This window comes from Seriola lalandi, unplaced genomic scaffold (genome assembly GCF_002814215.2).
Source record: "Seriola lalandi dorsalis isolate HSWRI2012SDOR001 ecotype SW California unplaced genomic scaffold, Sedor1 jcf7180002054591, whole genome shotgun sequence".
In the NCBI taxonomy this organism is placed as follows: Eukaryota; Metazoa; Chordata; class Actinopteri; order Carangiformes; family Carangidae; genus Seriola; species Seriola lalandi.
Window position 1 is genome coordinate 162,930 of NW_019525144.1, and position 66,810 is coordinate 229,739.

At 40.1% G+C, this 66,810-nt stretch overlaps 5 protein-coding genes and 1 pseudogene across 5 annotated transcripts; 2 read left to right on the plus strand and 4 right to left on the minus strand.

The window, feature by feature from the left end:
- Nucleotides 1-12,359: 12,359 nt before the first annotated feature.
- On the minus strand, nucleotides 12,360-15,909 carry LOC147818390 (uncharacterized; annotated as a pseudogene).
- A 3,395-nt stretch (nucleotides 15,910-19,304) lies between these two features.
- On the plus strand, nucleotides 19,305-20,854 carry LOC111664479 (sialidase-3-like). Its single transcript, XM_023419066.2, has 2 exons — nucleotides 19,305-19,502; nucleotides 19,622-20,854. Exons 1-2 carry the CDS (start codon nucleotides 19,305-19,307, stop codon nucleotides 20,534-20,536), a joined length of 1,113 nt encoding a protein of 370 aa, XP_023274834.1. The 3' UTR covers nucleotides 20,537-20,854.
- Nucleotides 20,855-23,923: 3,069 nt separating this feature from the next.
- On the plus strand, nucleotides 23,924-25,661 carry LOC111664518 (sialidase-3-like). Its single transcript, XM_023419126.2, has 2 exons — nucleotides 23,924-24,239; nucleotides 24,366-25,661. The coding sequence occupies exons 1-2, from the start codon at nucleotides 24,009-24,011 to the stop codon at nucleotides 25,287-25,289; spliced, it is 1,155 nt and encodes a 384-aa protein (XP_023274894.1). The 5' UTR covers nucleotides 23,924-24,008; the 3' UTR covers nucleotides 25,290-25,661.
- Nucleotides 25,662-28,376: 2,715 nt separating this feature from the next.
- Nucleotides 28,377-30,782, minus strand: LOC111664562 (forkhead box protein D1-like). The gene has a single exon (XM_023419218.2). The coding sequence runs from the start codon at nucleotides 30,690-30,692 to the stop codon at nucleotides 29,769-29,771; it is 924 nt and encodes a 307-aa protein (XP_023274986.1). The 5' UTR covers nucleotides 30,693-30,782; the 3' UTR covers nucleotides 28,377-29,768.
- Nucleotides 30,783-32,047: 1,265 nt separating this feature from the next.
- Nucleotides 32,048-36,867, minus strand: zglp1 (zinc finger GATA like protein 1). The gene is made up of 4 exons (XM_023419073.2): nucleotides 35,131-36,867; nucleotides 34,908-35,020; nucleotides 33,791-33,884; nucleotides 32,048-33,206 (listed from the first exon to the last, which is right to left on the minus strand). Exons 1-4 carry the CDS (start codon nucleotides 36,594-36,596, stop codon nucleotides 33,074-33,076), a joined length of 1,806 nt encoding a protein of 601 aa, XP_023274841.2. The 5' UTR covers nucleotides 36,597-36,867; the 3' UTR covers nucleotides 32,048-33,073.
- A 1,633-nt stretch (nucleotides 36,868-38,500) lies between these two features.
- Nucleotides 38,501-42,276, minus strand: fdx2 (ferredoxin 2). The gene is made up of 5 exons (XM_023419076.2): nucleotides 42,080-42,276; nucleotides 41,678-41,729; nucleotides 40,363-40,469; nucleotides 40,169-40,256; nucleotides 38,501-40,053 (listed from the first exon to the last, which is right to left on the minus strand). Exons 1-5 carry the CDS (start codon nucleotides 42,264-42,266, stop codon nucleotides 39,897-39,899), a joined length of 591 nt encoding a protein of 196 aa, XP_023274844.1. The 5' UTR covers nucleotides 42,267-42,276; the 3' UTR covers nucleotides 38,501-39,896.
- Nucleotides 42,277-66,810: the final 24,534 nt, after the last annotated feature.

The window sequence follows — 66,810 nt, forward strand, 5'->3', positions numbered from 1 at the left end:
GGGCTGCGCAATTGGGTGGATTAGGGTGATGGTAAGGCCTTTTCCAAACAGGATATGTCTACCACAGCCACAGGTGTGAGGGTACAGACGCTCTGCAACCTCATATTTATATACATCTCTAAAAACATACCATAATTCAAACAATCAAATAATCACCCGACTGATCATGGAGAGAAGTGGAAGAAAAAGTAGAGAAGGATGAAATAAAAAGTATATGGAGAAAAAAAGAAAGTAAAGTGGAATAGACATGGGGGGGGGGGGGGTCTCCTTTATTGTCTCCTGCCTCAGAATAGACTCACCCAGCTGGGAGGGAGAGCGCGGCCGGTGGGCTAATCAGAGCATAATGGGCTCAATCAATAGTTTCCTTGATTGCACACATACTTCACATTCCACATCAACATTTGAACATGAGCCAGAAAAGCAGCACAGCAGTACAAAATTTACAAAGCTGCAAGGCATTTCTTAAGTACAAAGAGTATGTTACTACGTTTTTTACAGTTCCCAAGATTTTGTATAAATTTTGTTCAGGTAGGCACATGGGATGTGTGCACATGCCGTGTAATGTGTCTGAGGAAAATATTGACTGATAATGAGGATAACTAGGTAAATACTGGCCTCTTTGACCCATGGCTACAGTCATTTAGCTACTGATTATGTGTACAGACTGTCTTCAGAAGACGATGAGACTTTTTATATTTTTGCATAAATAAACCGCTGTGTTAACCTGAATTGTTATTTACATCCAATAAGTTAATACATTTAATCAAAATTTTATTTAGGCTACTCTTTTGTTCTCTATCTTATATTTCATTTCCCACTTATGTTTCTACTTTTTGGTCTTGGTCCAAGTTTAATAACTTCCATCCATTCCCTATTTTTCCCATTGCACGTTAGCTTTTAATAATAATATTACCAGAGAAATCTAACCACCACACAGGAAGGGAGAATTATCATATGGGAAACATATTGTACACACTGTAAAACCAAACCTGGGTGAAAAAAATACAAAACGACCAAGGTGAATGTATCAAAACTAATAATCAAGTGTAGTGTGTGTGGTGTTAGTGCAATGTAACTGTTGAGCACTTTAACTGTAAACTGTGGTTGTCTTGTAGGAATGAGTCCATGTTTTAATAAAATCAGCACCGGGTTGAGGCTTTTCAGGATAATTCTATCCCAAGTTGATTCTTCATTTGAGTTTCATGAGTGTAGAAAGTCAGTGAAGATGAGCAGGAGATGAGATGATACAGTTGAGATCCAGCCCAGTACCTCTCACGGGGAGGACTGGTCTGACTCATCTGACCTCGAGGCCTCAGTCTAACCATTGACTCTGAAGCGCCATCAGCTGTGCGGGATTACGTGCAGAACTTTACGAGTGCGCTGTGGCTTCTCGAACGGCCAACACGCATTCACTTCCACTTTTGGCAACACAACTACAAATATTTCCATATGAGATGTGGACTGACAATAGCCTGTGTGAGTGTCTATGTGTATATGTATGTGTGTGTGCTCAGTTCACTGTGTCAGAGTGCTATAGATGTGTGTTTTAATAGCGGATGGCTGAGTTCATGATTGCCACCAAGCACACCCACATAAACTAAAAAAGTGTGCGTGCGTGTGTGTGTGCGTGTGTGTGTGTGTGTGTGCCCTTAGGTCACGATGACACTGTGTGGAACAACAGTGTATTGTGTCTTCCTCTCTCATATTTCTCATCATCAGCACTGCCGCCATCCAAATTCCACTGGTGTGTTCACAGCGTGGCGGAGGGACTCGGCCCCTGTTGTCAAGCCCCATCCTACAATAATAGGAAACACAGCATTGGTTTTCCACTTTCTCTCTCACTTTTCACTGCTAATTCAAAATATATGAGTTCCTGTTTGGAACTCCCTCGCTCTGGACTTGATTGTTTGTTTTGGATAAAGGCTACATGCAGTTTGCTCTTCTGCTTTTATACATACTGTATATGCCAATGTACACAACTCTCCATGGTCATAAGAAACATACCAGTCAGTCTAATTCAGTCTGAGTGACTAATTCTGAAATACAGGGGCTGCCTCCTGTCCCACTACTCTCCTTCTGAGAGACACCCTATTCACTCACACTCAAACACGTACATTCAGACTCAGAACCCAGCTTTTATGGATAAGAAGTATTTTTTTGTCTGGTTTTGATAAAATAATGACTAACGTTAAAACTTAAAGTTACAATGTTTCATCATCACCATACACAATGTTATGTTTGCACAGGATCTGACCTAAGATGACCTCAGACTACAGGAGTTTGGGGCAAATTTATCCCAGATTTACTCCTCCCGACAGCCAGAAGAGAAATCTGGCCTGGGATCTTGATCGGTACCAATGTTCAGCCCAGATTATCTGGTACTGTCAGGGTTCTTAAACCTCCCTTATTTGAACTGAGTCCAAAATTTCAAGATGTAAATGATAATAAACTTTATTTTTTACTTGATACACCAAGTGATTCAAATTAAAAAAAGACATGCGACGAACATAAAAAACATGTTCAAAAACATTAAAGGAAATGAGACGGAAAATAAAACCCACTTGACCTGATTTTCACCAGAATTTAAAGTTTATCGACATATTCACCAAAATATCACGGCCATGACCTCAGCAGCTGCCCAGTACTACTACATTCCACTCTGTTGGCCTCTGAGCAGCCATTGGAGCAGTTGTGAGTCAAGGTTCATGCTCAAATGCACCTCAGTATTGATAATTAGCCGGTCTACAGTCTCTAGCCATGCACCTGTTCCGCACCGATCTTTTGTCATAATGCTGGATCTCCACGTGTCTTCTCTACAGTTCCTTGTAAGGAAACTGCCCTCCACAGGGTTACACAGCAGAGTCAGTCTTCAAGATTTACAATGATTAATTGTCATTCAATGCAAACTTACAAACTGACCATCTACATATCTTTTTCAAAGTCTTCCAACCGACAAGGCCAACCTCTCATCTGCATACATGCTTGTGAACATCCCTACTGCTGATATATAATAGTTTTCATTATTTTAGTTAGTGAGATGTAAAGATTCAGCTGTTGTCTTTCTTACTGTCTACTGTGCCGTTGTGATTGTTTCAGTGCATTTATCACTTTACCACTAGATGGAGACAAAGGCTAATTATAGAGTTTTTGAAGGGATATTTTTGCATCATTTTCCCTGTCTGTTTGTCATAGAGAATGTTTATAGTCACAGTTACATTTCTTGTTGTGATTAAATGAGTTTAAAAACAGAAAAAGGTCATGTTAAACCATGGATCATGCAATTTTTCTTGCAACTAATTCTTGAACACTCAGGTGTATGATTTGAGCTGGCAATAGCAATAGCCAATAACCATAATATTATAAGACAGTATAAAAATGTTAATCCATGCCATGTATACAAAGAAAATTATGAAAATTTTAGTGCCCCTTTAATTCTTTAATTTAGAAAGTTTAGCATGTAAGTTAAGATCTTAACTGTCAAGTAGAAACTGCTTCAATACTTTTAAATCAACATTTAGAAACTGAATTTTCCCCAGCTTTGTCTCAAATGGAAAAAGCCTCAATTCACGAGCCTGAACAAGTGCTTCCACTCCCTTAATAAAAAAAATAGGACATAGTTATTTTCTATCCATATTTCCACATGAACGTGTGCTGTTAACTGGGGATTGTTGGGTTGAGTGCCATGATATTTGTTACAGTTATAAACAGGCAATTTGATTATCATGTTTATGAGCTGTCAGAAACATATAAACAGAAACAATTCTATCTCGTACACTAAAAATTTACACTTTGCATTGGTTAATTTCCATTCTTCTGCATTTTATTATTGTTTGCGTAAATGCAAGTACAGTTCGTCTTTTGTCTGCATGACATCGTGTAATGCACATACACACACACACACACACACACACACACACACACACACACACACACACACACACACACACACACACAAACACACACACACACGCTCTCTGCTGGTGGGCCACTGCTGCACCGCTCAGTGTGTGGGTGGTCTGGACCAGGTGGAGGAGAGAGGGATTAACACCAGGCCTGCCTAAAGGAAAAAGAACGAGAGAGAGAGATACAGAAAACAAGAGATGGAGGAGAGATAGACATCTGTCTGCCAGATGTTAGGTTTGGTGGTTTATGCAATACAGAGAAGGGAATGAAAAGGTTTTTGGTCATGGGGCTCAGTGACAACTGGACGCATTGTGACTGAAATAACGTTCAACCTTGACTGAAGAAGGAGGAGAGGGAGGGTCTCTCTACTTTGTGTGTGTGTGTGTCTGTTTGCTCTGGTCGTCTGTCATTTGGTTTTATTCATAACACAAACACATCCACACATGCGAACACTTGCTCTCTATCCATCTCTTCTTCCGTTCCCGGAGGAACTTCTGTAGGCGGCTATTATACAGTATAAACCATTGATGACCACCTGTCAAAACATGTCCAGTTACTGTGTGTGTGTGTTTAGGAAGGTGTTGATGGGAGGGAATGAGACAGGTTGAACTTCCAGAGGAACAAAAGACTGATTGTAATCCAGATTTTAACCCTATGTAACATAATTATCATGCTTTTTAGTTTTAAACATGATAAAAAATTAGATAGCCATCTGTCTTCTTTACACTTTCCTGCTTTTAAATACCAAAAACCTGCAGAACACCTCAACAGCATTTTTATACTTACTAGAAAAACACATGTAAAAATATTACATGTATTTATTTATTTTTTATCTTTGAACTATTATCTTCTGTATTTATTTTTCTAATTCCTACTTTTAGTGCTTTAAGTGCTTCCCGAATAAACTCATCTGATGGTTTAGTGTCTTTGTGCAATATTAAAAAACACAAATAACATTACACCATGATATAATTATATGTGCATATATAGTCAAATATACTAAACTTGAATAATAAAAATTATACAAGTAAGAAAACCAATCTTTTCCCAATTCTTTCACTCACAAAATTAAATAAGTCAGTATACATTCATTCTCGTACATTAAAACCATTTTTCTGTTGCCAGCTAAAACACATATTTTCTACCTTCACGTCTGACTATTTGTGGTGTTCAATTTCTGCATTTGGCCAGTACACAATGTATTATAAGACTTATATGCAGTGTCCATCTGAGGTTCAGCTTTGGTTGAGCATCTTTTTTCTTAGTACCTATATATTTCTTTCCTCTGCAGTGTGTGTGTGTGTGTGTGTGTGTGTGTGTGTGTATGTGTGTGTGTGTATGTGCGCCTGTGGTTTACAGCTGTTTACATAGCTAACAGTGGGTGAGCCCTGTTCAACAAACCTTACCTCTGGGATTCAGGCATTCTGGAGGGCTATAAACTCTGGATGAAAGCTGAAGCCAAATTAATAAAGTTTAACAGGATAAAGATGTGGCTTGTTACACAGCACGACATTGAAATGGCCCTCCTAAATGACAGAAAACCATCTGTATTTATGAGTTCCTGGCCATAGAACATCATATAAAGAAGAGTTTGCTTTTATATAGGTCCTATTTGCATTAAAGGTGCTATATGTATGTGTTTTAATTAAAAAAATTCATAAATGTACTCAAATCATCAACAGAATATGAAGAAATAACAGTTTTAATGTTATGTCAAGGATGTCTATTTATTGTTGTGTAGAGATATCTAATTAAGCAGCTAGCACCAGTCCGCCCTGTCGCGTAATACCACTGTGTACCTTAGGAGGTGATGGTGAGTCACTGTAGTGTCAGCAAGAGAGGATGAAGAAGTGCCAAGACTCAGAGGGTGTATTCTTTTGTCTTGTAAACACAACAATAGCTGAACCTCTTGGAAAGCAACCATCACTACCACCCACTCCCAATGAGAAACCTTATTCCGCGTTAAAGAAAAGAAGTGATAGAAATAGAACTAGCAAAACAAGTTAAGATTGGTGTGCTTTCCGACACTGGAGACAGCTATTGGCGAGTAAAGGAACAAAGTTTGATGCTGAGCTCATGATGTTCCTTCTACACTGGTAAGTAAACAGTTGTCAATGCTACGTTGGCTATGTAGCAATAACAAATGCTTAGGTATAACACTTTTAAATTATTTGCCATTTCCCTACAGGGCCTTTACCTTATCCCTCATATTTCTCCCCACTGGCTCAGTTGAACTCATCGATCTCTCTCATAATAATTAATTAAGTTAAACCAGCGAGCATGGAAAAGCAAACACACATGGATAACAGTAACTGAGGCCTCAATCCATGTTCACTCCAACTAAGCTACAATGGCGAGGTGTGTTACCTGGCACTGTTTAAAGTTATTTTCGTTGATTCTCTGGTTATTGGGTGCTATTAGGTTTTATTCCACCTGGCACTGTAATAGTTGTTCTTTCGAAGCTGAGCAGTGAAACTTGCTGCACAAGTTATAGAGCAATAAAGGCTGGGAAATAAAGTGCCTGAATTCCTTTAAAAACTCGGTGTTATCTCATGTAATTACTTGGATTGTGAATATAGAGAAGCTTACCGATATGAGAAGTGTGTGTGGGCCTGTGTGGGTGTTTAGGCGCGTGAGTGCGTGTACAAATCTATGAAAGTGCATGATGTGTTTTAAGCATGTGGGAGGTGAGCACTCAGAGGTGGTGGGAGCCTAAAACCTGGACAAAATGCCTTTTGGCTTTGTGAGTGAAAGATGTAACAAAGAGAAAACTTTTTAGGCAACATCTGACACAAAAGCAGAAATCTGTCCTCTAAATCCATGTTTACATCTCCAGTTTTACAGCTGTTCGGACATTTGTGCTCTTTGACAGCTGTTTTCCCAAGATAATCAGGGTTTTGTGGATTTAAGACTGAAGATGGCATCATTCTGAAAAGAGGCAGAAAAATAGCTGCAAATGTAAATGGCAGTGATGCAGCCACACAGAATTTTAAGTCTTATTGAAATAATATTTTTTAAAGTAAGACATGCTCCACATGACAAACATTAAACATATTTTTTTGGTCTCTCGAGGGCAGAAACAAGTTGTGAACACAGCATTGACATATTATCACCCATTAAGTTGATATGTCAAACATGTTAGCAAAATAAAAATACAACATTTAATGCAATATTACGATAAAAATATCAATTACAGCCGCTATAAGTTAACTGCTCCTAACAACCGCTACTGCAGCTTTCACAATGACTGTCGGATGCATACATCATCTGAAACTGAGGTACGCCAGATAAACAACCCCTCACAAACAGGGTTAGAGAGGGTTAGATTTATAGATAGACCTGTGATTTTGCCTCACTCATTTTTACACGTTTCACCTGTCAAAACAAACACCACAGGTAAAAACCCAGGTGTGAGAGCCCTGCAGTTGTCACAAACTTCTCTGCAATATCTGAATCATTTGTGAACTGCGATGCTTCCACCATTTACAATCTGCCTGTAAGCAGCACTTACACGTAGATCGCAAATCATTTCTGAGAACCGAGTTCCTGACATCTAAAGCAAGGCATGTCTGGTCTTTCCCACACAAGAAAGAACATTACCTGTCACATACTTTCTCCCTGTGTAGACTAACCATCAACTTTGCTTTAAAATAAAGAAAGTCAGATATTTCCATGTAACTACAACTAGAGGGCAACTCTTCTACTCTTATCACCTGTTTGCTTTGTCAGACAAATTAGAATAAAAAGTAGACTCAAGTTTTGACTGAAGCATTGATTGCTTTTTAAAGCCATTTTTGTTTTGTTTTTTTCAGATGTAATTTTCCTTTCATTCCGCCACATGAATCAGGCTAACATGAACAAATACTGAACAGTTCATAGAAACACGTAGCCTGACAGACAGGATCTTTCCTCTCTGCTGCAATAACAGATGAGCATGAGATTCAAAGCATGCTGTGAATGGATTTGTTCATCAGATTTGATGAGTGCACACACACAGACACACACACATATACGGACACACAGAATTGTATGTAGGCTACACGAGTCACATGCCACTAGCAGCCTGAAGTGAAACACAGCCCCTCCAATTCATCCCTCCTCACTCAAAACCCAGGAAAGGTTGTATTTGTGTATTTGTATGGTCCGAAATCTGCTACAAATCTGGCAACCATATGCTGGGAAATATTCAGCTTTCATGTCTTTCAACTTAGCCATTTCTTTTGTTTTAGAAAAGAGTCTGCTTCTCCACACATGTGCATCTCCGTTGCTTCATAATCTTATTGTTTTTGAAGTGAATCCTAGCGTTGTGTGGTTGCTGACAGGGCTCAACTTAGGGAGGCCTTCTGCTGTGTGAGTGAACATTTTGGAGATTATGATGATTCAAAGGGACAACACATTCACTTATGTTTGCAACAAGTTGTCAATAACTGGGGAATGTATCACAGAATGATTCCATATATATATATATATGTACTATAAGGCCAATGTATCTCTGTAAACTGTATATTAGTCAAAACATTTAGAGTATACTGTGGCATCCAATAGATTATCACTGGGTGCTGCCCTGTGGCACCAGATCCCCAGTAGCCCTGAAGGCTCCATGTTAGAGGTGTGACAGTTAATTTCTTTCAATGTATTTAATTACAAATGTATTTGTCAATGAAACAAAAAAAACAAAACACAAAAACAAAATATAAACTAGAATTGGGGGTCTCAAATCCCCTGAAATCACGACTCTTGTATTTTGTTTAGTATTTATTATTTTTACAGTATTTTCTTTTCTATAAATAATATTTATAGAGAAATATTATGACATAAAACATTCATGACTATGATATGCAAAAAACGAAAACAAAACAAAACAAAAAAAAACATTTAACTAGTATAAGTACAAGTATTTGTTAAGAGTTAAAAACTATACACTCTGATAACATGCTCCATAGGACTGTGTGGGTGTGGCTTGATCAAATAACCAAGTAACCAAGAAAACCCACAGACTGTCACCAACTCATTGCAATTCAGCATTGAACTGAGTCATGGGGGTTGACGTCATCACCACTCCCATCCTGCTGTGTTGTACTTGCGGAGATGGCAGATTTATTGTTCTGGTAAAGAGGTAATGAAGATATGATTTGCTGGAACTTCCATAACCATGGATTCAGCATTACCAACTTGCAAAACCAGCGTGATGCATACACACAAGACTGGCAAACAGGACAAGGCAGCCAACTACAAAAAAAAGTTGTAAAGCTCACATATGAGCACAGGAAAGAGCAAGCAAGGTTGAAGGGCTGTATGCTTTTATGAGAGCTCAGAGTCAACCAGGGTGGTCCTTCACTCCATGCTCAGATGGTAGGCCTGTCAACACAACACAACAGCAGAAAAAATAAATCATCACGTTCCTCCGAAGCTCTCCATATTGCCGGAACTCCTTCCTGATCTGACCAGTGCAAGAGGGGGAGGAGGAGGGATGTTTAGGTCTTCTGCTACAACAGCAAAGCTGCTTTTGATTCTGACCGTGCCCCTGCCTCTGTCTTCCCAGCAGGCACCTGACGTCAGAAAGACATTGGACTCTACCAGACATTAAACTTTGGTTTGAAATGAAAATCAGGTTGACGTCAAAACAATTGACATCGTGGCATTTAGCACACGTTGGGTTTTGGTCACCAGTAGAAGGTCAGTATTTTATGTGTCAAGATGGCATTGGCATGAGACACTTGGAAGACATTAGATTTTGGTTCGTTAACAACACAACTTAAGACCGACAATATATCATCAGCTGTCAGTATTGTATGTCCAATTGACATCGGCATTAGATGTTGTCCTGACATTGAATTTTGGTCACCCAACATCACAACCTACATTCACCCAAATATCAACGTCTAACAGCATTGGTGGCCATCTGCGTGCCTGCAGGGTTACTTTTCATTCCCTTGTTATTCCTTTTTACTTCTCCTCCTCACTACCCAGACCTGAGAGCTGTTTATTTTCGCTGATTCTTCCACTTTTATTTGCTAAAAACCAGTTCAAACTAGTCAGTTTGAACCCAATGGCAGCTGCTGTTGTGAATATATTTGGAAAAAGTCTGATCCAAAAATATTCAAGAATTATCAAGCCAGAACTCATTAATGACCCCCCCACCCCCACCCCCGTCTCTGGTACCCCTGGCTTTGGTCTATAGCACCTGTCAGCTCTACTTTTTTATGAGCACTGGAGGCAGGAGTGGATACAGAGCAGCAGGGCAGAGCGGTTTGGAGGGAGGAGAAGTATAGAGAAGTGGGAGGAGGAGAGGAAAGGGGGATATTTGTGATATTTATGGGCTACAGGGTGGTACACAGTGCAGCATACAGCACAGCGTTGTATGGCAGTGCTGAAGCTTTCAGGGACCAGCTCTCTCAACAGATCTTAGTTTCTATTTCATACTGTGCAGAAACGCCACAGCTGCCTTCAAGGATGTTTTTCTCAAGTTATCATCCATCTAAAGTTCAGTTAATGACAATTGATAGACTTTTTTGTCACAGAGACACAATTTTATTACACAGTCCTATTTTAGAACTGATTTGGTCTGAGGAGATTGTAACCCACCTCTGAAAATCTCTTCTCTATTGGGCCATTTCATGCAGCCTTTTAGTTCAATATAAGACAAATGTACATAGGCTAGCATTTGTGTCCAATGGGTCAGAGTATCTAATGCATTTCACTGCTTCAGTGTGCTGGTCTGTTTTTGCTGAGGTGAGTGATGGTGGGTCTGCAACAAGGCATGTCTCTGCTATATCGCAACCACCAATGCTTAACAAAACTGGAGCAAAGAGACATTTGATGTGACAGTCTTCTTTCCAGCTCAAAATGAGGATGCAAATACAAAGAGTGACCAAAGCCAGAATAAAAACAAGTGGCTGCTTTTCTCTCACCCAATCAATAAGTTCAAAAGGATTAACTTAAAAGTGTATCTTAAGAAATAAACCAAATTTTGCCGCTCCATCTTTATATTTCATAAACAACATGAACACTGTGTATCAATATCTCCGTAACACCTTGAGGGAATTTCTCAAAATTGCGCACAAAGGTTCACTGGAACCCAAGCATGAACTGATTAGACTGTGGTGGTCAAAGGTAAAAGGTCAAGCTCACGGTGACCTCAGAAAATACTTTTTAGCCATTACTCAAAACTTCACATAGCAATTGTGACAAAGTTCCACACAAATTGTTAATGTTTCATATGATTCTGGATAAATAGTGATGTAACCTGAAACTAGTCTGATCGGTGAGGACATACAACCGTGAGGCGGTAATTCTAGTTAAATTTGATTCTTAGCATCCTCAACAACAAAAAAAATATATCAATCACATTAGTGCATTCCTATTCCTGTTAACTTTATCACTAATCTAATGTTTCACCACTACTTAAAAGATATTTCATACACTCTGATAGAATGATCCTCCTGTCCTGTAGTAGCCTCTTCTAGGACCGGCACTGGGAGAACTAGTCTCAGAATGGACTCTCAACATCAGATTCAAAGAAACCTGATGAAATGACTTGGTGCAAACAGGCAGTGTTGCCGACTTAGTGCCTTTTACTGACTTTTTAGAGTCCTTTAGGAACTTTCTTTCTTTCAAAAAAGCACCAGCAACAAATCTAGTGACTTACTGAATGAACTTTAGCTACTTTCCGTAGAACAGAGTCAGCAGTATTGCCCTGCGAGCCCTCCGCAGGCACACCGCTGTATGCGTCTCATTCAACTGAGTGTATGGAGGCTGGCATGAATGAGTTTCTAATTGTCTCTCTGAGTGACCATTTTACAAGTAAATACAGCTAAAATCATAGAACAGTCATTGTTTTTAAATTATGTGTTTGGTGATTTTTGTCAGACAATGACAAACATCATTTTTAGATTTTAGCGGTGTGGAGCAATCGTTAGAAATGGTGTTGAAGTTAACATGTAGTCTTAATGGGCCATGTTTCAGTCACTATTTCATTTGACATTTTCTTCAGAAGAAATTGCACAATGACAGTTGGCAAGTTTTCGAAGAACTGTTGAAAAAAAGTTGAAGTTCACAAATTTGCCATATATTATGCGAGAGAATTTTGCAACATATATATAGTGTCAAATCTAATTAGTTGACCTTACTTAAAAAAAGTATGTATAAAAAGTATAGTATACTTTCTTGTACATTCAAGTACAAAACAACAGCTAAACAACAAACTTGTGGTTTGATTTGACTGTAGAACATACCATGGACAAGGCAAAAATAAAACCACATTTTTGTGAGCTAATTCTATGCATGTAACAGTCTCACAATATTAAACAGGTAAACACCTGATAATTACAGGACTTCAGTGCATGCAAAATCATTGCATTTCTGATCAAAACTGAAAGTACAACAAATGCTTTTGTGTCCCAAAGTGAGCATCAGTCCAAGGTTTAAACCAACACAAAAAAAAACCATCACTCCTTGGGTTTTGTATTTGTACTACATTACAACTATTAAAAGTTTTCCCAAAACACAAATGTAAACAGGTCAACCTTGCTAGGTTCCTTTCTGACAACATTATCTAACAACAACTCTTTGCAACACAAGGTGGAGCTATTTCCAGCATTAGTATACCAGCATAACATTGATAGACTTTAATGGAATTTTTTTTTTTTAATTGAGATCATAAACAAGCCAGCTCAGTTGCATGAAAGCATCAAACTTTCTCTGATAACAGGAGAACATTAATGGCTGCATAACTTACAGTTACAGTAAGTGCTATCTGACAGCTGATGGCTCTTTACTGGTCTAACCCAGTAGACTGTTCTTCAGAGAGAACAGTTTTGGTGGGAGGTTTTTCTTTCGCATTCCAATCATCACAGTCTGAATGAAGTTGAGTGTATTTGCCATGCATTTTGGGTAATCCAAATGCAAATCATATGTAAGCCCAAATAACAGACAAACTGCCTGAGGCAAGTTTTTAATTCGATCCATGACAATACCTCCCTCCAGAATGATGGCAGTGGAGATGGGCTGGAGGTCCACTGAACTTGGACCCTCGTGAGGACGATCTTCACTGACAACTGTCAGCACACCAACAGTGATGCATTCTAGGGCCTCGTCTCTCGCTGTATCCTACAAAGACACACACACATTCTTCAGCATGGACACAACACAAATATGTGTTCACACTGGATTGTTGCAATATAGCCAACAAAATAAATTTGGTATGGTTAAACTAAAGCTATGGTCCACAAGGTCCATATATTCTTGAACAGTGACACTGACTTTTCAACCTAGACTCCTGCTCCTTAGATTTAAAATGAATTAATGTGTACAACGTTTATGTGGCAAATTTCATTTTTATTTACTGGCTGTTTAAATACCTCTCAGATTAGCTGCGGAGGAATTGCTATACAAAAGACATCAATCACTGTACAAAATGTATATTGTATATTGTGCAGATAGAATTACATCTTCTATGTCAGCACAGATATAGTTATATTTTAATGCAGACCAAACTTTTTCCTATGTGCAAGTACTTACAGAGCATGTCTTGAAGAACTTGATTGATGAACTATCATACAGATCAAAAGCAAAATTAACCTACTTACCATCCAGCTTATGTGCTGCATAAGCTCACTGAGTTTCTGGCCAACAGTTCCCTTTTTTGTTTTGAAAAGTTCGATGAAACACGGGGCGTACTGGTCCAGAGCCTCAAAGAAGTCTCCCTCAAGATTCTTACTGGCGATTCTATTAAACTCAGCAAACACCTGAAAAAGTAGAAAGAGGGGTGGGTAGGGATGGCGAGATGGCAGAGGTGTTAACATTCCAACAACTGTGTTTGGATTTCTAGGTACACACCTTGAATTTCTTTTTGATTGGCATTATTTTATTGGTTGAGAACAAAAATAGCTTACCTGTCTCTCTGTGAAGAGTGCTGACCATCGTTCAACCATGTTCTGTACAGCAGGCTCCTTTTTTACAATTTCTTGTCCGCGTAGTGGGAATGATTGGTCCATCATTTGTGAGATGAGAGTGCCATTGGGTTGTTTTTTCTTTATTTCTTCCACAAGAACCTTTCTGGCATTTGCAAGGCTTGTTTCATCATGTCCTTCAGGTAAGTTAGGCAGGTAGTTTGCTTCACCTCTTTTTGGCCATTTGATATTCTTGCTTGAGGATTCTCCTTCTGGGTTGCCTTTAAAAAGTCAGCTTCAGTGCCAGGCTCCACAAAGTCACACAGCTGACAATGGAAAGCACTTTCACCCACATTCCCTAGGTCCTTTTGAGTGTGCCATGTTGATAAGTGGACTTTGAGTGCACTGAAAGATTTAAATGTGCACAGGCACTCCTTATGAAGGCATGGTAGTGGTGATATTCGAGTGTGGCACCCATGTTTTAAGCAGTAGTGCTTAAGTAAGTAGCCCCTCTTTTCAGCACAAAATGTGCAGTACTTAAACGTCCACTGTATAGGAAGTTTTTTGTCTTCTTGAAAAATCTGAAAAGAAAGAAAAGATCATTTTAGCATCAAGCCCAGCAAAATAGAAAGAAAAAAACAAAAACACAAATGCAGTATCAGACTTGAAATACCAGAGCTATAGAAAAAAAACTAAATCCATCTAATTATCAAGCTTTTAATCATTGAACTTCTTTAAGACAAGAACAGCTACCAAATGAACACAGCAGTACAAAAGGTAGATGGTAAATGACTCACTTATGTGGCTAGACATCAAGGGAACTGTAGTCCTGGGTATGATGGACTAAAATTGTAACCCACAGTATCTATAGAGACAGAAATACAAATTACATCAAATATTTGAAATTCAAAATAGGGCTGGGACGATTAGTCGACGTAATCAACGTTGTTGATTATAAAAAATATTCGATGTGGAATTTTAGTGTCGACACGTCGTGTAAAACCACACAGGGTAAATGTTCATAGAACAAAACCGGAACTTTCTAATGGGACCGTTTATATCCAGCGTCTTTGGTTTACCCGGATACAAGCGCAGTGCAAGGGCTGGGACAACGCAGTGACGTAGTTGAAGTCATTGACTACGTGAATGATTTGCGTCTGTGTAATCTATTTGAACAACATGGCGGCGTCTAACAGCAGCATGACGGAGCGTGTGGAGCAACACGCGGCAAAAAGGCTCGCACATGGTCTTCCAAAGTTTGGGAATTTTTTAATCTTGACACCAACAGTGCAGTGGTCTGCAGACTCTGCAAAGTGCATCTGGCGTATCATTCGAGCACGACAGTCATGGACGAGCACTTAAAAAGGAAACACCCTGGTGCAGTGAGTCAAGATGGCAGCAAAACTTCGTAAGTTATATTTACTTTCTTTTAAAGAAAATGAAACATTACATGCTATGAACCATAGCCCTGTTTGTAATCAACAATGTTTGCTTTTATACTATAAACTATAACATAAATTCCTTAAGCAACTCACTCATTTATAAACATTTTAACATTATAAACATTTCACTGTATGCACATGTATATGCATTTCTCTTTCTTTTTTTTTTCTACATTTCTTCAATCAGTCCTTTTGGTTTCTCTATCTGCCTCTAAGGGCGTTTTCTCAGAGTTGTATCACTGTTCTTGGTATCTTTCATTCCTGTTTCTTCAGGCAAGATTGTCACATCCAGTTGTTTTGTCACATTTGGTTGTTTTGTCATGTTCGGTTGTTTGCATTGTCCTTGTGCTGCCATATCCTTGGTGTTATTATCTATAATCATAATATTACTCTGTGGCACTTTTAGCAGGTGTCTCCTGTTTTGCCTTAGTCAGTCCATGCTCCGTGATGACCTCGTATGACCTTGGTGTTGTCTCTTGAATCACTTTAGCCAGAGGTCTCCACTGTCTATCACATCTGACCCTGACAATTTCTTCGTGGGCCAGGGGTTTCAGTGGCACTGCTGTTCTGTTGTAAGCGTTGATCTGAATCTCTTTAGGAATATTTGACACACTGTGCTCCATCCTCAGCTTTGCTGCTGGAAGCCTGGTCCTCAGCTTCCTTTTCATGAGCATCTCTGCTGGTGAAAGTCCATTCTCCAGTGGTGAAGATACGGGTCCTCACTCTTTTCCATGGCTTTCTTTAGAAGGCGTTTCACAATTTTACACCTTTCTCCGCCTTCCCATTCGACTGCGGGTAAAGGGGGCTCGAAGTTATGTGTTCAAAACCATAAGTCTCTGCAAACTCCTTGAAACTCTGGCTGCTGAATTGAGGCCCATTGTCACTTATCACCGTGGATGCAATCCCATGTCGTGCGAATATGGCCTTTGTGTGTGCAATTACATGTTCTGCCGTTGTGGCGGACAGCTGACAGAATTCTGGGTAATTGCTGTGGTAATCAATCACCAGCAGGTAATCCTTACCTTTTAGTTGAAATAAGTCCATTCCAACCTTTTCCCATGGCTCTTGTGGTTTATCATGTGGCATCATTGGCTCCTTAGGCTGTTGGTATTGATGTCGCTGGCAGACCTCACAGCGTTGCACCAACGTCTGAATGTCTTTATGCATGTTCGGCCAATACAGAACATCACGTAGACGTCTCTTACACTTTTCAATACCAAACTTCAGCCTTTGTGATCTCATGGAGATGGGAACGACTATCTGTGTGCCCTTTAACAGAACCCCGTCCACCAGAGATAACTCACCCTTAAAATGTTGGTATGGCTTGACTAGCATCACATTGCCAGGTAAGCTTATCTGTTTGACCGCACCTGTAAGTGTTTCATCTTCCTGAGTCTCTTTAGCTATTTCTGCCCATTTTACTTTTGACACTAGCATCTGTGTTCTGACATCATCCTCAGTAGTACTTTTATCATGCTGCAAGCTGGCCCTGCTTAATGTATCTGCTACTATTAAGTGTTTGCCAGGTGTGAACTTGAACTTCAAGTCGTATTTTTGGAGACGCAGCATTAGGCGCTGTATACACGGTGGCAAATCTCCTAATGGTTTCTTAGATATGGCTATTAAAAGTATGTGATCTGTCTCCAAGATAGCTGACCTCCCGTATACATACTCATGAAACTTCTCACAGCTGTACACTGCCCCTAGTGTCTCCTTTTCTATTTGTGCATAATTTCTCTCTGCTGATGTCATAGTGCGGGAAGCATATGCTACTGGTAACCACTCAGAGTCATGTTTTTGGAGTAGCACAGCACCTAGGCCGGCTTTTGAAGCATCTGTGGCTTGTCTTCATCATAGAATCTCAGGACAGTCTCTTTTGTCAGAGTGTCCTTTACCCACTCCCACTCATTCACATGCTCTGCAGTCCACTGCCACACTGTGTCTGCCTCTAGCAGGCTTCTCAATGCCCTCGTGTTAGATGATAGGTTAGGAATAAATTTCCCTAGGTAGTTTACCAAAAAAGTTACGTCACTCACACCAAATTGGCACTTCTTTTAGTTCAGTCTTAAACCTTCTTCTTGTGCTTTGTTGAGCACTCTGCGAAGCCTGTCATCATGTTCCTGTTTAGTGCGATCCCAGATTATCACATCATCAATGAATACACCCACCCCTTCTATTCCATCAAACAGCTGCTGCATAGTTCTGTGGAACACTTCGGGGGCAGAACTTAGACCAAAAGGTAGTCTTAGAAAGCAATGCCTCCCGAATGGTGTATTGAATGTGCATAACTTGGCACTCTCTTCATCTAGCACTATTTGGTAAAAACCAGATGAGGCATCGAGTTTGGAGAAGTAGCGTGCTCCACTCATAGCACTGGTTAACTCTGATTTGGTTGGTAACCTGTAATGTTCACGCTGAATCCCTTTATTTAAATCCTTAGGATCTATGCAAAGTCTCATCTTTTATACTATAAACTATAACATAAATTCCTTAAGCAACTCACTCATTTATAAACATTTTAACAGTATAAACATTTCACTGTATGCACATGTATATGCATTTCTCTTTTTTTCTTTCTTTTTTTTTTTTTACATTTCTTCAATCAGTCCTTTTGGTTTCTCTATCTGCCTCTTAGGGCGTTTTCTCAGAGTTGTATCATTGTTCTTGGTATCTTTCATTCCTGTTTCTTCAGGCAAGATTGTCACATCCAGTTGTTTTGTCACATTTGGTTGCTTTGTCATGTTCGGTTGTTTGCATTGTCCTTGTGCTGCCATGTCCTTGGTGTTATTATCTATAATCATAATATTACTCTGTGGCACTTTTAGCAGGTGTCTCCTGTTTTGCCTTAGTCAGTCCATGCTCCGTGATGACCTCGTATGACCTTGGTGTTGTCTCTTGAATTTCAAATTTAGCTGTCAAATTTAGCCACCTTATGTTAATAATATAGTTCAGCTAGCGTTAGCCGACATTACTACACACATCATTACTAGCAAGCACGAAAAATATAGCGCTTACTTACAGAAACAAAACGGTGTAAACAAGGGTAAAATATTACTCACCAAATGAGTGTGCCAAGCACAAGAATGCTGAAAATAATAATCACGAGTGCCGTTGCAGTAATTAGGTCCAGCTCAATAAGGTCCAGCTCCACTTCGTCCGTTGCGGGCATGCTGTTAACATGTACGGTCAAGCGTAGAGAGGACGGATCTGCGCATGCTCAAAGGTCGAAAAAAAAAGTTTTCAAATCCATAACGAAGCAAAAGTACTAAGACCACTCCGTGAAACTACTCTGTTACAATACAAGTACAGGTCCTGCAGTGAAAATTTCAATTAAGTAAAAACATATAACCACAAAAAGAAATACTTAAAATATTAAAAGTAAAAGTAGCATACTCAATGGAGGAAAATAGCTCTTGTGATTATTATTATATATCACGTATGTATTATTACATATGCAGTGATGTAAAAAGTACAATATTTCCCTCTGAAATCTAATGGAGTAAAAGTAGAAAGTAATATGAAAAGAAAAAAAACTCAAGTAAAGTACTTAAAGTACTTTGTACTTAAGTGCAGTATTGAGTAAATGTACTACTCCAACACAGAAAAAAGCACAATTATCAAAAACGTACTTTTTCTAAATGAATCCAGCTCAAGTAGACTGAGCTGGTGAGATTTTTCAACCACAAATTACAAGTAACTTACTAAAAGCGAGTGTTAGCCTATTAGCAATTTGATAAAAACTGATTTAAGTCAATTTACTATTTTTTAATTAAATACCATGTTTGCATTTACAGTGTAGTTCTTGCTCTCCTCCAGCTCCAGATGGATAATTTTTTCTAATCATTTGTCAGCAACTGAAGAAAACATTCATGTTGAATCATTTCTGAAGAACTGAAGAAGTGATTCATGTTGACTAATTTCTGAAGAACTGAGGAAATGACGATTTACAAACTATAGGATCCAGCCTTATAAAAGCCTCATCAGGCAAACTTTGATTACTGTAGAGACACACACTTCAAGTCTTTCTTTCTGCTCTATTGAGTGATCATTTTAGACACAGAAACCAACCATGGACTTCCAACCACAGAAGCAAACTGTCTTGAAACCTCCTGTGTACAGGATTCCTGCTCTTTTATACGAAAGAGAAAGTGAAACTCTTCTGGCCTTTGCAGAGCAGCGGACGACAAAAAGTGACTCCAATGCAAAGGTGCTGGTCATGAAATCAGGAAAGCTGAAGGAAGAATCCCCTGATGTGAAGACAATTGAGGTAAACAACCCCAGCAAATTTTCATCTCTGAATTACATGGGAATATGTAGTATTAATTTCACCTCCATTAAAACAGCTCTGTTCTGTTAACACAACTCTGAATTATATATATTTTCTAGTGGACAGAGTTCAAACTGGTGGAAGAGGCTCGGATTGATGGACACCGCACGATGAACCCCTGCCCAGTGTACGAAAAGAACAACAAAGTACTCTTCCTGTTTTTCATCTGTGTTGAAGGCAATGTCTCAGAGTTGTGGCAGATAAGAAATAACACAAACAAGGCCCGTCTCTGCTACATCACAAGTGAGGATCTTGGACAAAGTTGGAGCAAGGTAACAGATTTGACAGACACACTGGAAGAAATCAACGACTGGGCCACGCTGGCTGTTGGTCCAGGCCATGGTGTTCAAATGAATGGGGGTAGATTGATTGTTCCTGTTCATGCTTATGTTAAGAACAATGCACAATATGCACTCGCCCTGTATAGTGATGATTGTGGTGACCATTGGCAGTTTGGCAAAATACTTCAAACAAAATCAATTGAATGTGAAATGGCAGAGTTTTTTGATGAAGAAGGCAAAAGCTTCATCTACTGCAATGCCCGTAATGAGGGCGGCAATCGAGTGGAAGCATTCAGTGAAAATAATGGAGATGATTTTGCCAAGCGGATTGGGAAACTCATTGAAACAGGTAGAGGTTGTCAGGGAAGTGTGGTCTCCTTTCCAGCTCAAAGTGAAGATGCAAATGCAGAGGGTGATCAAGACCAGAACCCAAAGTGGCTGCTCTTCACTCACCCAAGTGATCAGTCCAGAAGGATTGATTTAGGAGTGTATCTGAACAAATCCCCACAGGATCCAAATGCATGGAGCAAACCCTGGATCATTAACGGTGGACCCAGTGGTTACTCAGACCTGGCTTACATTGATGATGGTTGGTTTGCATGTCTTGTCGAGTGTGGGAAGAAGACAGAACTTGAGCAGATAGCCTCTGTGGTTTTTAACTACAAGCACATCAAGCAAGGCATTGGAGAGTAACTGACATGATGCCTTTCTCTGTCGTTTTACCATAAATGACATTCAGCTTTCACATATGAGACTTCCTATAACCTGCTGTTCAATAAATGTTATACTAACACATTGAAATCGAAATCACAACTGATGAATACATTAAGTGTTGGATAATGATTTATAATTTCAGCTCTTACAACCATGAAAATTATGTACAATACTGTGATGACATTTTATACTGCACTTCTCAAATGTAATTCATATGATATTGTATTTACACTGATTATGTGTTGCTTATGAAATAAAGAACAAAATACATTTTGACAAATAAATGTAATTATAAGAGCTGTCTTCACCAGTGTTTTGAATAATCAGTTCATGAAAAGTTCTGTCTGGGGAAAAAAAGCAAACAGCAGAAAACTATTTCCTGTTTTCAAAGGAAAAACAACAGTGACTCCTTGAAGCATATGTGGCAGGCAAAATATCATTCATTGATTCATTCATCACTAATTTGTCAAACAAAGTAGTTGTGTTTTGTCTCTAAATCTAATTATAATTGTAGAAAATGGCAGTAATGACCTAAAATTATAATAAAATAAGTCAATAACAGTTTTAAGTGTCATTATAGGAAAATTAGTCCATATTGAAAATGATCCATAATCAATTCTAGATCAAATAAATAATCTGATTTATTTGGCATGACACCATTTCTCAGTGACTAACACAAAGTAGGCTACATCTTCAAAGTAAACTGTGATAGATAGATAGATAGAGAGATAGATAGATAGATAGATAGATAGATAGATAGATAGATAGATAGATAAATAGATAGATAGATCGATAGCAGTGTGAACAAAGGATCTGTTGCTGTTCTGCAGCGAAGTGAGCCACCACTGACTGATAAAACGTACATCATTTCAGTGCAGACGTCAAAGGACCATCAGGTCAAGTTGAACTACTGCTCTGACTTCCTCTTTGAAACTGTTGAGGATATTAACCATGACGATATGTATAGGGAGAAAATATTGTGAAACTCCACGTGTCCCAACTCTCAGCCAAATCCAACAAAACCTCATATGACTAGACCAACAAGTCCTCTACAACAAAACACATTGGTCCATTCCCTATAGAACTACACACAATCATACTGCTGTTTCAAAAATACAACCATTTTCTGAAATGAAAACTCAAATGATTGACTTGGAACACAGATGGGGGTTTCCAAAAATCAAAATCAATTTACTTAGCAAAAGGTCGGTACACGGATGAGCAAAAAACACAAGGCAGACAGGTCCAAAAGGAGAAGGCTGAGGCGAGGTCATAACCGAGCAAAAGCTGTATAAGGCTAAACACTAGGAAATAAGGCTGGAACTCTTATCGCAAAGGAACAAAGACAAACTGGCCAAAGGGGAAGGGAGAGTCCAGATTAAATACACTAGGAGAGGGGAGATATTGAGACAAAAGTACAGCACATTAGGGCAGGGAATACAGCAGCAGGAAACACATGAAGGCAGGAAGTGAAGCTGAAATGAGAGGGAAAGTTAGTGAAGTCAAAATAAAACAGGAAGTGCATAAAAAGACAAGACATGATAAATAAATTTAAAAAAACTGAAAACATGCCCTAAGAAGCAGAGCTAGACCTGACATTAGGCACAAAAACAACTTGGTTATTGTAGTGACTTGGGCTCAACAAAATAAACCTAAGCCACAGTGAGGGGCTGCTACCGGGATGCGTAGTTGACGCGTCGTCATGAGGGGGCTCCATATGATAAATCAAAACATCCGACTTGTGCTTACGATTATGATGTATTTATTTACTGTGTAACAAAACAGCCTTTGATATTCACTCACATATGTTGTACCAATAACTTGCATGAAAATAAACAAAAAGGTGTAAACATTGGGCGACGATTACTATTACTATCGTATTACCATTTCACTGTTATTTTTTGGTTTCCTTTTTCATATGATTCAGTTTGGCTGTGGACATTTGCCCACAGTGATACTGCAGGAGCTGCACCAAGAGGCCGTTAAACAGCAAAAAGAAAACATTTGTTTGCAAAGAATGCCAATATAATGCAGAGCCTACCTATGTTGTTTTTATGATCATATTGTACTGACCCTGTGCTATTAAAATAAATTGTTTTTCACATATGAAAAATATGTCTGTAGGATGCAACACAACAGTGCTTTCAAACATGTACCTGTAGGGTGGTACAGTGCATACGTCTTCTGTGACAAGTAAGAGGACACATAAAGTTTTATTATCTTTATGGTTATGAGGAAAGTAAGTTGGTTTGATGGATGGCTGAAAATATTGATTATTCAATATTCATTGTCTCAGTTTTTATTTTAGCTCAAGTTCTTTTTGAGGCAGAAACAACCTTTCAGTCACAGGGTAGATGCAGTAATCACTTTTTGGCAAATGCAAAACTGTTAAGGGTTGTATTGAACCTTTAAGGGTATTTCAACTGGTAAAGGGCCTGTATAGCTACAGTCTGTCAAATATAACCCTTGTGGGTGAAATCAAGTTGTTCTGAGGCAGAAACATTCTTTCAGTGACAATGCCTGACAATGCAGATACTGCAATAACTTTTTGGCAAGTGAAAAGGGGCAAAAATATTGGATGTAATGGCCCTTTAAAAGGGTATTTCAACAAGTAAAAGGACTGGGTGAGCTATAGTCAAATATAACCACCATGAATGAAGTCATGCTATTTTTTTAGTTAAAAACATCCTTTGTGTCACATAGGAGCTACTATCACTCAGTGGCAAGTGGAAATGCATGTAACTATTGGCCAATGTATTTCAACAGGTAAAAAGGACTGGGTGAGCTATAATCTTTAGAAATGTAAGCCCCATGAATGAAAGCAAAGCATTTTGAGGCATAAACAGTCACAAGATCGGAGTTGCAATCACTTTTTTGAAAATGAATGAATGCCTTTGAAAGGTTGTATTATGCCTTAAGTTTATTTAACTGGTAAAAAGAACTGGATTGATTATGAATATGCTCTGCAGTCATAAGGATACTTATATATATATATATATAAAATGCATATGTCCCATCTTTAAATCATGTTAATTACAGAATAGTTTCCAAATATTTAGAATATTAGACATACTAAACACATAAAAATCGGAAATAATATAGCTTTTGCCTATAACCGAGTATGCCTGATTATAAACTGCAAACACTTCTTTGGCCACAATAGTGATTATTCAGCTAAAGGAAAAGTTAAAGTTTCACTGAGACACACTTTTTCTATTGCCACGGACATATATTTGTGTGTATTGGCAGGTTATGACTGTTTGATCCAGATGAAAGCAGCGGTAGACATGCAGCATTACGGTATATAAACTGGGCGGTACAGCTTTAACTGGCAATGCGCGCTCCCGCGGACGTGAGTCACTATTTCGGAAAACGAGATCGTTTTAAGACAGAACACAGACTCGGAGTCACCTGCTGTCTGGGGAGCGCTCTGTGTACACGGACACCAGCCATGAGCAAAGTCACTCTAACGGACGCCCAACCACTGAAATTACAACAAACTGTCTTTAAATCTTCTCATAAATGCGTGTACAGGATCCCTGCTCTTCTCTATGAAAGAGAAAGTGAAACTCTTCTGGCCTTTGCAGAGCTGCGAAAGGCTGCAGCTGATTCCAGTGCAAAGGCGCTGGTCATGAAAACAGGAAAGCTGAAGGAGGAATCCCCTGATGTGAAGACAATTGAGGTAAACATCCACAGCAAATGTTTCATGGCTGAATTAGGTTACATGTGAATAAATCGTATTACTTTCAACTCTTATCAAAACTGCTCTGTTTTGTTCACACACCTCTCAATAAAACATCTTTCCTAGTGGTCAGAGCTCAAGACAGTGGAAGAGGCACAACGAGATGGACACCGTACTATGAACCCCTGCCCAGTGTATGAGGAGAAGAGCAAAACTATCTTCCTGTTTTTCATCTGCGTTGAAGGCAATGTCGAAGAGTTGTGGCAGATAAGAAATAACACCAACAAGGCTCGTCTGTGTTACATCACAAGCAAGGATCTTGGACAAAGTTGGAGCAAGGCGACAGATTTGACAGACACACTGGACGAAATTAAGAACTGGGCCACGCTGGCTGTTGGTCCAGGCCATGGTCTTCAAATGAAGGGGGGTAGATTGATTGTTCCAGTTTATGGTTATGCTAAGAACGATGCTCCTTATGCACTCGCCCTGTACAGTGATGATTGTGGTAAAAATTGGCAATTTGGCAAAATGCTCCAAACAAAATCAATTGAATGTGGAATGGCAGAGTTTTTTGATGAAGTAGACAAAAGCTTCATCTACTGCAATGCCCGTAGTCATGGAGGTTATCGAGTGGAAGCTGTCAGTGAACTGGATGGGCATGAATTTGCCAAGCTGAGCGGCCCTGCCTCGCTTGTTGAAACAGGTAGAGGCTGTCAGGGAAGTGTGGTCTCCTTTCCAGCTCAAAGTGAAGGTCCAATTACAGAGGGTGACCAAAGCCAGAATAAGAACAAGTGGCTGCTCTTCACTCACCCAAGTAATCAATCCAAAAGGATTGATTTAGGAGTGTATCTGAACAAATCCCCACAGGATCCAAATGCATGGAGCAAACCCTGGATCATTAACCGTGGACCCAGTGGTTACTCAGACCTGGCTTACATTGATGATGGTTGGTTTGCATGTCTTGTCGAGTGTGGGAAGAAGACAGAAATTGAGCAGATAGCCTCTGTGGTTGTTAGCTACAAGGACATCAAGCAAGGCATTGGAGAGTAACTGACATGATGCCTTTCTCTGTCGTTACATTCTAACTTCTACACGAGACTTCAAAGTAACCTGCCGTTTAATACAAATAATACTACTGCACTAACATCCTATTTACAGCTGATGAATATATTAAGTGTTGTGGTAGGTTGCTAAGTTATATTTACATGCTCTATCCTTTAAAATCATTAACAGCCATGTGAAAATACAGTTAACTTGAAGTTGCTTACATTTACATTTTTATTTTGATCTCACCTCTAATAACAATGAAAAGTATGCATGATACTCTACTGAGATTCTAAAGAGCTGCCATATATACCCAGAGTTTGTGTTTATGAAATGTAAAGACTAAAATAAATGTGGCAAATAAATGGAATTATAAGAGCTGTTGTTGTGGATTTTCTCTTTCCTCTTAAGTTCTTAAGCATCTCCATCAGCTTCAGCTATACTTTAGCATGCTAACATGCTAATATAAGTTTGTGAACATAGTACCATTGTAACTGCTAAATATCAGCATGTTGGCATGTCATTTTGTGCATGTTAGCATGCTGACTTTAGCTCAAAACACTGCTGTGCCTACAGCCTCAGAGCCACAGGCATGGCACTAGACTCTTAGTCTTGTTAATATATGTACCTGCAACTTCCTGGAAAATAGTACTGATCCTGAGTAGAATATCCATTTATCATATCTATGACCAGATGCCATAAGATACAGTAGGTTTTTTCTAATTTGGGTGAAATGGACCTGTAGGTCATGTTAAGCAGGAGGTACAAGTACAAGTACAATACAGATGAGCCTGTAGAGGTCCAGATATATGCTCCTGGTACGCTTCTCCAGGCGTGGCTTTCTTCTTCTCAAAGTCCAACTGTGAATCTGCCTGTGTCGTATGTTGACCAATAAACTAGTTTTCTGGGAGATGGATAGCTAAAGTGAACACACACGCAAAACTGAACAAAACACAGAAACACACCAAGACAAACTGTCCAATGTGTTAAGTGAGTTAAACTACGTCATGTCTCGGGCTCTTTGCTTCTCAGTGTCCGCTTGTTTGGAGGTTGAACAAATTTGGAGAAAATAAGATTATAGTTGCATTCCTCTCAATTTCTGCTATTGCTGTCATGCCCTGACTATAAGCAGACACGTTTGTCCCCGTCACACATCCACCAGCGCTGTAAGAGGGCCCAGGATCCTTTGAGCATTTCTGATCATGCCTGTTTGGATGAAAAGTTTCCATGGGAATAAACTGGGTTGTCCGCTTTACTTACAGTTCTCTGCCATTACCGGCCTTGTGGATTTTTTGTTTCAAATTGTTACACTCACTATCTTTGTCTTTAGTCTGGAAGCCCATTTCCACAAGGAGAAGAAAAAAACTAATAAAAAGTTAGCAGCAATTTTTTAAAATTCTCTAGGTTAATAAAAAAAAGTAAACATTTTTTTTTCTAATTTCCTAAATTGAAATTATGATATATTAGATGAAATTTTATTTTCATCATGACTAAAGATTAATCTTTTTTTTTTCTTTTACTGGTCAAAATAGGCTTCCATACTAAGCCATTCTTTCCAAGTCTTTCTCTTTCTGTACAGACATATGGATAACTAATGAGCTCATGAGTGGCTTTGCTTTATGCCTCTGTCATCCAGGTTTTATGGATTTGAGAGGGCTCCCCCATTTTTCATATATACATGTCAAGTCCATCACCGAATCTGCTCTCTTCCACCTCAAAAACATCTCTCGACTCCGGCCATCACTCTCTCACTCTGTCGCAGAGACCCTCATCCACGCCTTCGTCACCACCCGTCTGGACTACTGCAATGGAGTCCTGCTTGGGGTTCCCAGCAAAATCCTGGACAGGCTCCGGTATGTCCAGAACTCAGCTGCCAGGATTCTCACCCGCACCAAGCCCTGGCAGCACATCACCCCCACCCTCATCCAACTTCACTGGCTTCCGGTCAAAGCCTGCATCCAGTACACAATCCTCTCCCTCACCTATAAATCCCTCCATGGTCTCGCACCCCAGTATCTGTCTGACCTCCTCCACCCCTACTCTCCACCCCCTACACCAGCCTGCGATCTTTCAGCGACAGAGCATTCAGTGTGGCAGCCCCCACCCTCTGGAACTGAAGATCCGCACAGCCTCATCTCTGGACATTTTCAAAAAACTGCTGAAAACACACCTAGCTGCCTCATCTCCTACAATCTCTGCCATCTCTATTCTGTCTCGTCTTGTTTCATTTATTTGTTTTTTTAATTTATTTTGTGATTCTTTTCCTATAAAGCGGACTTGGATACCTTGAAAGTCACTATAGAAATCCAAGTTATCAGTATTCCATCATGCTTCCTGTCACAGGACTCAAGCTACAGCTCGTCTCAGGGGCTGTGGCTCACACTAACTAACTTTAATGGGCCACACTCCATGGAGGCACATGGAGATTTTTCCTCAAAGAAGGGAACAGGACTGTGAGCATCTGTGTGTGTTGTAATTGAATAAAAGTAAAATATGACTAAGCGTGCCAGGAAAAGCAAACTGTTCCCTGTGGGGTTATTTAGGTGGAAGGCAACTGTTTGCAGATGGCAGAAGATCTGCTCTGAACCACATCACACCTTCACCAGCAGTTAAATCCTGGGAGAGATTTCTTCCACATATGCCAAAAGATTTTTTTATTTGCACTGTAGTTACTTTTATCCATAGGACACTGGCAAATAAAAAAAATGTTCCCACCTCCATAGCAAACTTGTTGTAAAACTGACTATATTTGCTAACTGTAAAAACATGCTGCAAAAATGTGTTTAACTTGAACTTGGACTGAAATAAATGCCCTTGCACCTTCGCATGTTCTAAAAATTCAAGGACTTTTGAATAAAAGTTCAAATTTTAAACCTAAAATAGAAGAGGGTTTCTTCACCACTTTTGAGGAATGTGGGCTTGACAAGAGAACACTCCACAGCAAACAACAATCATTACAGCAGAATTATTTTTATATCTTATACTGCTTTTTTAGTCAATAATATTGTCATTGTTTAAGTTATTTTCCATTCGCTTTCACACTCTGCATGTTTAACAATCCAAAATTAAAAAAATGTATTTCTTACACCTGCACACAGAAAAAAAACTTTTAATAAATTATAAAAGTTGCACTTTTTTGACTTTCACTGGTATGGTGTCTGTACTTCACAAATTACTATTAGCATTTTGTATTAAAAAACACTTGATGCATCTGACAGGTAAACTCCACTTGAAGGTACAACATTAAAATAGTGATAATATACACAAATGCATAACTCTGAAAGCACCCTTTTGATCATTCAATTCATTACTCTATATCTATATAGTTATATAGTTATAGTAGCAAATTGATGTGTATTTTTTAGTTGCGGTGTGTTTACTTAAGGATCTCAAATCCTCCTCCACACGCTCTCTGTTTCCACCTGACAAAACACAGCACAAAGTAGGCCTACATCCGAGGAAATCCAGTGCCATAGTTTTAACTTGTAATAACACCTCCAGGCCAGATGACCAGATGTGTTTGATATGTTTTGATGCCATGTGCTACTTATTTAAGCAACAGAGACTGCAGACCAGCGCGTGTTGTAACATGGATGCCTGTTCTGAATAAAGCGGGACCTCCTTCAAACATGATGTAGAAGAAATCACACACACACACCCAATAATAATCAATACACAAGGGAGGGAAAGAATAATTGCCCCCATGCATGCTCAGATCTTTTGTGATCTCTTGCGCTTACTAAGAACTTATAACAAAGCAGATCAATCATCCACGGCAAAATAAAATCCAAGCGATGTCGTCACATTTGAACAATTTCTATTCCTCTCTTAAAATCAGCCGAGTGCAGATTCGTTTGTGCAAATCTGTATAGGTATATTGGATAAATTCAACAGTAGCCTTGGTGGATCTAACTCTAACATATCAGCACACTGGGTAGCCTACTTTTTATTTCTTGTATTATTATTATTATTATTATTATTATTATTATTATTATTATTATTATTATTGTTATTATTAGCTATATATTATATTAGGAATATGCAATCAGTGGACCCTAATTTGTATTGTATGATTCTTATTCTGCTCCGCTTGAGATTGTACAAAAAAAAACAAATAAAATCAAGCAATCATAATTTCAAAAAGTAGCTAATTATACAGGTTAAAACCTACATTATTAGTTTCTATAATGGTAAACCCTGTGACATTTAATTCAAATTGCACGGACACGGTGCAAATCCAATCACTTTTTATTCGAAACATTTTAAGAGCTGTAAAATGTCAGTTATTCAAAAACATATGCTTCAAGCAAACACATTGCTAAAAAAAAAAAAATACTGGCCCGTTTGCAAGCATGGGCTATCACTAAAATCTGTAGGCTACTATTTAATATAAAGTACCATGAGTTTATTCTGTGGATTGAGGGGGATACGATTCCATTCAATTCTCCTTGGGTTGAAGACATGCAGAAGCATCATTGCATTAAATTAAATTAAATTAGACGAAATTTTAATGACCCCGGTAGGAAAATTGGACAGCTGAAGAACAGGATAGCTGGGTAGGCCCATCATTCCGTGCAGCGACACCGGGGGCATGAACGAGGAGTTTGGAGCCAAAGGGGGGACAACGACGCAGCGACCCGGGTCGAAATGTTCGAAGGTTAAACAAGAGGGGAAATTCTTGGAGAGGAGCGAGGAGAGCGCAGGTATGATGCTGCGTACAGGTGGGATGTCGGAACTAGTGTGGGAACTTAAACGGCTTCCTGAGCCCAGATCGCCGCACACATCAGGACCCTGGAGACATGGGGCCATCCTGTGCGCTCCGAGGAGAGGACAAACAGGCATCAGGCTGCGCTCCTGCGCCCTGGAGTCCTTCAGCGTTTCCAAATAAAAATGTTGCCTCTTGAAGCGTTTCCTCCGCCGAAGAAAACTTCCGTTTTCAAACATATCAGCCGACATGGGATCCAAGGTCCAATAATTTCCCTTCCCGGGATTCCCAGGCTCCCGGGGCATTTTGACAAAGCAGTCATTTAGAGACAAGTTGTGACGGATTGAGTTTTGCCACGCAGGGAACTTCTCCCGATAATACACAAAGCGCTGGCTGATAAAGTCACATATCTCACTGAGGGTCAGTCTCTTTTTCGGGCTCTGGAGGATGGCCATGGTGATAAGAGCGATGTACGAGTACGGGGGCTTCACCGAGGCGGTTCTCTTGCCTGGACCATCCTGCAGCCGGACAGCGAGGTCTCCCACCTCCCGCACTTCAGGAGCGAAGGATGAAGTTTGCTCCAAGTCTGAATTCTTCTTATCTAACAGTGACAAATATGTGCTCCTCACATCTTCACTACAGCCGTCTGTCTGTCCCTCCACGTCTATTTCCGTCTCCTCCATGAGTACGCAGTCCAAGGTCATGGTCACTCAGTGTCCGGCGGCGACGTAAGCGCCTGTCTGGGACAGAGCAGGCGCAAACCCGCTTCTCCGTTTTCATTCACAAAAAGTTGCGCATCTGACTGCATCTGCGACTTTTTAGCCTCCCACTCTAAACTTTCTCCTCCTCCTCCTGCAAAATCTGGCTCCGTCAAAACAACCACATATACAAGCCTGGAGCAGCTGCGACTGAAGGTCCTGATTATGAAATGTCCTGTATGACAGAGAACATTAACTGATGCTTCTGAGGATATGATCGCGATTATTACTCATTTCAACAGACACGTTATCACTATGACGAAATTAAGTTTTATATCTTATTTTTTCCATCTAGATTTATAAGCCTGTTGTACTTACAAGTACTTTTTGTATTTATTCGCAGTGTGTATTGATTATAAGTGGTGGAAGTAGTTTTCAGATTCCTTATTCAAGAATAACCACACGGTAAGAATATAGCATGCATTCAAAAGCTTATGCAAGTAAAATCACAAAAGCAAAATAAAAGTATATTAAGCAAAATGGTCTCTCAACAGTCTGTTTCTAATAATATACTATATTATTGGATTATTATCACTGAAGCATAAACCTGTGAGCAGCTTTTTATGATGTATTTAATGTGGAGCTATCTTTAATTTCTTTATATACAACTGGGCAGTTTAATCTGTAGCAATTAATCAAGGTGAGTGAGCTAAGTAACTTAAGCTGTCAAATAAATGTAGTTGAGTAAAAAATGAAACATTAGTGCCTTAAATGTAGTGGAGTAGAAGTATAGTGGCAAAACTGAACTGAAGTTCAGTACTTGAGTAAATGCACTTACGTTCTATCACGGTTTGTTATGGTTTAAAATAGAAGTTGAAATTACCCCAGCGGCTGAAATTGTTTTGGACTGAAATGTTTAATGTAAAAACGAAACAAGCATATTAATTTTATTGAGCTTGTTTCTCTATGTTCTTGGATTACACAATGCTCATTTCCTTCCGTGTTCCTCTTTGCTGGATGGTGTGGCTCATGGCGAGAGGCAACTTTCTCTCTCTCTCTCTCTCTCTGGCTGTTTCAAATAAGAAGAAGACGTAATCCATTTTGAAATAATAGCTGCACTGTATCAGTCCGTGTGAGGCCACCCACTTGGCACACAGGCCAGAGCTGCAGGGTGGGCTGAGAAAACTGTGGGAAGTCTCCTTAATGAACAATTCTTCCCTGTAACTCTCACTATAGTTTAATGTGATATACGTACCCCTCTGAAACTATTATACTATTTTATAATCATTGCAAGGGTATTTATACTGAGTCTAGGCCCTACTTCTGTAGCTACACACATGAAAGAGCCATGGAACAAACTGCATGTTTCATACAGACTTTAATACAGACCAAAACCCCATGCAAGCTCACACAAAAGCTTTTCCCTTCACAGAAAACAGCAATCTTAAGGAAATCAGTGCACCATTTAACCAGCAACAACCCAAATAAACACAGAGAAAAACAATCTCCCCCCAAAACAACCACAATTAGAAATGTTGACAAAGACAACAAAAATAAATAACTTAATTTAACTAGTGTAACTAAATATATGTCTACTGAACTTTGCAGACAGTCTAGCTGTCAGGTCAAGAGAAGTAAATTGTTTTGCAGTTAATAACAGTGAACACAACACTAAGCTCAGGTTGCAGTTTTTGGTCCTGTACAGAAATAACTTTCTATTGCAGCTGTTGGGTAATGCTGACCATTATACACAAGCAACACTGAAGCTATTTAGATGAAAACCGTCAACAGTTATTACTAAACTTTCCACTGAATGCGTCTAGTCCTTATAGTAGCACTACAGTATCCCATTCATTTGTCCTAAATGATTCTCAGCTCTGCTACAAACTGTGTCTGTGTGCTCAGTATATCCCTCTTTGTAGATAGAGGAAAAACAAACCTATCAACTGTATGAACTCTGTCTCATGTGCTAGATACAGGTTAGGTAGCACAAATAGGATCAGTGCAGTAAAGATATAAGTACAAAACGTTTTCAGACATCACCATTTTTATTTACTTTTTTCTTCTTCTGTCTTTTAGCTTTTTTTTATGTTTTCCTGTGATGCATACAGCACCTTGAAAGCAACCATAGAGCTAAAGCGAATTAGTTCCCTTGCCTGAAGTCCAACATGGTAACAGTGAAATTAATTTAAATACCCTGAGTCAAGTAAAATTCAAGAGGCCGGTGCTGGTCCTTCATTTTTGCATTCACAGCTGTAGTGAAATGAAGAGGACTAAGAATGACAGGAGCACAGAGTGTATAGTCTGGAATTGGTGAGTGCAAGTGTGTGTGCACAGCTCTGTCACATGTGGACAAAAAAACCTTTGCTCTATGTATTGTATGTTCGCTAAGCAGTGTGTTTCCGCTGAGCTGAGGTCAGCCTCACCAAGTTTCCACACTTGAGGCAGCATGAGTTGGAGTTGCCCTCTTTCCTAGGGATATGCCAGCAGTTGACACAGCGCACTCTGTACTTCTTATACCTTATTAAAAAAATACAGGGGTGATTTAAGTTCTTTCTTTTCAAATATTTAATGTTCAAGAATCACAATGAATGCTGCTATTTATCTATGAAATCTATATTCGAAAATGTCCCAGTTAAGGATTACCAATCTAGGATGACCGTAACACAGATCCAGCACATCATCATTCCTCTTTTCAGAGGCAAATTCATGTTTATATCTGCTGCAGCAAGTTGTGAAAGATAAAACATAAGCCATTAAACATAATAACACTGTGAGTGTTTCATATCCTCAGATTAACTGATATAAAGATGTAGCATGCATCTCACGCAATAAGAAGTTTCTGTGTGGTGAAAAACAGGCAGCAAATGAATTTACTGCAACCTGTCTGTGACACCTAAATATCTACAAGAAGTTCACCTCTGCACAAATGCAAACCAAGGCAAGCAATGAGCCAAAAGCAGCGTTATTGTGTCAGTGTGTAGTCTGATATAGACAAATTATGTGGGTATGTTTTAAAGTTAAAATCTATGTACATAAACTCCATGTATGTGTTTTTAAAAGATTTAACAGCCAGTAGTATTAATAGTATTAATATAAGCTACCTTATCCCACAAGCATTACAGAGTGGGGTCCCGTCCTCTGCATCTCTCCACATGGGGGTCTTCCTGGTGCAGCATGATGCACAGACTTTATCCTCTGATGGAACAGAAAGAAAAAACACATACAGTTAGTGTTACAGTAATTTTGACCTGATTGGAAAGAAAGAAAGAAAGAAAGAAAGAAAGAAAGAAAGAAAGAAAGAAAGAAAGAAAGAAAGAAAGAAAGAAAGAAGATTGTTGATGGTGAGTGAAAAAGTAACATGTATGGTGCATTTTTTTAGTTAGTCACCAACATAGCAGAATAAGGTTGTATATCTTGATAGTGTCAGTTAAGAGTCTTAAGTGTCTGGTGTCTGAGTGGTAGAGATAAGATAAGTTATGCAAACTTCAAATTTTTAAAGGTTTGTGACTTAAAATGTGATGGGGAGAACAGATGTTAATCACTGCAAAAAATCTGAGACGACTTTAATTAAATGCTGATACTGCTGCTACTAGAAATGCAGCGACTGGCTGCACGGCTGACAGTAAAATTACATGTTTGCATTTATATTCCATTTCTACTTCTTTTTCTCTGCATTTACTACTTGGCATTGAGGGTAGTTCCCATGATACCAGTTATGGTCTTAGGCTGTTTACACAGCAATTTCCCAAAATATTTATCTAATGTGTAACACCTGTCATCAGTGATGATGTTGACGTGCATATTTTGATGCAACGGCACTCCCTAGTGGAGAAAATGGGTATTGTTTACAACTACATAATCCACATGACTATTATTTCAATTAAAGAGCAATGCTGCTCTTTATTCAATTTTAATCACATTACATTGTAGCATTTACATTTGAACATGTGCCCAAAACTCTTTAAAATTATTAGACTCATTACAGTTTTTTCCTTTTCACTTTTCTCTCTTTGTGTTACACAGACTGTAAAACTTTGTGATTTTGGACACTATAAGTAAGATTAACTTGACTTAACATGATTCATACATGTTTTATTCATTAAGTAGTTATTTTAAGATTATTGCTTTAAATTGTAGGACTCGACATTGCTGTTTGGAGAGCCTGTAGTAAGGTCAACATAGTTTCATTGAGCAGTGCAGGTACTCAATGTTACTCACTGGAGACAGTAGTTGTTGGGTCACTCTCCTCATCTGAGCTGCTAGTTTTAAGGGATTTCTGGGATGTTCGTGTCCTCAGCCTCGGCTTTCTTACACTCTTGCAGAGCTCCTTGCTGTGATGAGTAAACATGCAGCAAACACCAACAAAGTGTGTGAATGTAATTTAAATTGACATTACCATCTTCTAAATTCCCACGCAAAAATGTAATACATCTGTCAGTACCTGTACTTTGAAGTTATGAGGAGGCGACACTGTTCCCTGCTGTCATCCAGCTCTGTGCCCATGCTGAATGTCACTCCCTGGAAATCTGGGTCTTGGATGTCAACACTCCGGCTGGGATGAGGTTGTTTTCTTGGAGTCTTGGTTCTCCACTGCTGGGAAGATGCAAGAGAAAGTTCCTCCCTTTGCATTGGCCTGAGCTCTGGTTTTAAAGTTGTAGCTAGCACATTATAGCTTGAGGATTTCAGTTGTTCAGCTGCGGGGGATTTTTCCTCTATAGAAGCATGTATACATTCTGCTTTAGATCCTGGGATTTTATCTTTTTTTGGCAGTGAGAAACACTCCTCTGTAGCACTAAAGAAGGGTGATGCTGATTGTGAAGGAGGCAGGATGGCGCTCAGAGGTGGCAGCTGGGTATCACATGGGGGCTCTGTAGACAAAGCAATATTTGCATTGTGGTCTAGTGTAAGTGCTGACTTTGATAGAGCTACACTTGTATCTTCATTCGAATTAAAAGTCAGCTGAGTATTAAGTGATGCATTGGGAATATGTGCTTGTGCCAAGGCATTTTCAGAGAAGGGTATGTTCAAAAAATCCTGTTCAGTTAAGAAACAATCCTTCTTACACTCCTGGTTCCACTCCAGTAGTCTGCTCACACTGAATTTCACCTCCCTTTTGTCCCCGTGTTGAGGTTGAGAAGATGCTGTTGTGCTTTCCTCCAGTAGCGCTGGTATAACAGTTTCTGTTTTTTCCGTGCTCTGTGGTTGAACACTACAACCCACTTTGGAGTCTTTCACACAGGACTGTGGTTTATAATAACTGGCTCCCACACTGCACACCCCTCTCATATCCTCCACATGACTGACAGAGGCTGTGATTTCTTGTCTCTTACAGATAAGAAGGGATGGCCTTAAAGTGTATTCAACATTTACACTGTCACTTCTAACTCCCTGCTCTTTAACATCTGCTGCAGCAGTCGTTGACTTGGCTGTTAGATGGCCTAATTTTGCGGTGGATGGTCCTGAACCTGGGTCTGACTCTTCTACGTCTCTTCGATGCAGGAGCCTCTCACACTGCAGGTTGATCAGACTCAGCACTTTCCAGGGGCTGTTACATTCGTAATGTGACTCAGCCAAAGTTGTTATGTTGCTGCTATGACTTTCCTCCTTCACTTTGTTCACCTGATTATAAGGCAACTTGTGAGACAAACTGTGCTGACAGGAATTATTAAAGGATTGAAATAAATGTGCACTGTCTTCCTCATTTCTAACAATGAAATTATCCCGCCTAGACGTCTCATTAAGCCATTTGGAGGGTGAATTTGTGTCAAGAAAACTGTTGTGAACAGGAGATCCTAGCCTGGAAACTTCTTGGAAAAGGTAGAAGAGTGCAGAGTGGGAAGACTCTTGATCCGCTGTGCTCTGGCTTCCTTGGATGAAGGCAGCTTGTTTCTTTTGTCCTGTGCTCATGTTGAGGTAGTTTCTGTATCATGAATAAACACAAACAGTCTTTAAATCTGCAGTTTCTAAGCTTTGGGGTCAGAGCCCCCCCTGAGGGAGTAGTGAGACCATTGCCAAGGTAACGAATAAGTCAGTCAAAAGCTAGCTACACAAAATGATATTTATTTTTCAGACCTTTCTGTAATCTGTTTTTTTTTTTATTGTAAAACATTGTATCGCTATACATCTTTAGGCTATTGAATGTTTGTGAAATGAACTACTCTTTAATTTAACTGATCACACCACATTGACACACTGTGACAATAGATGGAAAGTTGACATTGCTTCACCTTAACACAACTAAAGGGTTGGAAACCATTATTTTTAGGGGATAAATGGGATTTCAAACATTGGCAGCTCCTGTGGTGAGCTACAGCTGCTACTCATGTATGCAATACCGCATTGACAGTAGATAGTTTGGGGCTACTGCAGTGTTAAACAGTTTTGTGGACTGTGGACAACAGTTACAGTAGTGATGTATGCTGCTGACCTGCTGATAACAGCAGTTATGCTGTTGACCACATGAACTGAGTTTGGGGTAATTTTCTTAAAACGTATTGTACCCTTGAAAGACCAGGCCCGTATTTTTATAGCATACATAGGCTAACGGGAATCGTCTGGTTCAGTTTTGTTTTTGTTTTTAAAAGTTTAAGAAAGCCGAGCTGTCATTTTCCATGAAAATGCGCAAGGCATGAAGCCGCCGGTTTTAAGATTTTTTTCAAATGTAACTTATTTAACTCACCGGAAGAAATGTGACAAAACTTCGAGGCCTCGGTGAAGTTTAAATGTGTTCTTGGGCACAAATGTAGCTCTTGGCGTTCTAGAATGTCCAAGATTTTCGCGGGTGTCTCGAGTTTGACTGTCGCGAGCGCAGAGGCAGGTCGCAGTGGTATTGACACAGTGGTAATCAGTATTAATATAAACGTGATTAAAAGTGACTTATGTTAAAATCGCGTTCCTACATTCACACCATCTGAAAATGTCCTCCACCTTTATTCTCTCATATTTGCATCAGTGGGCTGTGACTTTATCGGAAATGCTTTGGGCAACTCAAAAGAGAGAGATGGTCACTCTAATAGTAGGTACATATGCAAGTCGGTTTACGTTTTTATCAACAAATTTGATTTAATGTATTAAGGGCCTACTCTATGGGCACTCTGAAATATACAGTTGTACATTCAGCGATCGCATAGTTTGATTCATTAGCTGTGATCTCAAGATCCTTCAACACTCGCCCATTATATATGGGCCCTCTCTTCATATTCACACATCAAATTTGTCGATCTTTATCTTTATTTGTCTGTTCTGACCTGTCATGGCCTCTACGGCTAACGCGTTTATCATTTTAGGCCTAAGCATGAACAGTTAAAAATATGGTCAAAATCAAATTCAACAAGGAAAGTCGACTCAGTTAACCTCCCATCGCCGTACACTATTGTTGATGCTCACCTTAGATCTTCGACTCAATCAGCTAAAAGATGAAGTGTGCCAGGAACTGGTAACTCAAACTGATGGAGCTGGTTGCTATGACCGATTAGTGTTTTGGACCAAGAGAAGTTGCACGGGTGTTCCTGGTTTGCTAGATTACACCTGTTCGGTCATAAAAGAGTTGCCCACGCAAGGCTCCAGTTTCGCTTGATAGTCGCTGCAGCAAAACGCTTTTTGCAACAACACATTTGGCTTTTTTTCTTTTTCTTCTTAAAAAAAGATATTTGCTGGGTAAAGGTGGCGATTTTCCCACAATTGCCACCTGCTGCTCATGCAATGAACTAGCACTGCTTATATAAGTTTAGATAAATCAATGAGTTAAACTTGTGTCTTCTTTGAGTGTTTATAGTAAGTGTTTGCTGGGTAATGAGGGCAGAGTACCAAAATGCTTTTAAAAACTGATTTTATTGCACAACTTTAAATATTTGTAATTTCTAAGACATAATATACATAATTCACTTACATTTGTGCGTAAGTTGGACAAGTACAGTTGACTTAACAAGTGAAGAGTAGATGTGGTAAACTAATTCCATGGTAACAAGCTCAGCAGCTTCAAAACTGACTCATCTCCACCTCCATCCTGATCTGGATCCAAGCACACCTGAACCAGATCACCTAATTAAGCCATAATCACTGGCACCAGACAGGAAGTGCTTTAACATGCATATTCTATTAGACATTAGAAACACAATAGACCATCTTGGCAGCAGACACTTTGACTTGTCAAGGCATGAAAAGCGTAGGTGTAAAAAAATGACATAAACGATGGCTCCATTCCATAAAGTGACCCAGTAAAACCATGTCAGTTAGTGAGAATGCACAATATCAGAACCCTGGGACTGACTCACCTCAATGGAATGCAGCCATCATTAAAGTTATTAATTCCACCTGTGCTTTGACAACTCAAAACATCTGCTGGGAAAAGGGTCGATTCACCTGAATATCTTTTGAAATGTTCAACGTGTGAATATATGCAAGTTTCAACAGTCTGGAATATGATTTGTTAAGAGACCACCTTTTAAACTTCAGGTGACTTTTGCCTTTTGGATAACCATTGTAATATACTGTATGGCTTCTTCTATATCTGGCTTCAGTACCACGCAGAAGAAAACTATTTTGAGGTTTATGACATGGGCTAACTATAGTCAGCTGGTTCTTAATGATAAGTCATCGCAACACCTACAAATGAACTTGGTACATAAAAATGAAAGTAAATGCTCTGCATATAATATCTGACTAGTGAATCAGGGTGAAAATGATGGACTGGCTGAAAAGAGTAAGATCATCTTGTGATACTTGTGCGTATATGAGCTGTAACAAGGAATGTTCCATTCAACGGCACAAAGATGGACTTTGTTAAAAATTGCTCTGCAATGTATGACACACTCTTGAAATGTCTCTTAAAACCCCTTCTGTTTTAACAAAGAACAGTTGTGAGATTGAATGGTGTCTTAATTCTGGCCTGAGAACACTCCACATAAATAAATACATTATCAATTAAACCATCACAGTTTTTTATGGGATGTAACCATTAATTTCACCTTCAGTGAGACCCACAGTGTCTGACCATGCGTGATCTCATCTGCAGGCCTGTCATGTCATTGGTAATCTGTGGAATTTTTCAGTCAGCAAAACATCTTGGGAGTTGCTACGGATTTTACTATGCTAGCCGTGCATCTCTTCATGGTCGCCCCCTCACTCAACCAGCACACGTGGTGTCTAGCTCACAGCAACACCCTCTCATTTTTCTCCAGCCCCCCTCTTTACCATTTATACCGCTTCTCAGTGAGGTTTGGGAACATGACCATCAACATAGAAATTCCTGGTGACTTTGGGCAAGGTAAGCTCAATGCCATCCAGCTCTGGAGTGAGAATGATCTGGCATCCCAGCCGGGAGTTCTCCTGAAGCATGGCAGCCATGTCCAGCATGTCATCCTCCCTAACAACCAACAAATCTGTCAATATTCACGGTGATCTTGCTTTCACCCCATCACAAGCATTTGTTGAAATTTAAATGTTGTGGTTAAAGAAGATGTCATCAGTAGCAGACCTACCGCTCAAGAGGTTCAGGCAGTTTGTCAAAATAGTCAGCGTTCACATAGACATGACATGTTGAGCAGGCCAATGATGCCTCACAGGCTCCTAAATAAAACAGAGACATATATTTAAGACAGAGACAATTAGCAATAACTGTCTTCAAACCATGCACCAATATTTAAGAGAGAGCTTGAACTGTGTAAAAACTGACCTTCCAGGTCAATTCCATGCCTGTGAGCCAAATACATAGCATTATCTCCCACTTTGGCCTTGACTGGGATCCTCTGGCCAGATCGATCTACATACACCACATTCACCCTACACAGCAAAGAAGAGATCCCTCTTGAAAGTGTTCTAAATAACTTGGGACTTTAATTCAAACAGATCAAGATCAACATGAGGTTTACAAAATAATTTGGCTTTATCAACAATTATACATTTGAGTTTGTTTTTCTCAATCATGTTAAAAATGTGAGAAAAAAGTCACACACAAAGGTTCTATGACAAAAATATTTCCACACATTTTCACCCTTTGTATATGTAATAAGTCAATGATAAAGAAATATATCAGTTTTTCCTTTGTTGCGTCTCAAGTTTTTTGTTGGTGTGTGAGCATTTTATTGTATGTGATGGGACTGTTTACTCTGATCTGATACCACTTCTTGAGAAGTCTAAATTCAATGCAAACCTTTTTCCATTGCCTACATTTAATTTCTGTCCAGCTGGTACTAATCAGTGCTGCAAATACCTAACTAATGTATACATGGTGCTGTTGTGGTTAAGTGTCAGGCCAAACAAGCGGTTTCCTGCTGCACCTGTGGAGAGGAGGAGGCAAAAATGTCTAGTGGTGTGAATTGTGTTCTAGTGCATCCAGAAAGCTGCTGGGTAAAAAAGTTTAGATTTTTACTCATGCCTCCGAAATCATCTGACCATGAATGGTCTTTACAGAACCCAACATTTATCAGGGTGGATTTTTTTTAAATTATGTGCACTGAATTATTATTAGTATGTTGTAAATGGACTGCGCTTACATGAGATTTTTCATCTTTAGCAGGACCCAGTGGAGAACAATGGTAGTTCAGTTCCTTGCTCAGGGACAATTTCACATGTGAGGACAGGAGGAGGTGCAGATCAAACCACCAACCATGCAATTAATGTATGACTGGCTCCATCTTCTGAACCACAGCAGCCACAAAATGTTTTATCAAATTTTGCACAACAAACGTCTACCATCCATCAATACCAACTTTGTTAGATTAAATTTCACCACTGGTTCAATCCGAGCTCAGGATGTGTGTCAGTGTGGATAAAAAAAAATGCAAGCCTAACATGACTAAGCAAAATTTTTAACTATCTTTCCCTGATCAAATGTTACCTTCACTGACTTGAACTTTGCAGTTTCAGTGTTAAAGAGTAGTTGTTGTAGTGGTACAGTTTTGACTAAAAGTATGATGCGCGCATTAATTCATAGTAAACGACAACATCGCACCGATTCACAATAAAAAGCCAATAAAAAGTAAACTTACACATCCTCGGAGTCCTCTGCATTGGCGCTGCCCTCCTCACTCTGGTAAAGACCTTTGGGGAATAGAAGCATCGTCATCAGGACAGTGATATGGTAAGATCAGCCCCCCCCCCCCTTTACCGTTAAGAATAAAGGGGATGTCTGACTTGTTGCACAAAGTTTCACCACCTCATCTGGGAATGGTGAAGTTACACAAGTGTTATTGAGCGGACTTTCGACTTCAATAACTATTGATCTTCTTTTAACCACCTGCGAACCAAACTTTGGTAGCACCTGTAACTTACATTCTGGCAGAAACAGATGACTTATTATCTCTTATTCAGACTAACCATGAAGAAATAGTGCCGAGATTATAACCAGCCTCTGATTAGGGCTAAAAGTGTTAGCAAGCTGCACCACTCACCTATACTCGTCTGCAAATGTCTGTTTATCGTGCGGAAGCTATCATAGGAACCCCTCCTCTGTAGATTAGCCACGCTATTCACACAGCTCTGTATCCTGTACAGGGGACATGTGCTACAGTCCGGTATAACTCGAGAAAGTCTCAAAGTCAGCCCCATGCTCGACCGGACAGCAGCTGCGGCCGCCATGATTCTGTTATGGTCACATGGCCGAAAGCGGCCAATGGGAAAAGAGCGCTGGCAGCGTGACGTTTCTGACATAATATCCTACTCTAACAGCAGAGGGCACTGCTGCGTCACACTGCAGAGGAAGCAAGGGCACAAATATGAAGTCAGCGTTATCCAGACATTATAAATATAGAAATGAATGACCTGCATTAGTTCTGTAAAAATATTGGCCATAAAAAGTAAGTTTCCCCCTGAAATGTAGTGCTGTGGGCAGGTGAAGTAGTATAAAATGGAAATAAATACCTCAAAACGGTTCCTCAGTACATTATTTGAGTAAATGTACTTTCCACCACAGTAGAGTCGGTATATAAATTAGTCTATTAAGGCTCAAAGAAAAATATATTGAACTTCCTGCACCATAATACAGCCCCATCCTGGCAACAGTAGCAACAGTAACTGGTATTAGAGACCTTTTATCTCACGTTTAAACATACGCCAGAGCCAGAAAGTAAATTTATTCAACTAGTTTACTGAAGCTGAATTTCACCTTTACTTGAGCAATTCCATTTTCTGATTCACCATACTTATGCATTTCAGAGGCAATGTTATAATTCTTACACCACATTTATTTCACAGTTGTAGTTAGTGGTTACTTTTAACATGCAAAACATATGATCAGCTAATAAAATATGAGTTGTTATTGTAGATGAATTTACCCAATGAAGTTGGCAATACTATGACCAACTACAAGTTTGAAATGCTGTTACATGTTAATGCATCAACAACATCAATAATCCTAATTTTGACAATAATAGTGATGGACTATAACTAGAGCAAAATTTTGGATCTGGACTTTCAATAAGGTAAAAGATTTGAATACTTCCACCACTGCAAAAAGGGTTTGTTACCAGCTGTGGATGAGACAGGGCTGTAAACATTTCTCCTTTCTTCTCATTTTGTCATCTTTCTCAGGGTGGTTTCAGTGATAAGCGATGATGTCAACAGTGATGTGGCATCAGCCTGTTTATTTGCATATTTTTCTGTATTTATTGTTGTTTTATTCATTGCTGATTTGCGATTCCGTTTATACTGTCTCTAACCTGCCCCACAGGGATATTAAATTATAAGAGACTCCACTACAATTATTTCACTTTGCAGAATCATATTAGCTCCACCTCAACTTGCATCACTTACTATAATCCAATATTATAATGTATAACATTTGTATAATAATCTATCTGTAATTATATCAATTCAATCCTATCTGAATGCTCTTATTTCACATAAGCGTCCTTCATTTGGTGCTATTGTATTTTGTTCCAGTTGCAGGTCTGACCAGTCTAAACATGTTAAAGTCATCTTCCAGTTAAGGAAGTGGGTTTTCCCATAGTTCAAAAGAATCAAAATTAAATATTTCAAATTTCCACAAAGTCGCATTCAGTATCAACCTCCATACTCAAAAGTATCACAGAGCAGTGAATACATGCTCTGCCCTGTTTCTGTGTGCTGTAAAGGATGACAAACCTAGATAAGAAATCTGCCATCTGCCAGTGAAAAACTGTGTTTTAGGACTGCGACCAGTGATGTGCGAAGTCACAGAAGTGATTTTGTGACCAGAGGTCGGTTTCTTTCTTACCTCTCTGAGAGAGGGGTTTTTCTTACTTTAAGATTGAGAGAAAATGCCACAACATATATATATATATATATCACTGTCTTTGACATCCACTTTGAGAGAAAGGAAGTTATCCTAAAGAGTACCGAGCTATTAAACTTATGATCCCTTTACAGCATAGTAAAACTCCCACAGAGGACCATTGTGTTGATGTTTGAGATGGGATTTGTAGGCTTGAGTGACTCTATAACGACTGATGAGCTCATCCATTGGGACAACCCTACAATTTTGGTTTCTTTTCTTATCTTTTCTTCAGTGTCTCATAATGATCTGTGCTCTTTCAGGGAAACACACACTCTTGAAGTTGGTCTTGAAATGTATACTAACCCCCCATCTGGATCTGACTGCAGAGGTTCCTCCCATGTGGATGGACATAAAAACTAAATGGGGCACTCTCATGTCTATTTTTTTATTCTACAGTGAGTGCTGGGAGTCAAGTAACTGGCATATACATTATTAAACTTTATATACTCTAAATCCACATAATGAAACACTATTACACTTTCATGTACTCTCTCAGACGCACACACCTGCACAGGATTAGTGTCTAGGGACAGTTTACCTGTGTGTCTGTAAAATTTGTGGTTAGAGCACTTAGTATATCACTGGACCCTCACCTCCTCAGGTGCAGGTGTGTGTGTGTGTATGTGTGTGTGTGTGTGTGTGTGTGTGTGCGTGTGTGTGTGTGTGTGTGTGTGTGTGTGTGTGTGTGCATAAAGAGGTGTGGTGGGTGGAGGTTTTTACACGCTTGACTTGGTTATAAAGTGGGCCCCAAGCTGTTCCTTCACATTACATTCCCCTCACTCCCTGATGACTATACAGTACAATAACTCACCCCCCCCCACACACACACACACACACACTCATACCTCCTTAAGCCATTCACACTGAAATACTTAAACAAGACACTGCTTAAGACAGACATGCATAAAAACACAGTCACACACACACACAAACACACAGATCACAAACACTCTATTAACATATGTCCCTCATCCAGAGCCCAGCAGCAACAACATGTGTGGATATTTTAGCAGCGATGTGGGGATCTGATGAGTCTCCCCAGAGTATACCATGTATATGTGAACAGTTTATGTTTCCAAGGACAGATGGAAAAACACTACGTTTACCAGCAGTCCTTTGGGTGCCATCCAGTCGGTCCCATCAGCGCTCCCATTATGGTTTTGTATGTTGTGATGTTTTCCCACCTTGCCACTCACTGAGGATATACAGTATGTCTTTTTTTTTAAAGTCACCACTTTGAACCTGGAAAACAGACTTCTTTTAGCTTTTTTTAAAATGTAAGTTTGGAACAAGTCTATATTTTTCTAATTGTCAAAAAATCCCCACTAAATAGTATTATCTCTTTAGCCAGAGCCTGACTAAGATAATTCTTCTGTAGACCTCCATACTTCTCCAGAAACTATTAAAAACACACCAGTGAGCCACACTGTTTCACCTGGTGTATATTAATCCACAGCTGAAAATAGTAAGCAGAATATTCTGTACTTATTCCTGTTTGATTAATATTTGTGAAAAATTGCAGAACCCAGCTGTTTTAGGAAACTCTCAAAAACCTCAACTTTATATCTGGGACCTGTTTTTAAAGTTTTGCATAAGTGGCTTGTGGCTACAGACTGAGAATGGACATCAGCAAGCACTGATGGTTGGTGTTGGTCTTTTCATTGGATTTATTGACAGTAAGAAAAACACAGAATAACACTAGCCTTATTCTTTAATTTGACCCCTTCCCTGGTGTTTAAAATGGCTTAAAGGCTCAGAGGTTTGTGGAGGTTGTAAAAAATGATGCATATTAAAAGTCAAAACATAAAAATATCCAAAACTGGAGTGCAAAGTTTTTCCAAGTGTGTCAGTGTGTGAATGTGGTTTGCAAAATATGTCTCTTGCATGCTCACTCATTGTATGCGTGCGCATGTTACTTCCCATATTTAATGTTGGTTCAGTCTTTACTGTAAATACATCGTCAGTTATGATGATCTATGTTAGGCCACCGAGTTGAATGACAGCAGCTGTTTCATTTGCTTTCCCTGGTTTTACTGTCGTCCTCTGGCAACAGCGTGCTCAGAATCAGATGAATGACAGATGAGTGTTTTTTAGGGAGTGCAGAGTTGTTTGGATATTTCATGGATCAACATTTCCCTGAAAGTATATCTTTGAATGACGCAGCCGAGTGCACGCAAACATTCACAGCTCAAAACTAAATGTGCAGATTTCCTTTTGCCTTGGTGCTCATGCCAGTGAAAATATAGACCTTCTCAATGCAACATTTTATTTTCATGTTGGTTAGTTGGTGCTAGCAACTTTATTGCTCACATCCTGCTGAGCTCCACTTTTAAGATAATCTATTGACAAAGCGACATGTCTGAACCACTGAGTTCCATTTCATTGTAATCTTATCATATCATCTTCATGTTTGAAAGTGTGTGTGTGTGTGTGTGTGTGTGTGTGTGTGTGGGTGTGTGTGTGTGTGTGCGCGCGAGCGTGCGCGTGTGTGTGTGTGTGCGCGCACATGTGTGCGAAAATGTCTGTATGTGTTTGTATACATGTGTGTACCTGCAGTTGTGTACATGAGCCTCGTTATGCAAGCCATATCATGACTTTCAGATGACTCACTCTAATTAGAAACAGGTAAAAGTACCCCTATTCCCTTTCATGCGTCATCTGTGTGGGAATGCTTATTCCTCAGCCAGACAAAAGGGAAACTTACCATCAGTGTGAGTAAACACCGTGACAGCCTGGGAGCTGGCATTATCACAGGGAAAACAACTTCTTACTCAAACTCTTGTGATGTTTATACGTCTGGGACAATTTCTCTATTGTGTGTCACACATTTAAAGGTAGGAGCATTTTCAGGAGTCTCCCCAGGGCTCAAGGTTGTGCAGAGTTGTTTGTAATTAATGACCTTTTTCACACACAACACTGAAAAGTGCACAGCGGCCAGCAGTGAGGTGTTTGCTTTAGCTTGAGGTCTGGATGGAGTTTAGTGGTTCCAGTCTGTGGTCTCAGAAACTGCCGTCTGGACTGTGATAGACAGCGTTGACCGCTGACTGTTGACCTTTGACACCAGAAAAAGAAAGGCTGTGGAGAAGGGTCAAAGACTTGGGAGGTCACAGAGGTGCAACAAATCATGTCAACAAATCCAAACACACCAAGGAAGTCATCGATCCACTCCAATTATGCTTTTTGTTGCTTATTTTGGTGAAAAGTTTGTGGAATGTGGATAACAGCTTAACATAAAATCCCCATTTGAAGAGGAATATACAGCACGCTGAGAAGATTTCCTAACATTTAAAGAATGCTGACTATATTCTATGTTTTTGTTATTGTCAACCAACAAAACCAACAATGCTTTAATTAGTCTTTCCGACTTCCCTAGCCTGTCTGTGGTTTTCACCCTCACGCCCATTTGTTCCTACTAATGACATAAAAACTTGAAAAATAGGTCACCAATACTTTCACTTTTGAAAAGCGGTTAAATGATTTCCTAAACCTGCTGGACACTGTAGAGCAGAGTAAATAATGCATTTGTTAGGGATTTCCGAGGTGGATTAATACACATTAGTGCTCAAGAACAGCTCCCAGCCCAGTACTTAGCAGGTATGTTGTTTCAAGCATGTTGAAGAACCTGCCACAGTGGATTCAGGCTGTCTCAGTGTCTTTTGTCTTTTTATGTAATCAAAGACAGACGATCTGTTGCAGGACTTCTTTTTCTTGTTCTTCTTGTCGCTGATGATGGTCCTTTATGACCCTGGTTTTTATGTTTGGAGTTGTTGTCATGCTGCAGAATGAATTTGGGACCAATCAGACGCCTCCCTGATGGTACTGGATAAGAATATAAACATCTGGAGTGCCTAAAAGTACTGTATATGTGTCTACAAGCACTTTAGTCTGAATGAAAATGATTGCCCATACTGGCCTGCATGTGTATGTGTGTGTGTGTGTGTGTGTCTGTGGAGCTCTGTGTGTTGAATTATGGTTGTAACAGTGACTGTAATTGACCCTCCATGGTCCAGACTTTGCCTCTGTGAAACATTTGGTCCAAATCGGAGTTCGATGTCTCTCTGGGGACTGAGAGGTGTTAACTCTGTGACTAACTGGACTGTTTCACTCCACATGAATCCGAGTACAACTTTTCACTGCAGCAGTAAATTTTCTCCATTTCAACAATATATTCCAAAATGACTGAATAGCACTTAGAGAACACCATGTCTTCGGTCACAGTTGTTTGCTTTTACTTTTAGAGGTAATTTTCATATAATTAAAAAGAAAAAGTAAAGTATAGGTGCCAGGGTGTTTGAGCACACCACCCCACTCTGTCTCGCCTAACAGCGGATCTAGTTGAGCTCTAACAATTTCCAAATTGTCAGGTCACACTGTATTTAAGACAGAGGGACTCACAACTAAACCAGCATGAACAGAAACTGGTTGTAGTTTGCCTGCTTGGCTTAAGAGAACACTGACGCCTTAAAAAAGGTTTTGCATCTGTCTGGTTTTGTGATTCCATTTGGATGTTTTTCTTTTTTTTTTTTACACTCAGATCATATTCTTTAATCATTTCTTCCACTTGCTTTTACAGCCACATTTTTTCTGCCTTAGGCTCCAAAAAGGGCAGACAGGGAAACAAAAGATTCAGTGGAGAAATTGGATTAATCACTCTGGCTTCCCCCTTTTCAAGAATGTACTGTTCTGCTTCAAAACAATCATGAAACTTGCATGAAGATCCAAATACTTTCCATGTATGGCATCATCGTGTATGTGCTCCTGACTCTCTGAAGATTTATTTTAATTTGTTAGGTTCGAAGTCTTATCTTCCCCTTGTTGCCTCCAGGCAACGAGCAGCGTCACTCTGATATCAGACACATCGAGACTCAGTGCATAATTCCTGCTTGTTTTATAGCACTTCACTCCTTTCTCTCTTCTCTATCCTGCATGTTCTCCCTTTCCATTCCTGCACCCCCATCCCTCATCCATCTCATAACCAAAACAAAACACAAGCACTTTTTTTTTCTTCTTTTTTTTTTTTGATGAATCAGACAGACGTATCTACAGAATATCCAGTCTAAACATTGTTATCAGTGCTGCTTGCAGACTGAGACAACCCAAAGCTGCATGAGACAGGAAACCTATTTTGTGTGTGGCTCAGATATTGTTTTATCATTGCATAACTTGACAGCAGTCATCAGAGTGTGTGCATAAAAACTGTGTGTACTCAGATTTCCAAGCATTTAATATTTGTTTACTTGAATGGCGAGACCTCAGGAACACATTTAAAATCCACTGTGAAATTTTAAGGGGGGGGAAAGACAGCCATGTATCATTGCTTAAATCTATGTCCAGTCATATCTGAATAGTCAAACTTTGAAAGTGCCACATCTATTGTTCCAAACCATTAGTTTCATATTATCTATAGTAAAGTATAGCAGATGGTTTAGTGTGTCGTCTGTAGGGTGTGATGTGGTATGTGGATCCAATATGTGGTATGTTTTTCTTTGCATGCGTGTGTGTGGTTTGTGTGTATTTTGCACATGTCGGGGCTGTCGTCTCCTGCCTGGGAACTGTTATTATCTGGAGCTGGGGGCTTTATCATTGCACAGCAGCGATGATAAGAGACAACTCAGGACGTGGCGTAGGGCAGTCTGGTAATGTGTCTCTGTCCATAATACACACATGCCTGTTCACACTGGTACACACACACACACGTAAAGTCTTCTAATAAGTAATTTAAAGACTAATCTGGCCCCTAAATGTGACACTGTAAAAAGCGATACACACATACACACATAAACACATTTTGACAGATTCATTGCAGTCTTTGTCCTCTGGATATAAATCTTAAATCTTTCAAGAGTAAAGGGGCACTGAGTGTGGAAAGATTTGTTGCTGTTGAATTTTTTAAAACGTTGCCTCGGTGCTGTGAGAATCATAAATGAAATTCCATGCACCTCCATTGTTTAGGGATGAAGGCACAAAACACGGATGCAGATTATCTAACACCTGGGCAAAGGTTGTGGTAAGTGATAAGTAATGTTTTTTTGATTTTTTGTTTTTTTTATTTTGGGTGAACTGGCCATTTAAGAAGTGTTGCAAGAGCAGATGCCTTATGAGAGGAAATCCCTATGCATGTTCATTTCGTGTATGTTGCTTGGCACCTATTTCACATGTAGGATGTATTTCAGTATATATAATATTCTGTCTAAATGTGATAACTTCATTCTCTTCTTTTTATTTGCTGTGCTAAAAAATACAGAAAAGTCAACAGACTACTGAAAGACAAGAAAAGCGTCTCCTTTGCTTCAAAGATCCCGACATGTGTATAGTTCTGCATACAAACAACTCCTCAGTATATTTGTTGTGCAGTCTTGACAGAGCTTGAATGAGCTGCAGGAGGATTTTCTGTTTTAGGCTTCAGATTTAATCTAGGACTTGCTCTGATGTTGGTGTTCGTACTGAAAGCTCTGCTGCGGTTGAGGACTTGTGAGAAGATTAGTCTCTCCGAGCCGTAAAAGAGCTGTGATGATCTAAGATTTAAGCAACGCTTAAGCAAACTTAAACAAAGGCTTCATTCTTTTTTACATCTCAGGGGTTTGTGCAGCAGGCGGGAGGAGGAGTATGACAGGACAGATTTATGGGGAGATGGATCGGAGAGCGTGCAGGAGAAGAACATAAAGAGCTCAACTGGGTCAAATCAAACTCAGGAAAAGTCATCTAGTTCAAACTGGCACCTAACTGTCATTACACAGTGCGTTCAGACCAGACATGTCCAGTGAAAAAGATATTACATTACAAGCCGTTATGATCCAAAGAACAGCCAAAACTTTCCCTTCATTTGACACAATAATTTGTTAAGTAAATGAACATCACAGAGACTATTGTATTGGTAAGAATGTGCTCATTGTGTGGAAAAGATGAATGGTCTCTATGATTTTCATTATGGAAATCATTATGGCACACACACACACACACACGCACACACACACACGCACACACACACACACACACACACACACACACACACACACACACACACACATCTGCCTTCCGCCAGTTTTTCCGTCACTTTTACCCTCTGCACCCCTCATATTATGCAATTCTTTTAACTGATACCCTAACCTTATCTCCTGCCAGTGGCCACGTTGTACCCCTTCCCCTGCATGTCTACACACACACACACATGCACACAAGAACACACACACACACACACACACACACACACTCCAGGACAGCGAGGTCATGATAAAGGCTTGGCAGGTGGCAGTTGAACGGTCTGGTGCGGTTGTTCCTGGAAAAGGGGCAGCTGTGAACGGCATCACATCAGTTGGGATGGTGTATCTGCACTGGGCATCACAGCAGCTCCTGTCACTGTACTGTGTGAGTGATTACCCTGGGGTTTCCTGCTGCTGACACAGTCACAGACACACACACACATGAAGGCACACAAATACACTTGCTGTCAAATGTATGATGTACGTACATACACTGTAAACAGACGCCACCAGGAGGGGCTTTGAGTCACGTGGTAATTAATCACCTCTTCATCACCTTATAGTGAAGTGGACTCAGACAGAAATACAGTATATCTGTCTTTAGGGTCCCCTCATAAAAGAGCAAAAGCAAAACCAGACACTTCAGGAGATGACATGATGTGAACAGGTGTGTCAGTTGCTACGGTAACATCAAGCCAGTGCTCAATGCAGCTTTAGTCATACGCATTCCAAGACATGAACACTCGCACCCACACTGCACGCATCCAAACAAGCAGTCAGACTCAGACAGACAGATAAATGAGCATACAAACCACTTCCACACACACACATAAATACATACATGGGGTCCTTTAATTATCCTGATACACTTACCTCATCCTCTCTCTCAAGTCTATACGGCAGCACCTGGTCACATTACTTCATAAAGACTAAAATAAACCTGCACATACACGCAACAGTCTCAGACAGTCATTGTGATTTATTTATAGATCACATTTACAAAACAACAAAACTGGCAAAAGTACTTTACAGAGAAGTTGAAAGTGTTATCTGTGATTATTACAGTAAAATGAAAATGACCAGATGAATAAGTAAACAGATAACTTTAATACACAATGTTGTAAACACCGACAGACAAGAAGATGACATTCAGCAAATTTAAAAAAAAATAATAATGGAGAAGACAGTGTGATGACTGTGTCTTTACTGGAAATTTAGCCACAGAGATTGTCTGCCAAATCTATGGTTGCACAGTCATTTGATGAATATCTATTTAGTAATCTGGCTTTTAATTTATGTTGCTGCATAGATGGGGGTTTTATTTCTCACAGTGAGGACTGTATAGATGAAAGCGGACTGAGGGTGTGGGGGGGTAAGCTGCACATTCCACTGACACTGAAGATATACAATTTAGACAAGTTTAATAGTAAACCACCAGCATGTGGAAATTCCCTGCATGGAAAGAATCCATTGGATGTTACTCTCTCACTTTCCTCAAGGTCTTTCCTCACCCAACGTACCATGGCTGTGAGAAATTATAAAGGGCATTTTTTCATTATTTTCTGACATTTTGTGGTTAAAATGATTCAACAATTAGTTGTGAAAATAATCTGCTGATGAATCGATAAATTCGATTAGTTAGAAAAGAATCATTAGTTGCAGCCCTACAGTGTACGCAACAGCTATACATACTACATACTGCTGGAACAATATTATTTATTAATCCAGTTATGATTATGACTTATTTGACAACCTCGTTCTACATTTTGTCAGTTTCAGTGGATCCACATGTCGACTTCACTTTTGGTTGTAAATTTGATTTGTTTCACTCAGACAGGCTGCAGAGTGTTTGAAAGACAGACACTCGGTCCAGCAGCATGGCGTCTTGGATCATGTTTCCTGGTTGCTGGCACTCTGCCACCTTAAACTCTCCCCCATGACCTTTCCTGTGTTGCAAATGCCAAATGTCAGTGGCACAGAGGCAGTGGCCTGTCAGTCAAACCCCATCCAGCGCAGTATGAAGAGACTCTGGGCAGATGTTTTTTTTTTTTTTCGTTTGAAAGCTGCATTTTTCATAAAGCTTTTCGCTGATGTAAGTTTTTCCCTGCACAGAAAATGAATAGTTTGTGCCTTTTGGTTTGGGTTGGCTCCACCATAGAGGTCAGCTCTGCCATCTGTGTACAATATGAAGACATGCTTGATGAGGAGCCATAATACCAAGCGTGCAAGCAGGAGCAGCAGGGGGATGAAAAACACGACGTGTCCTTTGAGCAGGTTCATTCTGTGAGTTTGTACAACAGCTACAATAAAAAGTACATGTGTGAGAACAAAAGTTGAAATTCTTCTGTTAACTCTTTTAATGATTCATATGAAACCGCAGAATGGGAGGATTTGTCAGTTACGCAGATTGCACTCCCTCATGACTCTACAACTCCCACCGTGCCAGTAATTGCTCTTGTTCTCGTCCCAACTCCTGTTTCCATCATGTGTTTCATGTTGCGATGTGGAAAGGCCTTTGGTCGAAGGCACCATGTAAGGAGCAGGATTCACCATTAACAACTTATTTTCAAACACTGGTATCTCTTTCTATCCTCTCTCCTTTTCCATCCGTCCTTCTTTCTTCTTTTCCTCACATGATGAATGGAGTGTAGTACTTCACCCATCTCCCCCAGGCCCATCCGTAGGTCTGTATAAAACAGATACCATCTACAACTTCATAAGCCCGAGAACGCCATCCATCACTGTTATCAACAAAGGCCTCCTTCACCGACATCTACAGGGGTCCATCTGCCCCCCCACACTCCCACACTGGTCGTGAAATGTTGCGTGTGTCCCCTCCATCCTTGACAGAGTGCTTATCTATCCCTGCGGGTTTGCATTAACTATCTGCTGATCTATCTCAAGTTTAAGTCAAACACTGACATTTGGAAACAGGGAAGAATTTTCTGGACCATTTGTGGTGGTTTGCTTTCATGAAATTTTGCTGGAGAATAAAAGGAAATGGAGAATTCAGAATATCAGTGTGTGTGTGTGTGTGTGTGTGTGTGTGTGTGTGTGTGTGTGTGTATTATTGTTCTGGCAAGTGTCTGAGTGGATGTTTCTGTGTGTGTGTGTTCAGTTCAGCGGGTTCTGACTGTGTGAGGTAAATCACTCTGTTCCTGGGTAGAAAGCTTGGTGGGCCGCACCCACAAACCACACTCTCCTCTGGCTGGTGTACACTCTAACCGAGGTACAGGCTCGTTGGAGTCTATACATCTTGGCTTCCTGTGTTTTTCTCTTAAACTAACCTTCTTTCATTGTTTCTCTCTGACATGTGCTTTGGCAAGGTCTCCCCCTTCTCAAGGTGAACGCCCAGTCCCAAGAAAGGGAGTGAAGGAAGGAAGGACGGAGAGAGCAAGAAGAAGGGGAATAGTAAAAAAGAGAAAAATTGAGAGAGAGAGGGAGAGAGAGTGAGAGGGTGAGAGAGGGCCTCAATTTCTCTGACGCCTAGCACTCGCCAACCCCAAACCCACAAAGAATGAGATCGGGGGAGTAAGGGAGGAAGGGATGGAGAGGAGGGAGTAGAGGGGCTTATGAAAACGGCCGTGGTTGAAGGCAATCTTTAATAAGGAGAGAGCCTTGGGTTTCTGCGGTGGCTGGTAATGGCTCCAGTTGTCTAGGAGGAGGATTGAACAACACAGTTTGTTTACATAGAGTAGTGGGTCTTGCTAGCTTTACAGTTTGCATCACTAGGATGATGACAACATGGGCTGGCACACTGGTCTGGCACACTGGTCTGGCACACTGGTCCTCTTTGCAACAGTCAGTAGTCTACCATACAGATTCACAGCGATCTGAACTTGTGGCAGAATGACAAAATCCACGGCCTGTGAGCTCTGTGAAAAAATGCATTTTAAAGGCCAGTGAAGTTGTGACCTAGTGACCAAGTGTTCTCTGGTTTGATGAACTATTCTTGCTGACAAGCTAACTGCTAACATGGTAGTATTCCAGGAAAATGCTAGCACTCTAGTCAGTCATAATAGCTCTAGCTCAATAGCGCAATAACTCAATAGCTCTCACTTGCTAATTGTCGCATTGCAAGCTAGCTAGGTGAGTCTCTAACATGAACATGAGTTGACACGGTTGACGGAAGTGAGGTATTTATACAATCTGCTCCAGAGTCATCATAACTGTCTATAAACCATTTCTATTTTGTGGAGCAGTTTATTCTCCTTCTGAGATAGTTTAAATAATAGAGTAATAATACTATATTTCCTCAAAGGCCAGCACCATCAAACTGGCTTGTTATAGGTCAGCACAAATTTGTGCATCAAGTTGAACAATGCAAAAGATTTGTGAGCAGTTCAATTGAAATTGAGTTATGTTTCCACCAGATTTTGTTATTTTTAATGCTGGTATTAGTGGTTAAGTTCAGCATAATAGGAGATTCAGCATTGTGGGTTAGCCAAATCAAATGCATATTTTTTATCCTGACAGTTTTTGTCGTTGTTTTGTCCCAGCAACAAACCTACATACAACTACCAGTAAGGATCCTCCCACCTCGGTCAGTAAGTAGAACAGTCGGGGGAAACACAAAAAAGGGAATTAAAACATTTTATTTCTATCCACATTATGTGGCTAACTCTGCTGAAGCCTCATATTAGCTTTGGCAGAACCTTTCATTTCACATTTCTTACGACTGATAAGTGGGAGAATGTCACGTCATGATTATAGCAACCCATAACTTTTTTTGATGTATATATGGCATGGGAGTATTAAAGATAGACTTGAACAAAACTGAATATTTCTGTATCATTCCAATGAATTGAGTTTAGCACTAGGAGAGAGCGTATAATAAACTTTCAAATCAAAGGCCTCACTCTGTCTCCACTATTTCCCCGTCAACAGTGACTAGACAACTGAAATCTTTTTAAAATTACCCATATTAGACCAAAACTTTGAATTACAGGGGCTGATGGTCAAGGGTGGGTTGTGTTGTGGAAAACAGCAATAATTCAAAAAAATGTATTACTGAGGTTTCAAGCAAAGATCTGTTAGTTGGCCAGTGATAAGACTTAGTGGTGAGAACTAACCTAACTGTGACGATATAGCCTGCAGAACAGTAACTGACTGTGCAGCAAGAATGCAGGGAATGTCCCCCCCCCCCGCTTCCCTCTCTCTCCCCCTCTCTCTAATGTGTCTCTGAAGGCGTTCATTAACGGAGGATGTGACATCACCTAAAGACTGTGCAGTCACTTGTCACTTGTCTGTGGACTGCCATGTTATGTACTTGACATTAATTCCATGTCATTAAAGCGGCACCGAACACATTTGGATTACTTAGAGTGCTGTTAATGTAAACCGAGGATCCTGTGACACCATTACAGTGTCACTCCCTTGTTTAAAGCCAAAGATCATCAAAGACCAATGTCACTCCCAACACACTCTTTGTCTTCCAAATGTACTTACTCCTACAGGGAGTGAAAAGAAACACTTTGAGTAAGTTGAAGTTGGGAATGAGGCTTGTTTTCAGTCAGTCTAAATTAATTTGCTGTCTGCACAGTGTCAGTGCAGCACTACTGAAGGAAACTTATATTCAGTCCCTCTGGGCAGCCAGAGTGTTTTGTTTTGTTCCTTTTTTCTTGCCAACTTGTCGCTTAATGCTCCAGAAATGTTAGCTGATGGTGCTTTACTGGGTTTACGCACAGTCTGATCAACAACATGTTTGTCTGAGCAGATAAAAGATATCGCTTTGAGAGACAGTGAGATGGGAAGAAGATGATCACAGAGAGCACTGTTGTTCCTTTGTTTCAGTTTTTGTTTACATGTAACACACAGATGCAGTGCGTTCATCAAATTGGATGTGTTTGACTGTGAGCAAGCAGATGTAAACCACATTAGCATCATTAAGCACATAAGCAAACCCAATGACTGCATCATTAAAACACTCCCTAGACGCCATTTCTTCCAATTACCTCCTACTTAAGCTATGATGTGGCAAAAGTCTTCTCTCAATTCGAGATCTGCTTAAAATGTAAGACTTATAGTTGAGCTGACTGCTTAAGGAGCAGTTAGCTCCAGAGATCAGAGCCACATAAACCAACACCACAGGAGAACACAACCAGTGTTAATGAAGCACAGATGACAAGATGGCCTTGTAAAAACCAGATTGCCTGACACAGGAAAAACCTCCACCCTCGCACTCTGCAGAAAAGCATTCAGTGGCATAATGTCGTTTGGACTTTTTGGAATTATAGTATCCGCGTTACCTTTGTGTTTCTGAAAGACGTATTCAACACATAAGGGCTTTCACATTCTTAAGTGCCACTATTGGATTTCCTCATCCATTCTCCCACATGACGGGTATAATGGCATAAATTACATCGATTGCATATTGATTAAATAGCCAATAAAGTATCCTGCAAAATAAGTTTTGGGTCAGAGGAAAAAGTAGGGTTTTTTTTTTTAAGTTCTGCAGTCTTTCAGGTAATTGTTTTTTGCCATTAATTTCTGTAAAATATTAAGAATCTGCTCATTGATTTTTATGGCAAACAGGAATGAAAAAAAATCATATCTGCTTGGGAGCCCATAATGTGAAGGATACATGTACATGATTTATAGTCATAACACAAGGGCTAACCTTGTTAAATCACTTGTATGGTCCTTAAAAGCTGCTATTTTATCTTGTTAGTGTTTGACAATACACTCCTCCCTCATAGCTGGTGAAATTTCTACTCTACCACCTGTCTCTTTATTTTAATGAGCTGTCATCAGCCCGGGGGCTCAGGTAACCAGTATGAGTAATGCTACCAGAACTGATGAGTAGGCAAAACAGATGCATACAGTGCAGGTGATTTGAAAGGCAAAAAAAAAAAAAAAACGACAGAAAGAACATGTTTTTGAAAGGCTGCTGGCTTCAGTGTTCTTATTGTTTTCCAGCTACTAAAGACACACCTGGAGAGTTGCAACTCAGTTTATAACTGATCATGTGCACAAGAAAACAGAACACTGCTGAAGACCAAGACCAACCAAAACACAGAGGCACAAACAAACGCCAAGCCATAGTACAGTGTATCTTATATCCTATTTCAATTAAATTCAAGTGAGATAAAAATGCATTTCCTCTTCATTCCTATTGTACCATTGTGGAGCAGACATGGCAACACAGTAATAAATCAACCCTATCACCAAAGAATGTCATTATTCGACAATTCTGCCAATTCTCTGAATATGTTTTTTTTACAATATTCACATATGACAACTATTGTTTGGTTTGGATTAACCAACTGGAACACTGGGTTATAGTTAAGGAGAGATTATGATTAATTACAGGTCTGTGACCAGACCGGCTTGAAATTTCAGCCATGTTTTACCCTCGTCCAACACTACAGCCCACACACCTTTACTTTCACCCATCCTGCTTTGACACTGAATGCTGGAATTAAATCGTGAAGTGCAGAATCACAGAGAGCCTTGGGTTTCTGCGGTGGCTGGTAACGGCTGCAGTTGTCTAGGGGGAGGACCGAACAACTCAGTTTGTTTACATAGAGTAGTGGGACTTGCTAGCTTTGCAGTTTGCATCGTTCGGATGACGACAGCATGGACTGGCTCACTGGTGACTGGTTTATGGTGTCCTCTTTGCAACAGTCAGTAATCCACCACAGTTGACTGACAATGCAAATTGTGAAAAAAATGATGACAGTGACTTGATCTTGACTTGGGTGTAATATAAAACCCTTTACTAAAACTGATCACAAGTTCAGCAGCAACAATCTGGATGACTTATAAAAGCAATAAAGTAATGATCACGATTGAAATAAATAAATGAAGAATCATCTTTTATCCTTTAATTTGTTCACAGCGTTTCTCAGCTGGAAAGGGAGATCCTGAGTCATGAGAAGAAACGTCTGAAAACTTGATTCTACATGAACTGCCTAAGGAGAGCAGCGATGGTAATAACTTTCCCCTGAGAACACAGCTGCCTGGTTTGGACAAAGTTTACCGGCAGTGGGATCAACAGTACAACATCAACAGTAGTTTATATGCTGCTAATCAGAGGCCAATTTCTCTGCACAAACAATGGAAATTTTTATATTTGGCACAAACAAACTGATGAAATCACCACGGGACATGTTTTTTTAAGGTAAGCACACACAACGACTACCAGACGAACATCCATTGGACAGTAAAGTTGTGGCAGGAAATTGACAGAAGAGTCCCCCCATTGCTCAGATCTGCTCTTGAACCACCCAGAGCTGTTTACATCCTTACAACAAAAACGTGACTTAATCACAGCCACAGTGTTCTGTTTCCCAGGACCAAAATATAATAATATAATCGGAGGTGTTATCATTTGGACAGCTCATAGGATATGATTGCTCATGAGGATTTGGCAAAGAAAGGCTTCCTGATTGAACACAGCCCAACAGGCTGAGAGCTGGTAAAAATAGAGCTCCTTATAGGGTATTTAAAATCACCAGGGACGATTGTCATCCTACTCTTGTGACAGAAAACACATCTCCTCATCTCCACTGTTGTATCCTGTGAGTCCTTTTTTCACTGCCACAGAGAACATCTGGAGCCAGTCACTCCGCCGCTGGCTTGCAACGGCAACTCCTAATGGAACATGTGAATGTGTTATAAGATCCGCCTCGAACAGCTGCTATTAGTTCAATTACATATTTGGCTGGAGAGCAGCAACGTGCTAACTCTTCACGCATTTCTAGTTTAATTGTGTAAATTGATGTTAATGTTGCTCCTAAGGGCCCAGGCAGAGTGTCACAGAGGAAAGCAAGTGGTCACATCTAAAAACAAAAAATTTGACACTGAACCCTGAGGCTCGGATGAAGGGTTTAACAGGAGTGGGTGAGGTGTTTAAGTGGGAATGAGATAAATGTAAAGAATGAAAACAAGTTCTCAGGAATCACCATTAAGAGCCAAAGGTCAGAGCCGACAGATACTGTTGCTGAACTGTGTTTCATGAGAATATTTTGTTTTTTTGGAGCCCATGACTCTACCTGTCTCTCTAGCCTGAGGCAGCATTACAGTCACTCACACGCACACACGCACACACACACGCACACACACACACACACACGCGCGTGCGCGCACACACACGCACACACACACACACACACACACACACACACACTGAAAACTCAAAAGTGGGCCAAAGGTATCAGTAAACCTAGCTTCCCCAGTTTCCTGTAGCAACTTGAAAAGGTCACCCATGGTGAAGAGTATATCTTTATAAACCAGTTAAGAGCCATCAGAAAATTGCATTTGCAATTAGGGAGTGCTTGAATGAAAACCAAAATAAACAAGCGGTCGCAATTGGAAAAATATACAAACATGGCCTGGAGATCTTATCAGCTTTGTTCACTTAATCACTTTTCCATGTCCAGCTGGCATGAAATGTACGATTGTATGCCTAGAAAGAATAATAATAGTTTGTAAAAGGGAGTGATAGCCTATAAATTAATTGTGTTTTAATATATTTTGATTCTCATAGTGAATGTCTGCATTAACGCAGCATTTGAATTGACGTTGTTTGTTTTGTTGCTGTGTATACATAGATACTCCAAAAAGAGTCGTTCAGAAATGGGCATGAAATTGTCAGCTGTCCTGGAGGATGTGGAGTTTGGGCGATAGCCTGGAAGGAGATTTGGTCACCATCTGTGCTCTGTTTCCATTAGTCTCATCCACTCTTACCAACCGACAAAATTCTGCACTGAACTGGACCCAGAAGTACTAATCATTAGGAAACTGAGGTCCTATAATTTTTTTTCCCCCTTCTTATTCAAAATGACTGTAACAGAATGATCACACTGCTCCTGCATTTCCTTTTATGTGTCATCGTTAGGCGGCATGCTGAATAGATTTTGACTTATTTTCCGATTGCTAATTTCTTTTTAATTTTCCATTTTCTAATTTCCAATCTTTGCTAATCACAACGCTGGCCATCTGAATGTGTATGTCATCTGAGTCTGGAAAAGACACTGACCAAAGAACCAAAAGAGATTCTATACCACAAGAGGTAGAGTATGTGGTATAGAGCAAGTGACAGACTAAAGACTGGGGTTAGAGATTGCGTTGGCAAAGAGTGATCTGAGGGGAGAAATATGCTGGAGGAAAGTTTGAGAGGGACTCAAGAATGGAGCTGAGATGTGGGGGAGCAGGAGGAAGTAGGGGATTTCAGGAAATAGAGAAAGAAAGTAGGAGTGAGGGTGAGAACGGAATAGTGGACTGTACAGTAAACAAACAACCCCCCACTCCCTCCTGCATGAGGAAAGAGCCCTCCGGCATGTCCAGCTGAGTTCACACACTCGTACTGAATGCTACCACACATTTCATCTCAGTGCATTCCCATCCTCCTCTTCTAAACCCTCTATCCTTATGTTCCTCTCTGTCTCGCACCCAGCCGCAAAACATGTAAATACGGACTTGAACCCTCTGATTTATAGTCGAACACCAAACCAATGGACTTACTGTAAGTGCAAGTTCTGTACACTGTGTGTCTTTTGTGAGGTAATTAAACACAGCACACTAAAAGATGTGCCGCAGCTGATGCAGGAAATCTCTTCTTTTTTTTTTTTGACCAGTTGTCCCAGTGTTGCAGGGGATTTTATGTTTTCCTGTCCAAAGATTAGCGCAGATGTGCAAGAGCGGACATTTCACCCTTGAGCCTTATATAGGTTGAAACAGCCAGAGGAAAGCATGATCAGAGAAAGGAGGAAGGTTTAGGTTATAGAAGAAGAAAAGATGCTGGATGACAGCGTGAGGAATTATGAGGATCTTTTGCTCTCTAGTCTAAACAAGCTCCAGAGAAGAGTGCCATTTCTCTTCAGACACTGGCATATTCCTGGCTATTCACTGCGAGACCCACTCCCAGCTCTTTTTTCCATGTTTTCATTAAAGCTGTTTTATGTGTGAGGCTGGAGAAAAGTCATTTGCTACAGGCTAATGTTTAAATCAGTGTATCGTCAGTTTTTGTTGGAGCTGTCCTTTTCATCTCTGTCCAGCTCTCTCTTCCTCTCTTCTTCAAAGTGGTTTTTCTTTTTATTTGTCTCTGATTCTCTTTCACTCCTCCTTCTCCTCCGCTCTCCTTTAATTCTCAGGTCCCAGAAGACAAGTCCCAGTGGGAATGTCAGAGGCACATCAGGAAGCTTGTGAAATCCATCACCGCTGGCTCCTTTTCCAGCTTCTCTACCACATGTAAAAATACCTCCGCCTCTATCTGGTCCCTCTCAATACTAACATTAAGCATAGAAGACCTCGCAAACAGAGGCCCAGCACAGTGTCTACAGTGTTAGCGAACAGTAAAATGGTTTATAGCAGCCAGCAAAGACACTACCTGCTCTTTCACCGTACTTCAACAGTTATACGGTGGCCCTTAGGGGGTCCTCGGGGACTCATTTGGGACCAGTATGCTGCCCAGTCGCTCGTATAGTTGCGCTTCCGTAAACAACAAGGCCTATCAGTCACTGGGAAAACTAAAATACCCTCCCTCCTGAAAAGCACCCAAACAAAACACCAAAATAAGACATGGAGCTGAAACTCACAGTGACCCGCTGATCTCTGCAGTCCCTGTGGTGCTGATTGGTACTGACACACAACTATGTGCAGACAAAACAAGTGTGGGATTTCAACTGTATTCTTCCCAACATTTTCCTGAAATAGCGTGAAAATATTATCAAAACAGTTTGCTAATATTGTATACCGTATCTGCATGTTCCAGCACGTCACAAAAGCTACATTACAATTATGTTAATTGAAATATTCTTACGGAAAATGGAACATTTTTTGATTGCCTTGTGTGTCATTTTATACACATTCCCCTGTAATTCATCCTGGCTTGTTTGATATCTTTGGACACTTTGGCATCTTGACTAGAATTTACAAGTTCTGTGGGTTTGAGTAAAACTCACTATAGACCTGCCAAAGGGTTTGTGGGATTGACGAGTAAAATCCTCAGAGCCAGGATATTTGGTTCAGGCGGGTGAGCCCCAGGACCAATGCTTGATTTGAAACTCCTCAACATCTTTGATTGTAACTGCACATTGCTGACAAACGAACAACTGTAAGATTCGGGTTTGTCTGGACATAAACCACAAAGTAACCTGAACCCTTGAGCGGCGGTGAGACGCAATCAAATGAAAACTGTTTAATCAGAAGTCAAGACTTATTGGGACAGAGATGAAAACATGAGAAACGGACTGATTTTTAACATATAGATGTTTGACTGGGAACTTTGCGACTCTGGAGATTTTTTCTGTCCCCGCTGGCTGTCAGCTGGGTCTATTTCTGATTTCCTGAAGCATGAGGGCAAAGAGAGGGGTTGTCTGAAAAATGAGGAGTCAAACATGGCTTTGGAAGAATTTAGCCCACTCCCAAGAGGTTATGCGTGTATGTGTGTGTGTGTGTGTGTGTGTGTGTGTGTGTGTGTGTGTCTGTGTGTGTGTGCGTGTGTGTGTGTACATGCCCATACATGTAAGTGCGTAGGCCATTTGTGATTGTTCCACTGCTGCAATCGCTCAAGGTGGAGTAGGGGAAACCCTGCAGTTCACATTTAGAACAGATTAAATCAAAATTCCCTTTGCTTTTCTTTCACTTTTCACTGTGGAGCAAATTAGCTGAGGAGGCCAGCTGGTTTGTATCTGTGTACAGTCGGTCTGCTGATGCACTCATGATACCCCACTTACGGAAACCTGCACTGAACTTGCTCCGCAGCACACTGAAACAGGACCCAGCTGCTGGTGTGCTTGTGACCTGACATCTAACTGCCTGCAATGGAACAAGCAGCCCAGAAATGTGGTTTTTTAAGAGGGTGGGGGGGGCGACTGACACATAGATGTGGAGGCTCAGAAAAAACGAGGAAGACATTAAGTTTGTGCATTTGAATTTCTCTCAACCGCACGTAATTGGTTGCAGAGTTTGAATGACATCAGAGCGTTGACTTCCACTAATGGGCTTTCTGAAAGAGCCGGGGTGTCGTTCAAAACAAAATAGACTATACATGGAGGTTTACACACAAGAATCTAAACAGCCTATATGAAAAGGTTGTGTGCATTATGAGTTCTTTAAATGAGGATTTCCCTTTTTCCCAAGCCATTTATCTCAATCTGTTGTCATCTCAGGCGTCTGTTGCCGAGGCAGCGCGGTAAGATGTGACAGATATTACCGGCAAGCGCTAATGGTTGAGATATGTGCTGCTGGTCTGATAAAACTTCCCATCATAAAAAACTGAACAAGGCAGCTTGAATAGGAGAGCGGCAGAAATGATTTATGGATAACAACACGTATCAGATGGCAGAATGCCAAATGTGTTGAAAACATAGCTCAGATCTAGGACACATGTTTAGTCTGTCGCTGAAAACTGCAGCTTTGATTCCAGCAAGTATGTGATGGTGCAGTGTTTCAAATTAACTTATTTGTGTGTGATTGTGTGTGAAGATTTACACTTCAAGTTGTGCCAAATATTGTGTTAACAGGACTGAACAGAGAATCAAACCTTTGCATAAATCCTACTCACTTTCCTTTTGGGGTTTTTTTTCGTAAGATTTAAACTGGTAACCTGGGTCAAACTTGCTTGTTTATGCTCCTAACCTCTTTGAACTGACTGAAGCACCAATGGGAAAAAGTCTTTGAACCATTAATGCTGTAAGCATCACTTTGGTTTGGTTTGAAGGAGATGTGAGGGGCTAATTGTTCAGCTGAGGTCAGCAATTTTTTGAGCGGTATGCTCTTTATGTATAAACACTGGAAGGAATAAAAAAAAGGGGAAACCAGCCTTCATTTAAAATTACTTCCAGTCACGCTAACCTTACCGTCTGGTTAACTGAGCTGGTACTCTGCCTGAGCCTCTCTCTTTATAAAACACCTACTGAATGGAAACAAAGGGAGAGTTACTGAGAAAGCAAGTGGAGGTCAAAAGTAGAAATTGAGAAGGGAGAGTCAAAAGAAGAAATAGAAGGGAAAAGTAGTGAAAAAAAAGGTTTCAGGCCTGAGCTTGTCTCGTGCCCTTCTCACTCTCACCTTATCAGCGTCTTGGCTGCACGTTTTTACAAATTATTCTGGGATGCAGAAAGGGGCCAAAACTTGGAGATCTGGCATTCATTTACATTCTTACTGGTTGGTGCCTTTTCTTCTCTCTTTTTCATTTCAAGAAGACAGAGCTAGATGGAATTTCAAGGGGCCAAAAAGAAACAGAGCAGGACTCGTTCAAGCAACAAAATCCCTGAGTGAGCGTCCCACTGGGATCCGTATGGCTGCCGTGCGGTTGTAATGTCTTTGTCCGCCCATCTCCTCTGATTACCATCATGTTCCCAGAGGGGTGTTCATGTGCGTCTGCAAAGATGTGTATGAGTGTGTTTGCAAAAGTGTAATCCCACTGCAATTATCATATAATATGAGGAAAAAGTATCATATTGTAACTTATATATGAAAATTCATTTAAAACATATTTTGTTAAGCCGTGGGTACAATTGTGCCTATATATGTTGGATCAAGTTGAATCTGTATTAAGTGATTTCTTTAGTCCTTTGGCGGCAGCAAGACAATCTGTTGTGACATATTGGCACCTGTTAAAGTTGATATCGCAAATGTATAAGAAAATAGTTGTTTATTCACACTGCCCATAACACAAAGCAACATTAGCATTAATTTAGAGCTCTGTTTCTGGACACCTGACAAATGTAAGTCCGAGATTCAATCTACTTTTAGCTGTTTTACTCTCCAACTCAAACCAAAACAATGAGCTGAAAAACACTGAAAGCTATAGCACTGTTACTGGTATTTTAACAATGATTTACTATTAAAACCCTGATTAGTACAGCTTTAATGTAATATATTTTGATTACATTTATTCATGAGGATTTGGAGATAGTTTTTAGGCTCTATACCTGGCTTAATGAAAAAAAACATCATAACTGACAATTCTTTTAATATAAATTCTCTAAGCACAAATTTTCCATGAGAGATAAAACATTCCTGTATCTTCTACAACATCTCAGGAAAAATGGACAAACCCCAGAAAAATGTTAATTTATCAGGATTTCTTTCTGAAGTTTACTTGGGGGTGAGATATTTTATTTTAGAGGTAAAATGATCAGTTGTTCTAGTTTGGGTTTGGTTGAAGGTCACTGATGAAGTTAAAGATTTGGCAGCGCACAATCCTTTCATGTGGAGAGAGATGCGTTTACTGAATATACTGCAGGTGGGAAAGCGTATGCAAAGTTTCTAACTGGCAGACGCATGCCCAAAATGCCCTTGGGGACAAAGCCTTGAGTGGCGTTGTGGGTTCATTCTGGCATCGCAGGAATGAACACGTCATCTTGAGGGTTGATTGAGATGGTTGTAGCCCTATGGAGCCGAGAAAGGGGGCTCAGTATCACGCACTAAACCGAGAAAATTCTCAATCTGGATCTCATTAGCCCTGCAGTCTGCCAATGTTGGAGTGAACACATCCAGACTCCAGCCACACTCACCCAACAAAGCTTCGGCACTGAGACGCAGCCAAGCCAAAAGAAATAGACCGGCTCACCAACAGAGTGCTCAGTGACCTGAACCACCCCTACAGTAGAAGATGGAAACCACTGGATGAAAACTGCAGACGGGTTCAGATGTCTTCCGTCCGCAAACAGTGAAAAAATACACAGAAAACAGATGTACATGCAAAGGCATACTTCCATGCAACACACACAGGAACCACCAGTTTCTCTTAGTCAAAGGTGTTATCTACTGTTTTCACTGTAATTGGAGCAATAGGGGGTCATTTCCTGCGAGAGAGGAGCTTAATTATGATGAGTCATCGCTCCTCGCCGCATCTCCCAGCAACCGCTCAAGTGTCATCAGAAGAAGACCAGAACGCCTGTACCCCTTTCCCACAACCACCACCCCACCCCACCCCACC

Bases quoted from the DNA above. Each gene is read 5' to 3' on its own strand.
- LOC111664479 (XM_023419066.2), top strand. From the start codon at position 19,305: ATGGACTTCCAACCACAGAAGCAAACTGTCTTGAAACCTCCTGTGTAC. The intron at 19,503-19,621 runs GTAAACAACCCC...TATATTTTCTAG, and splicing joins CTGATGTGAAGACAATTGAG to TGGACAGAGTTCAAACTGGT.
- LOC111664518 (XM_023419126.2), top strand. From the start codon at position 24,009: ATGAGCAAAGTCACTCTAACGGACGCCCAACCACTGAAATTACAACAA. The intron at 24,240-24,365 runs GTAAACATCCAC...CATCTTTCCTAG, and splicing joins CTGATGTGAAGACAATTGAG to TGGTCAGAGCTCAAGACAGT.
- LOC111664562 (XM_023419218.2), bottom strand. From the start codon at position 30,692: ATGACCTTGGACTGCGTACTCATGGAGGAGACGGAAATAGACGTGGAG.
- zglp1 (XM_023419073.2), bottom strand. From the start codon at position 36,596: ATGAGCACAGGACAAAAGAAACAAGCTGCCTTCATCCAAGGAAGCCAG. The intron at 33,885-34,907 runs GTGAGTAACATT...CTGTTCCATCAG, and splicing joins CCCAACAACTACTGTCTCCA to AGGATAAAGTCTGTGCATCA. The intron at 33,207-33,790 runs GTAGCTTATATT...TTTTTTAATAAG, and splicing joins TGTAATGCTTGTGGGATAAG to GTATAAGAAGTACAGAGTGC.
- fdx2 (XM_023419076.2), bottom strand. From the start codon at position 42,266: ATGGCGGCCGCAGCTGCTGTCCGGTCGAGCATGGGGCTGACTTTGAGA. The intron at 41,730-42,079 runs GTGAGTGGTGCA...TATTCCCCAAAG, and splicing joins ACATTTGCAGACGAGTATAG to GTCTTTACCAGAGTGAGGAG. The intron at 40,257-40,362 runs GTCAGTTTTTAC...TGTTTTATTTAG, and splicing joins GCATGGAATTGACCTGGAAG to GAGCCTGTGAGGCATCATTG.